Here is a 72,089-nt window from a genome sequence, read left to right on the forward strand (position 1 = left end):
CAGCAACCAGAGGAGCCTGTTCAGTGACAGAATGCTGCTTCCCAAGTGCAGGACTAACAGACTTAAAAACTCCTTTGTCCCTCACGCCGTCAGACTGTACAACTCCTCTCTAGGGGGGAAGAAGGGTAACAGGAGGACAGAGGACAGGAAGGAGCAGTAGCCTAGCCTAGCCTGACAAAAAGCAATACTGGACAATGTGCAATATAAATGTGCAATACCTCTCCTGCTGGACTTTTTTTCTTTTTCTTCTTTTCCCATATCTTATTCTTTTTTATATTTGTATATGTAAATACTTAATTTAATTTATCTAGAAGTATTTTCTCTTCTCTGTTTATCCTGTAATGATGCTGCTGGAATTTTAATTTCCCTGAGGGAACCCTCCCAAAGGGATCAATAAGGTTCTATCTAATCTACTCTATCTAATCTAATGTAATAGGTGAGAGGCCGAGGGCTGCTGAAATGGAGATCGGCGCCTCCCAATGTGCCTTGTGGCATGGGAAGCACGTTGACTTGACTTGACTTTTGCAAATCCAGATGGAAGTGTCATTTATAGATTAATAAATGACACTTGGATACTTGGATACTGATGAATACTCCAAAAACTTTTCAATAGCACAGACCAAGCCAGATATCTTCTTTTTTGTTGTACAAAAAAATCTGATCAGCAATAGTACTGGAGAGACTCTACCTGAAGTGGAAATAACTCCTGGATTTTAACACTTTGAAGGTTGCTGGATGGGACAGTGGTGTAGTGGTTAGCACTGTTGCCTCAAAGCAAAAAGGTTCTGGGTTTGAGCCTGGTGGCCTGTGGAGAGTTCTGTGTAGAGTTTGCATGTTCTCCTCATTTTTGTGTGGGTTTCCTCCAGGTGCTTCAGTTTCCCCCCCACAGTCCAAAGACATGCAGGTTAGGCTAATTGGTAGCTCTAAATTGACTGGAGGTGTGAATGGTTGTTTGTCTCTATGTGTCGGCCCTGCAACGCCCAGGGTGTACCCCGCCTCTTGCCCACAGTCAGCTGGGAAAGGCTCCAGCTTGCCTGCGATGCTGGAGAACAGGATAAGCAGCTACAGATAATATATATATATATATATATATATATATATATATATATATATATATATATATATACACACAGTTGTGGTCAGAAGTTTACATACAGTGACTTGAACGTCATCTTGGATATGAATGTCATCGCAATATTTGGGTTTTCAGTAATTTATTTGAACTGTTCTTTTTCTGTGGCAGAATGTACAGCATACATCTTTAATTAAAAACAAACAGTTTTAATTTTCTTTGGGTTTTCTGAAATCAACACAGGCTCAAAATTATATGTACAGGGTCCAAAATATACAAACAGCACACCTAATATTTGGGTAAAATATCTCTTTACAAGATTCACCTTGACCAAATATTTTTGTTTACAATGAACAAACTTCTGGCAGAATTCTGGTTAGATATTTCACAACTCTTCATGGTAGAATTAGTAGAGTTCAATTACATTTTTTTTCTTGGCATGGACTCGACTTATAAGCACGATCCATATATTTTCAATCGGGTTGAAGTCAGGACTTGTTTTAAGCTTAATGTTAGCCTGCTTTATCCTCCACAACCAGCTCTGATGCGAGATCCTCTTTCTTAAATCTGCACTGAGCTCCTTGGACTTTCCCATTTTACTGTGCTGTACTGTGTGTTGGTCAATCCAATGAGTGCTGTAAACAAACCTTTTTATGAAGGCACAGAGAAGCTACCAGCTCTAGTCAATCATGATCACTAACAGGAAGGTAAGAGACCTTGGCCTTGGCAAGATAGGAGATATTTTGGAAATTTCAGCACCTGAATTAATAAGCTAAGTGAGTGTATGTAAATTTCTGACCCAGTATGTATAATTTTGACTGTGTTAATTTCAGAAAACCCAAAGAAAATTAAAACTTGTGCACCAAATTCTAGTGTTTTTTTATTTTTTTTTAATTAAAGATGCATGCTGTACAATCATTCTGCCACAGAAAAAGAACAGTTAAAAGAAATTACTGAAAGCCCAAATATTGCCATGACATTCATATCCAAGATAAGACATCTTGGACATTCATATTCAAGTGACATCAATGTCATCTTGGATATGAATGTCATGGCAATATTTGGGCCTACAGTAATTTCTTTGAACTGCTCTTTTTCTGTGGCAGAATGATTATGAAGTGTGTGCATATATATATATATATATATTTTTTTTTTTTTTTTGTGTGTGTGTGTGTGTAAATGGCAACACAGTGGTGTAGTGGTTAGCACTGTCACCTCAGAGCAAGAAGGTTCTGGGTTCAAGCCCAGCAGCCGACAGGGGCCTTTCTGTGTGGAGTTTGCATGTTCTCCCCATGTCTGTGTGGGTCTCCTCTGGGTGCTCTGGTTTCCCCCACAGTCCAAAGACATGCAGGTTAGGTTAATTCGTGGCTCTAAATTGACTGAAGGTGTGACGTGTAACAAACAAAAAGTTCAACTTTGGTTTCATCTGACCAAAGCACCTTCTTCCACATGTTTGCTGTGTCCCCTTCATGGCTTCTTATACTTGTCTTTCAACAATGGCTTTCTTCTTGCCACTTTTCCAAAAAGGCCAGATTTGTGGAGTGTATGACTTATAGTTGTCCTGTGCACAGATTCTCCCACCTGAGCTGTGGATTTCTGCAGCTCCTCCAGAGTGATCATGGGCCTCTTGGCTGCTTCTCTGACCAGTGCTCTCCTTGCTCGCTCTGTCAGTTTAGGTGGACGGCCATGTCTTGGTAGGTTTGCAGTTCTGCCATACTTTTTCCATTTTTGAATGATGGCTTGAACAGTGCTTCTTGAGATGTTCAGAGCTTGGGATATTTTTTTTTTTATAACCTAACCCTGCTTTAAACTTCTCCAGAACTTTATCCCTGACGTGTCTGGTGAGTTCTTTGGTCTTCATGATGCTGTTTGTTCTTCAGTGTTCTCTAACAAACCACTGAGGCCTTCACAGAACAAGTGTATACACACAGTAGGACTCTATTAACTAATTAGATGACTTCTGAAGGCAATTGATTGCACTGGATTGTATTTAGAGGTATCAGAGTACAGGGGGCTGAATACTAATGCACACCACATTTTTCAGATTTTTATTTGTTTAAAATTTTGAAGACCATTTATCATTTTCGTTTCAATTCACAATTATGTGCTACTCTGTGTTGGTCTGTCACATAAAATCTCAATAAAAACTTTTAAGTTCGTGTTTGTAAGGTGGAAAAATGTGAAAAAGTTCAAGGGGTATGAATACTTTTTCAAGGCACTATATATATATATATATATATATATATATATATATATATATATATATATATATATAAGTGCTGTCAAAAATGTCGCGTTATTAACGCGTTAACTTGACTCAATTTTAACGGCGATAATTTTTTTATCGCGAGATTAACGCTCTGTGACATGATGCCACGCCCCTCACAGCCAGAGTCCTCTGCCCTCCCCCGAAGAGCTTAAGTTTCGTTTTCCCATCGGCGGCTCCAGCCCCACTTTGCAGTGGCTGTGACAAGACGTGTTATGCTCTGCAAAAAAAAACAAAAAACATTGGTACAACCAGTGTTCGAACTATGCCGATATTTTCGGGGGGGTCCCTTATTTTCCCTTGGGGGGGTGCTTGCGCTTGTCTCAGAGCGCGGCTCTCCATCGCGCGCTCACTTCGGATATGCAAATACTTCCCGTTACGCACGATTGCTATGTCAATAAACATCATTTTGCCAATATTTTAGAGACCCCCCAACATTTCCCAAATCATGTTTTCAAGGGATCTCATGTCTGTTTCAGGGGATCTCGGATCCCCCGTGTACCCCCGTAGTTCGAACGGTGAGCAAGCCCATTCACTTTTTTATGCTGATAAGAGAATTACAATGGTTTTTCACAGGGCCGGTTCTGGAGGGGTAGCAACGGTAGCATTTGCACCCGGGACTGGTGTGGAGAGGGGCCCCAAAAAATAAGATAAAATAAAAAATAAAGAGTTCTCTCTGCTCCTGAATAAGTGCATTACTGAGTGTCTCTGAGCAAAGGAGAGCCTGAACATTGCAACCTCCCTATTGGCTGTTTATTGGTTGTTTGTAAAAATGTATCAATTGTTGCCCCTCCCACGGGAATCATCGCGGGCTCGAGAGACGAGACCTGACGAGTTAGTTCGTTGGTAGCAGAACAAAATGTCTGGACACAAATCGGGTTTTCAGAAAAGGAAAGAAAATAAACGCAGGGTCGAAAATACAAAAAAGGAGGCAGAAAATGCAAAACGAGTTTACTGTATACTTCTTGGCTTAGTAGACGAACAGAAGAAATCGAGGACACAGGGATGGTTACTTTTTAAGGCAGCCCGCCGTGGCTGCGCAGGCTGTCAGTTGTGTCATTGAACGGTTACTTTTTAAGGCAGCCTGCCATGGCTGCAGGCTTATTTATTATAGCCCATTTAGTTAAAATAGTTGATGTAAAATGTTTATAGTTATAGTTATGTGATAGTTGTCCTGATTTAGACTGGTGTGTGTGTGTGTGTGTGTGTGTGGTTTTTTTTTTTTTTTTTTTTTTGGGGGGGTTGCGCGATGTTACACCCGGGCCCAGATTAGGGCAGAACCGGCCCTGGTTTTTCATGTGACAAAAAATGTGCGATTAAATTGCGATTAATCGTGAGTTAACTATGACAGTCGCGACATTAATCGCGATTAAATATTTTAATCGCTTGACAGCACTAATATATATATATATATATATATATATATATATATATATATATATATATATATATAAAACACACTCAATGAGAAGGTGATTAATGTTGTGTTGTCATTGTGTCTGAGACTAAATTCAGTAACTACTGCTTCATTTATTAGTAAAGCAGTAATATCTGTTCTGTCTACTACCCTCAGTAATAGGAGATTTACAGAGAGTATATCTACAAATTGGGAGTCAATATCTCTGAGGTCCTCTAGTGGATGTCTGCAGTACAATTTTTAACCCTGTCTGTTCCCATGTTAATGAATGGGACAGATAACAATCAATCATTTTTAAGTTACAGCTCCACAAATTATTTTCAGGAATGGTATTCTGTTGTTTTTCCAAATTTAGTTGATCCTGATATCTGCCCCAGTATTTTTCCTGACTGTAAGCATTACTGATTGATTGATTGATTGATTGATTGATTGATTGATTGATTGATTGTGTGTCACCGTGCTTGTGCTGCATCAACTGGCCTAACCCTTCTGCTAGAAAGACCTTCAACAGAATTCCAGATTAAATTAAATTGCTTTTTTTCTTATTCCACTGCTGAATGAACTATTTCATGACATACATTGAATGGAAATTCTTGTAAGCTGTTCGAACAGACCATCAGCAAGGAGTTCTTTGCAGGTCCCCCCCCCCCCCCCAATATGTTGCTCATTTTGATGTTTAAGCTAGCTTGTTGTACTGATATTATAACGAGCAAATGAGCATAAGCGAACAAAGTGATAGCATCGACCAAGGCAGCTAACATTATCGGCACTTAATAATACCTTATTGACAATATTATATTAGCAAACACCCAAATTGGTAAGATTTGCCAACCATTCCTCCTGAATGAACAGAGCATAAAAGAGAATGTCTCCATTCACAAGGCTAATTTAGGGCAGGTGTCATAGCTAGATGAAAATAATGAAGAGCAGCAAGTTTTTGTGAAGAAATATAATTCCCCTCAGTAAATAGGTTGTGTTGAATCTAAATGTTGACTGCTGTTTGCCAGGATATTTTCAACTGGTGCCTTACATTATCTATTTATAATTGCATTTCTTTGATTAAAATGATGGAGCATGTCAATGTTAAAATGCCAAAAAAATTCAGTATCTGTAAATGCAAAAATTATATGGTTACAACTGAGCAATTTATATCGTAATTAATAACAAGCTGTTATTTTATCAAATAATGTGGATACTGCTGCTGTATCAGAAACCAAATTCACCTGCAATTACACTGAAACGTTTCACCAGATTGAGGGTTATGTGTATTACTTCAAAGTTTTCACTCAAACAGGGTGGTGGTGGATAAAGGACAACATGTCTTACCACCAACTTACTTGCATCTCAGAGGGCCTGGAGTGTATATGGGTATCAGCTTAGGTATTTACATTACCAAGGCCCCTGTCAGTTTTAGCTGTGTGTGCCATTTACTTAACAGCCCTGCCCCCTCATCCCGTTATTGACTACTTTCACATTACCAATAATGCTTTGTGCCTGGGGGGGAACCAAAATATATGCAAGCTAAAACAACACGGTGTCACACACTGACCGTAATCTTTCAAATTTAAACCTCCCTAACACCTTCAAAGACATGTCAGAACTAATTAAATCAAAGCTTAAAGAAATCTGCAAAGCCTTTTCTGTGGACTTTGAGAAATCAATTGGTAAAAAAGTGCTTGTAAATATCGTATGCTTTGAACATCTCCTACTTCGGGTGACAGTCAGGAGCCTTCTTCATCTGTCAACACGGATGTTCCAATGATTACTTACCTTCAGACATGAAAAGATTGGCAGAAGAGCTTTGAAAGATCAACACTGATCATAGAGGAATCCACAGTGAAATTGTTTTTGCTGGGTGCTGTTTACAATGCGAAAGCCACAAGAAAAGACAAAATGCTTTGTGCATGGGAACATGAGCAAGGAATTCACTCAGTCAAATAAGTACACAGCAGAACTGTCAAATTTCTTTTTTATGTTGAAGTTGATTTTGATTTCCTTCACTCTGATTTTCCTTGAGCTCATATGCTACCAGATTATAACAATCTTTGGGCTGTTAGAAGAAGCTGTTTGGACTACAGGTTCAAATACTACATTCGGTCTACCTACATGAACACTAAAAAGGGAAGTACATGTAAGCTTTTTGAGATTCCCTGGAAATAGAGTTTGGATTTTGGATTCTCCTTGACAAAGGAGATGGCGAGCCAGAATGAACCAGATCACCTCCTTACCCCAAGGAGTTGGGCAAGATCACCTTTCACCTGAAGAGGAGACACCCCCAGTTCTTCATTCATTGCTTGGATACAGCAGTATGGTAGGACTGTTAAAGCCCCACAGTGACAGACTATTTGACTACTTCTTTTTTAACATGACCAAGAACACTCTGGACTGAAACTGTCTTGAGAATACCTGACTAAAGCTAGCTGAACTGACTACCACAAAGGGACAAAGTTGAACTGAAATAAATGGAACAAAGGAAACCTGAACTCTATTACGGTACATGCAAAGAGACATTTTCTTCCATTGCAAGTGAACTGTGTTAAGTAACCAGTTGATTTTTTTTTCAAATTGTGAAATACTGTTAAAGCATTTATTGTGGGATTGAATGCATTAGGTATGGTATCCATATGTTAGTTAACACTAGAATGCCAGCTTATTGAGAGAAAAAAAATAACCAAATAAGAGTTGTTTGTTTGTTTTTCTGAAGAGACCTTTTAATACAACATATTTTAAGTTTAAAGTACCCTATGGCTCCAGTTCCTTATTGGATCCATCATTCTCTCTTTTAACCCCTCCTATGAACTGAGACACTGGTCCTATACATTTGAGTATTCTGTGAACCTTTGGCGGGTTATGCTACATATGTCATAACACACATTATTCACATGGGCAAACTTTACCTTTCTCCCTCAACACACTGTAAGCAAGAAGGGCAACATATTTAGAGAAGCAGAGAGTTGCATGGCATAAATTGTATGACTTTTGTCAACTATGTGACACCTTATTTTTTCACATTTAAAATAATTAAAATGGAGCTACTGATATCCTTTAAAGTATCATGTACATCTACAAAGGTTGGAGTTTTACATGAAATCTCTTAAAACTATCAAAATAATCTGTATGTTTTATTATTAAAAAAGTTTTATAATTAAAAAAGTCTCTCTCTCATATATATCCTTTATGACAGTGCTGAACATATCACATGTATAACTGAAAAAATAAATCAATTCTTAAAATTATTTTTTAAACATTATATGGAAGAATAGACTCAAGAGTCCTTAAAATTGTATTTTACTTGAAGTGCAAGATTTAATAAAATAACTATAATGGCATCCAGTTGGTCCATATTATAGTTGACAAACTAAGTAGTGAAAACTAGCACTGAAGGAATAAACTTGAACCACTGATTGTTCTATTGAGAAAGAACAATGTTTTTGTACTTTTGTGTTGATGTAAAATGCACCTCAAATGATAGAACGACTCATACATCACAAAACAGGCAGAAGTTAAAAACCAGGAAATCTAAGAAGGCTTACAAATAAAGGCATAAATAAGAAATTAATCAAAAATTAAACTGAAAGTAAATGAAAACAACAGAAATCCTAATGACTGACGAAATAAGGGTGGAGACAAAATCAGGAAGAGGAAAAAAAATAATAATCATAATAAGAGTCTGAGCTGCCACATGATGGAAATGTGCCATGTGCTGAAGGGATTTATGACATCGATGTCCATTCACCTACTTGTCTGGTGAACCAAGTTAACATAAACCTGACTTTCTCTTTCTCATCAGGCTGAGAAACTGTTCCAGAGACTGAAAATACAGCTTGCAGTGAAGAATAAATCCATGGGGGAAGAATTCCACTCCATCATATAACATGGGAATATCCATTGGGTACGTTAACTGAACTGAAACAACAGAAACTTCTGAAACAATGCTTAAACTAAAGGCATGATAAGATATTGTCAAGATACACACAGAGAAGGGTATAAATATGAAGACTAATCGGGAACTAAAACTGAAAACAAATGGAAACAGTAGGAAAACCAACCAATGACAAAATTAGGCTTGGGACAATTGACGATCATATAAGGAATTGCCAGTAGATATCAACTACCATGATGAGTCATGCCAGATGAATTAAATGTCTTTTCGAAATGTGGTGTATGTAGCTTTAAGTTTGGCAAAAATAAATTGTATTGTATCCCATAATATGTGTTTTGTTTTTTGCCAATCTTGTAGAAGAAACATCTTTTTCTCATGTATCTTAGCTTCCCTTATCCATGCTGTGTGAGGGAAATTTAGTGGATGAACATTCCTATTCTCTGTGTTTCTGTATGTTGAGCCCAAGTGGCCTAATATACTGAGAAAGATGTTTTTTCCAATGTTGTAATCGCTTTTCTGTGGCCTTGGTGGTAATGAGCAGGGTGCTTGAGTTCGTCCTAACTACGCATCTTCTCATGATGTAACCACCTTTCCTGACCTCGGTGGTGATAAGCAGGGAGCTTGAGCGCTCCCTAACTTGCATCTGCCTGCACGTACCAAAGCATGCCAGGTGCACTCATTAGCAAAGCTTCATAGAAAATCTTGAGCCAATCACGTGAAGACATAAGCAGTGAGCGAATGCCTTCAGATTATAATAGATAACATTCCTAAAACACAACTCAGAGTGCGCATACTCTCGGCATCAGAAGTGGTGTCTTCTCTTCTTTTCTTCTTCTCTTTCCCTTCCTATTTTATATATCTGTTTATATGATCTACTATAATAAATAACTGAAAAGACGACTGCTAAGCGTTCTGAAGTGTTTATTAGAAATTTCCATTACAATTTGGTGTCCCTGGGTGGGCCCTATGCGTCTGATCCTCGGACGATGGAACACTCCCAAGGCTACGGTGCGGAGCTGAGAACTCGGATGAGAGACCAGACCGTCAGGGCTCACCGAACCAGTAAGTGATAACTTTGCATTCTTGTGTAAAGAAATTAGTGGAAACAGTATTTAAAGAATGATATAAGAGATGGACAGAGATTGTCCCAGTCAAGGAAGACTGATATAAGAGATGGACAGAAGTTTGTCTGAGCCCAGGAGGACTGCTAAGCTGTGGTACCATCAGCATGTTTGCCAAAACGGATAAAACACAATTTTGAGACAATAAACCGCGAGTAGTTTATTGGGTTGTGTAAGAGAATTATTCGCCCAAGTGACGACTGGGTAACGGCTCACCTACTTGAGCGAAGGAAGTACGGGTGCGTGTCTCGACAGACTCACATTCAGCGATTCGTAATTGGGAAAGAATTGAATCTTGCTCCCTTTGTTCTGTGTGAACAACTGGCCTGTCGGAGGAATGGGATAGAGAGGTTCAATCATGAAGTTGCAAAGACACACCGGTGTGCACGCAAAATATTGATGAATTAACAGAGTACTGTCCTCCTCCAAATTCTGAAACAGAGAAATAGATTTTGTACACATGCGTGAGTTGTCTTTGAGGTTGTTGTGCTAAATGATACCTACTTTAGTTTAAGGCAAATGTCAGATAAATTGTTTACTAATAAGAACACACCTAAAGGATTATTGTGTTGCATTTTTGGACATAGGCCAACCTGTTCTTCTTGTGATCCTGATAAATAAAACTCAGCCATTGTTGTCATAACCTATTGACATAATAGTGTACAATGAGGAACAGAAACGGTAAGTTAGGGAAAGAAAAGAAAAAGCAAGTAAGCCTGAAACTACATGTGCTATAATAAGAATTGGATGTTCCTATGACAGCCCAAACATCCAGTTTATGAAAACCTCGTATGGTGAGGATTGCTTAGCATAGTTTAATATATGGGTAAAGGACTCAGGATTCCCTGAAAAGGGCAGTTTTAGTCTCAGGCAGATAGAACAGTTAGAAGAAAAGTTGAAATGGAAGGAAAAAGAAGAGTCTGCAGATAATGTTAAGTTCTTAGGGGACTGGAGGGCATTTTCTGCATGGAAAGAAGAAACACTTAAGAGAGAGTACTGTTAGGACTGGGACTGTTTTGGCCTCTAGAGGCCGCTGTTATTTCATTTTCTTGTCATGTTTGTTTTGGCCTCTAGAGGCCGCCACTGTTTCTGTGTTTTATGTTTGTTGTTTTCCATGTGTCTTGTGCCCCGCCTAGTCCTCATTAGTGTCATCTGTGGCCTATTTTAGTTTGTGTATTTATACCCCTGAGTTCAGTCCTCTGGTCACAGAGTCTTTGTGCTGTTATGTTTAGCTCCAGTTACCTCTGTTCTGTGTTCCTTGCCGTTGTCTCTTTGGTTTTGCACTTTGCTTTTCTTTTTGGACTTTTTGGACTTTGTGTTTATTGTTTTTTGATCTTCTGAGTGTTGGTATTTTATCTTTTCTTTTCTAAGTTTTTGCTTTTGTATTTAACTTTGACCTTTTGGATATTTTATTTTTCCCTTCATCTTCTGAGCATTTTTTGGATTATATTTTTGTTTGGACTGTAAATATTGTAAATAAACTGTTTGATACTTTTCTACTTCCGCCTCACACCTCTGTACTTGAGTCATCCCCCTGGTGGCCTAGTGGGGGTTTGCTGGATTATCACACCAATGAACCAGGTTCGAATCCCAGCAAAACCCTAACAGAAAGACTCTGTCATGACCGACTCAGCAGAGGCTGCTTCAACTGTCTACCCGGCCAACCTTCAGGGAATTATGGCAGCTTTGACACGCCTCTGAGCAACCATGGACACTCATGGGCGAACGCTCACAAGCCAACGTGAGGCCCTTGCTCGCCATGAGGTACTGCTTCAGCAAATTGGGAAAACCCTGGCACAGCTGACACCTCTGCCTGCATCTCCTCATCCTGATCCAGCTCCTGTTCCTGCTCCAGTGCCTCCCGCCACACTGTCTCCTTCACCTCGCGAACCCAGCCTTCCTGCACCACAGAGGTATGACGGCAAGCACGGTGAGTGCCGGGAGTTCCTTGCCCAGTGCCAACTCACCTTTGAGCTCCAGCCTACCACCTACACTACGGATCGCTGCAAGATCGCCTTTGTGATAACCTTGTTAGCTGGTAAGGCACGAGCTTGGGCAACAGCTATCTGGCAGAGACGGGGACCCGAGTGCTCTGATTTTGAACTATTTGCTGAAGAGATGCTTCGGTCTTCGACCAGGCGGACATCAGTACCGATGCAGCCAGAAAGCTCATGTCCATCCGGCAAAGAGGAAGTGTCGTAGATTACGCCATCTTGTTCCAGACGCTCGCAGCAGTAAGTGGATGGAACGAGACTGCCCTGGTGTCAGCCTTCCACCATGGTCTGTCTGACCCCATCAAGGACGGCCTGGCCTCTATTGGATGCCCAAGTGACCTCAAAACTCTCATCTCACATTCTACTCATCTGGACAACAGGATGAGAGAACACCGCCAAGTCCTGAGCCTCCCCAGCCTGCCTGCCTCTACCTGCAGCCCGTCTACCTCCTCCAGTGACTGTCCTGAACCCATACAAGTGGATCGTACTCGCCTCTCCGCATCTGAGAGGGACCGCAGAAGGAGGGACAAGTGCTGCATCTACTGTGGCAAGCCTGGTCACTTCCGAGCATCATGTCCCAAACTCTCGGGAAAAGGACCGCCCCGTCCAGCCGAGGGAGGGTTGTGACGGGGCCTACCCTCTCTCCCGGACTCCCTGGCCAAGGAATCTACATCCCGGTCTCCATCTCCTAGGGTGAGTCTGTTCACTCTTGTCAAGCTTTGTTAGACTCAGGGGCAGCTGGGAACTTTATGGATATTCACTTCGCCCAAAGTATCAATGTCCCGACTGCACCTCTTGAAGTCCCACTGTCTGTGTCTGCCCTCGATGGCCAAGCGTTAGGTGATGGAAGAGTCACCCAAGTTACTTCTCCAGTCTTCCTCCAGTCTCAAGGTCACAAGGAAGAAATATCCCTGCACCTGATTCCTTCACCTGAGTGCCCAGTTATTCTAGGTCTTCCTTGGCTTACCCGCCACAACCCTCGTATAGACTGGGTCACTAGCTAGGTTGTGGAATGGGGCCCTGCATGCCATGCCTCTTGTCTGCTCTCTAGCTCTCCTGTGTCTCCTGCCGAGCCCCCTGATCTCACCGAGCTATCTCAAGTTCCCACAGAGTACTGGGATTTGAAGGAGGTATTCAGCAAGAGCAGGACCGCCATTCTTCCTCCGCACCGGGCCTACGACTGTGCCATCGACTTGCTCCCTGGGACTACCCCTCCTCGTGGCAGACTGTTTTCCCTCTCTCAGCCAGAACGCAAAGCCATGGAGGAATACCTCAAAGACGCCCTGGTCTCTGGGTTCATTCGACCCTCCACCTCACCTGCTGGTGCCGGCTTCTTCTTTGTCGGCAAGAAGGATGGGGGGCTCCGACCATGTATTGACTACAGGGGCCTGAGCAAGATCACTGTGTGCAACCGATATCCCCTTCCACTGATGTCCACAGCATTCGACCTGCTCCAAGGCGCCACCGTCTTCACCAAGTTGGACCTACGGAACGCATACCACCTCATCCATATCCGACAGAGAGACGAGTGGAAGACTGCCTTTAACACCCCGTCTGGGCACTACGAATACCAGGTGATGCCCTTCGGACTCACCAACACACCAGCTGTTTTTCAGGCCCTAATCAACGACGTCTTGAGGGACATGATTAACCTGTACATTTTTGTCTACCTTGACGACATCCTTATCTTTTCCAAGACCATGCAGGAGCACTGCCACCATGTCCGCCAGGTTCTCCAGAGGCTGCTACAGAACAATCTGTTCGCCAAGGCCCAGAAATGCGAATTTCATGTTCCCGAGGTCTCCTTTCTGGGTTTTATTGTACGGACAGGCCAACTCCAAATGGTCCCAGCCAAGACCCTGGCTGTCCGGGATTGGCCCACTCCCAAGTCCATCAAAGAGGTTCAGCGGTTCTTAGGATTTGCTAACTTCTACCACAAGTTTATCAGGAACTTTAGTTCTGTAGCAGCACCCATGTCGGACCTCACCAAAGGGACAGGTGGATCTTATGTCTGGTCTCCTCAGGCGGAAAAGGCATTCAAAGACCTCAAGGATCGCTTCTGCATGGCACCCATTCTGGTCCTCCCGGACACCTCCCAACCATTCATCGTGGAGGTGGACGCCAACAGTGGTGTTGGCGCGGTGCTCTCTCAACGTTCGGAAGGAAAGCTGCACCCCTGCGCTTACTTCTCCCACTGCCTGAGTCCTGCGGAGTCCCGGTACGATGTGGGGGATCGAGAACTGCTAGCGGTCAAATTGGCCCTTGAGGAGTGGAGGCACTGGCTAGAGGGAGCGCAACATCCATTCCTGGTTTGGACTGACCACAAGAACCTGGAGTACCTCCACCAAGCCAAGAGACTGAACCCACGACAGGCTAGGTGGGCCCTGTTTTTCAGTCGGTTTGACTTCACCCTCTCGTACCGCCCCGGCTCCAAGAACACCAAACCTGACGCACTGTCCAGGCTGTTCTCTGCCACTAACAGGGAGAGTGAAGTCGGGCCTATTATCCCTGTGTCCCAGATTGTGGCCCCTGTCCGCTGGGGTATTGAGGAGGCCATCCGATGAGCCAAACGCCAGGACCCCAGTCCTGGGATGGGGCCACCGGGCCTCTTGTACGTCCCACATCAAGCCCAGGCCAAGGTTCTCCAGTGGGGTCACTCTTCCCCTCTCACCACCCACCCGGGAGCTCGGAGGACCCTGGACTTCCTGAAAAGACGCTTCTGGTGGCCTAACATGGAGAAGGAAGTAAGGTCATTTGTCCTGTCCTGTGAGGTCTGCACCAGAACCAAGAACCTGTGACAGCATCCCCAGGGTCTCCTGCATCCTCTGACCATTTCCCGGCATCCCTGGTCCCACGTGGCAGTCGACTTCATCACGGGTCTCCCTGAGTCTCAAGGTAACACTGTCATTTTGGTTATAGTCGACAGATTCTCAAAGGCCTGCCACTTCATACCACTGTGCAAACTCCCTTCTGCTCTTGAAACAGCCAAACTTATTTTTAATCATGTCTTCCGAGTCTTTGGTCTCCCACAGGACATTGTCTCAGACCGAGGGCCCCAGTTCTCCTCCCAAGTGTGGCACGGGTTCTGCAAGGTCATCGGAGCCACTGCCAGCCTCTCCTCTGGGTTTCACCCACAGTCCAATGGCCAGACAGAGAGGCTCAACCAGGACCTGGAAACCACCCTGCGAGGCCTGGCTATGGATAACCCGACATCATGGAGCACCTGGCTGCCATGGGCAGAGTACGCCCACAACACCCTGCAGTCAATGGCCACCAAGCTGTCGCCATTCCAGTGCCAATTCAGGTTTCAGCCACCTCTGTTCCCGGACCAGGAGGAGGACATGGGGGTGCCCTCGGTCAATCAATATGTGAGACGGTGTCGCAAGACCTGGAGCAAGGTCAGGAAGACCCTCATACAGACCTCCAGAACCAGCCAGACTCAGGCCAACCGCCATAGAAGACCTGCCCAAGCTTTCCGCCCTGGGCAGTGGGTTTGGCTGTTCACTAAGGACCTTCCGCTGCGGGTGGAGAACCGCAAGCTTGCTCCTCGCTACATTGGCCCCTTCAAGGTGGTGCACAGGGTGAACCCTGTCTCCTACCGGCTCCAGTTGCCCCGGACTCTGAGGATCAACCCCACATTCCATGTTTCCCTGTTGTGGCCCATACTGACATCCACATATGCCCCTGCCCCTAGGAACCCCCCACCCCCCGCATCTTCCAGGGTCAGACTGTGTTCACCGTGCATCGCCTGCTTGACTCCCGCCGGGTCCGCGGCGGGCTGCAATATCTTGTGGACTGGGAGGGCTATGGTCCTGAGGAGCGCTGCTGGGTTCCCGCTCGGGACGTCTTAGATAAAGAACTGTGTCGGGACTTCCATTCGGCCCATCCAGATCGCCCTGGGAATGTCAGGAGACGCTCCTGGGGGGGGGGGGGGGGGGGGTCCTGTTAGGACTGGGACCGTTTTGGCCTCTAGAGGCCGCTGTTATTTCATTTTCTTGTCATGTTTGTTTTGGCGTCTAGAGGCTGCCACTGTTTCTGTGTTTTATGTTTGTTGTGTTTGAAATTTCAGATAGACCCTGACCTGGAGTCTGCCCCACCACCCCGACACACACTGCCTCCTCAGCAAGGTGGAGCATCACCCTCCTGGACCTGACCACATGCTCACCAGTGGGTCCACAAGGCTGTAACCTAAACTCTGAAGTTCTTCATCTTCCAATGGTGGAAGTGGCTGGAGCTGACAGTGTGCTTCTAGTCCACAGACCCTGGACAACAGCTGACATGAAGGAAAGCATGGCTTCTCTTCACAATGTGAGAGAGGTAGGAGGAAAGAGATTTGGTAATGAACTGTTGATGTTTTGCAGAGAATTCCGACTGATCACCCATGAACTTCGCCACCTGCTCATGACCAAGATGGGTATAGATTGGAACAAAGTTTCCGAAGGGTGGCTGAAAGCTGACCAGTGAATGACTACACCAGACTGGAGCGCGGCTGGCAATGGTGAGTATAGAGATACCATCACTGTTCTCTGTGCTCGTCTGTACAGTGCTTTCCCTTGAACATAGACATTACTAAGATCAGTATGTGTAAGCAAGAAGATGGTGAAGTGGTGTCAGCGTTTCTTGCCCATCTCACAGCTGCACATGTGAAACAAAAAAAAAAACACAGTGGCCTGACCAGGCCCATGAATCTGGCTGCAGTGGAGGGCACTCCTGAGCCTCACCAAGATCGAGCAGTACGCTGTGCATGCAGAAAGTCTGATGAAAAGAAAGGAGAAGACAAAGTCGGCACAAAGAGACCAAGACCTACACGCTGCCACTCTCACTCTTCTCCAGACTGCTCAGTCTGGACCTAGAGGAAGAGGTCGAGGTAGGGGCCGAGAGAGGACGACCTGGGGTGACTCGTCCTGGATAAAAGGTGCAACCTGCTACAATTGCAATCGGAAGGGTCACATCGCTCGAGATTGTCTCCACAGTAGCAGGCAGAAGCCCCGTGAGGAGTACAGCAAAGCAGACTGATGGGTGGACTCTGGGAATGGGCCCCACACAGAGAACAGGGGAGGTAACACACACACACACCTGATGATACACATAGACAGGAGCATTCCCATAATGTTAAACACATTAGTAGCATCACCTGCATGCAACAGCAAGACTACACAGAAATGCCCGATACACCAGTCCAGATAGATAGACCTGAAGTTGCATTAAGTTTGTTAAAATACACAACTACTCCCTTCTCTAAATTCCCTTGTATGCCCCTCACTATATGTGGGCATGTGTTAACCTTTTTAGTAGATTCTGGAGCAGGACACTCAGTGATACAACATGGGGTACTTCCAGTAGACCCACCGCTCAGCTCAAATTCTATTCAGACAATGGGCATCTCAGGACGACCTGTAACCGAAACTTTCTCAGTCAACCTCCCGTGTGAAAGCGAGGGAGGAATAGTTACGTCCCACTCATTTCTCATCTCACATACATGTCCAGTCAATGTGTTAGCATGTGATTTAATGTGCAAATTAGGAGTAAATCTCACGTCCACTCCAGATGGACTAACTATTGAAGTAAGTGAAATGTGCGGTGTGCAGTATGGGTTTGGAACAGTGGCGGCTGGTTGTCTTTCAAACAGGGGAGGCTGGTCGGTTACGATATTTCCAGATTTTAAATGAAAAAAGAAAAAACATCAATTTTGCCCATACTCTTGCCTCTGATCTGGCTGATTGTTGGCAGGGTCACAAACTGTGAAATAACAGGTTATTTTGGCCCATTAGCCTACTGTCCAATATACATGATGGTGGTGTTGGGGGGGTATATTTTAACATTTTATATTTTAAAATTGTGGCATGTTGTTTAAAAATTGATCATTATTGAAAGCAGCTCTTTGTCAGGAACCTCAGCAGTAACAGAAGAGTGTTCTGGAATAGGCACAAGCACTGACCTTGGGGAGCCAAACATAGAGCTGGGTGCCACACATTTCATTCAATGACACTTTCCCTATATTTTACTTATTTTGACTGAGAAATGTTTTATTGACAATTTTGATAACCCTTCACTTTTAATCCAGGTCTGTAGTGTGAAATGTTCTCAGCTGTGTTTTTGTTTAAAAATGTTTTCCAAATTGTAGCTGTGTTTAATTCATATCCAGAAAAATATATATTCCAATATAATATACTCAGCATAAACATTTTAAATAGATTCTATATTTTTGGTCCATCCATGACATATTACTAAAGTAGCCTATTTACTGTTGTTGATGTGGGTCACTTGCTGTTAGCCAATTCACTTTCTCGTACCAGGAGAGCTGAAAGGAACGCATATTATTCCCTACCTTTTTCACCAAGTCAATTTGAGGCGTTGGTCTACCCTGCTCTTTAATTTTAATTTTTTCCTCGAAAGGAAGACTGGCAAATGGATTCGCCAAAATTAAATCAGCAATGCTTGGCATCCATGCGCAGCTTTCTTGCTAGCTGACTAGCCCCCTCAAGTTCAAGTTCAGTCACTCAAATAAATGAAATTTCTGGAACTAAGATAGCAAACTTGACAACACTATATTTACACTTTATTTACAATGAAAATATATACAAACTAAAAAAAGCTGGTAGAAACTGGATGTAATGAATGAAATCGAAATGTAAGCTGATCTCTTACAATACACCACAGCACTTGCGAATCCGCATGGGACTGAACTGAAATTCACCGCTGCCTGTCTATATTTGAAATGAGCTGTCAATCAAAGAAAATATCCGGCCGCTTTCACCAATCACCAGTCTCCTCGCGGAAACTGCCATGTCCCTCCGACTGTGAGTCCGGTGGGCAGGCGTTTTCGCAGTATTTGTCCAATAACTGTCTTGCATTTTGAGATTGAAAAGCGCATAGCTCCCAAATGCCATTGAAGTCCACTGAGGCTGGGAGTCCGTGGGACTCCGTGGGCGGGCGTTTTCGCAGTATTTGTCCAATAATCGTCTTGCATTTTGAGATTGAAAAGCGCATAGCTTCCAAATGCCATTGAAGTCCACTGAGGCTGGGCTGCATCGCGTTGTCACGAGGGGGAAAAACTCACGCACACATTAGGCGAACTGGGGAAAGTTATAACGGAATGATTTCGCACTGTAGTTGGGTTGAGCACATATATTTCTATGATTCTGGATCTGAAATTGCAATGTTATAAGGTCGGCTATAACATAAGCCTAGTGCAATTCATCCTACACGATGTTTGTCATTTTTAGAGGAGGCTGAGCCTCCCTCGTTGTCTTAGAGCAATCGCCCGTGGTTTGGAAGCCCTCTGTATGTGTATGTCTGGCGGCTCTGCTCAGATCAACTCGCACAAACTCCAAAACACCTTGTACAGCTCGCACACTTGAACACCTCATCAGTTGACACAGATTATATGAAAGAGGAAGCACATTGCACAGGCATTGCACAGCACATGTTCACCAAGGGCAAGATGTAGAGTTTGAAAAGACTTGGTTTGCAGACCCCCACACACGTGAAAGATTGACCCTCAAAACTACATATTGGTCTAAACAGTATTGCGCTGTGCAGGTCCATTTTACTCGTTGTCCAAACAGCTGCATCAATGCTCATCACAGTGTTCTCAAACATGTTATACGCAGCCTCATGACAGAGGACTCTGAGGTTGACTGCTGCCAACATGATCTCTTTGACATTGTTAATTATATACCCCATGTCTCATTAGCAAAACCGCGAGACGCCTATTGGAAAGACGTGGGGAAGTGGGTCAAGAAGTGTGCAGCCAATGGCAATGAGTGGTCCCAAACAGAGGACCCTAGTGTGTTGTTTTGCCAAAAGCTTGGGGTCTACAAACAAAGTCATGCTATGTGTGTGTATGTTAAGCGCAGCGTAATATTAGCCACTGATGACCAGGGTCCTGGGGACCCCGGCCATAGTGGCCTGTTTGTCTCTGTTTCCACAGGCATAACTCCAGCAGAGGTGCTGTGAAACAGTAGTGGTGAATTCAGAAATGCGGTCATCCATTTCACTCATGCGTTGCTCTTGTTCTCCCAGGAGACACTCTTGTGCCAATAATGCAGCATGCCTCTCTCCTTCACTGCATCCATGGTGATGGCGAAGTAATCTGAAAGGAATGCAGGTGACAGATGGGTGCCTGAATTGAATTTTTCAGGATACCATATTCTTTCAACAAATTCACTGCTTTCTCACCACACTTTAGACAGCCCAGGATATGAAGTTTGTCTTCAGCAGAGAGTATTTTATATTTACAAGTAGTCATGACAACAATGCTTACAGAGTAAAGATTTGAGTAAAACTGCTTTTAGCTCAGAAAATAAATTCCTTTTAAGTCAGTCTTTGCCGTTCTTGATAATTGTTCATGATTGACACCGAAGCAAGGCTAGTTAAGTCTTTGTTAACTTGACTTTGGACTTGGGAGCACACGGCTCAGTGATTTTTTTTTTTTTAAGACTCTGACTCATTGTCACTGAAGGTGGGGGACACAAACTTTTGTTATATGAGAAATTTCATAATAAAAGAGTTCATTATAGCGGGGTTCCAGTGTACAAACAATGTCAGTAGCCAGACAAATAGCACAAGTACAAAGGCTTGGTTAAGTAAGGCAAGGGAACACTGATTGTTGACTTCACAAATAGGCATTGTCCAAAGTCTGTTTATATAGGGTAATAACTGTATTTTCAGTATCCCGAAAAATTCAAGTCTGTTTATATAGTGTAATGAGGGACAGGTGTGCATAATTAATACTCAGGAGACTGAGAGCAGTGAGGTGCAGGATGGTCGTTGTAGTCTGTGGCAGCCATATTTGAAGGCCACTGAGAATTCTCGTTAGTAGAGTCTTGAGTGCGAGCAGGTGCAGATGTGACATAGTGTCCTTCAAGCAGGTCAAAACAGATGTCATTAAATGTTATGAAAATATAAATAACAAATCTGTAATAAAAAAAAAAAATCATGTACCATGTGTGTGTTCCTTTCAATAATTGTAATATTTTCAGAAAGCAAAATAAAGCCTTTAATGGTTGTGGTATTTATTTATTTTGAGGTTGCTGAGTTTGTCAGACACAATATTCCTCTTATAATATGAACAATTATTATTTTTTATTTATAAATGAACAACACATCAATCTTTTTAACTGTTCTTATTGCTTGTCTGTGAGACTCGAATCTGAAGGACAGAAGAGTTTATGCTTTCTGGTTTCTCAATACTGACATTCAGTGGCGGCTGCTGGTTTTTAAAACAGGGGAAGCCCATTTTACGCATTCATCGTAAAACCTGTAGGCCGGATATCAAAGCATAGAAAGGTGTGCCCCATTAGCATAGTGAACTAGACAACCCTACCTAGTGGCAGAAAGTATTTTTGCTTGTATATTTCATGTTATAGTCTGGCTTGCCAGGCTAGTGCCTCATATCCTTAATCAAAAATATCAAGCATCCAAAAATCACTGGCTATTCAACGAAGAGCCTTGAACATCATACCCTGATATGCAACACAGAGTCTTTAACACAACACCCAGCTGTGCAACACATCCTTGAACATCTTCTGCAACACAGTCTGGAAATTCATAACCAGGTAGGCTATGCAACACACAGAACCTTGAATATTATATCCAGGTATAACCTATAACACAGAGCCCACCATTCTCTTAACATTACTGAACAATATACACACTTCAGATTCATGAACATGAACACTATTTATACACAAATTCTGCCCTCCGCTCCTTTTCCAGAAAATGGTCTGTGACCCTGTCATACCAGCTGGTTGTGCTTTCCAGAGACTTTACCAATTTTAGCAGCTAGCACTGCAGATCCCAATAAGGCTCAAGCTAGCCTACAACCACGTTGATTGAACTACAAATGAAATAAATGAGTGAATTCACGAATGATCAAACTGTTAATGGAGCACAACAAGTAATATTTACATTTATTTACAGAGTAATGTACAGAGACATCAATGAGAAGAAACGTTTATATGAAAAGAAATTCGGACAGCACTTTGGCACACGACTACACTTTCTCGACATCCGCTAGGGACTGACTGATCATGCTTCCGTGTTCCTCGCCGAAGTACCGCCCTCCTCATGTCTTTCAAACACTACCTCCAATAATCCTTTATCAGCCCGGCTTCTTGTCCCTCCCACTGTCTCGTTTAGTCCCAGAGAAGCCCAGCTTCCCTGGAAGTGACGATTTTGTTGATTTTAACCAATAATAACTATCCGAAATTGGCTGTTCAGAGCCGTCTCATAGACTGCAATGGATACCCGGCTGCCAGTCAGTGTTGCCAGATACTGCTGACATTTTCCATCCCAAAATATGTTCAAAACCTGCCAAAATGCACTTAAAACCGCCCAATCTGGCAACACTGCTGCCGGTCCATAGAGCCCATTGAAATAAGAAAGGTTACAGCCTGGCAGCAAAGGTGATTCTCGTAGCGAACTGCAAGTTTGTCAGACATCACTCAAATAAGTTACAGGATAGTTATGAACATAAATACAATCTTGGGCATATATTATGTTATGCAAGTTATTGTTTTAATGAGAATTCAACGTCGTAGACGCCACAGTTTGGGGAGAGAATTTTAGGGGAAGCTCGGCTTCCCTTGTTGTCTCTGAGAAATCGCCCCTGCTGACATTGGCCCTTTTATCCCCCTGGTGGTCTAGTGGCTAGGATTCGGCACTCTCGCTGCTGTGATCCGGGTTCAATTCCTGGGTGAGGAAAAGACTTGGGGAAGCCATGGCTTAAATGTTAGAGATTCAGGAAAATGTGTGGGTGGTGGACAGAACTAGGTGGGGGAAGTGAATGAACACTCCCCTACATCCATGGCTGAAGTGCCCTTGAGCAAGGGCATTAGTAAAGGCAAAAATAAAAATTCCTTAAAAATCTCAGTAACAAGAAAAAATAGTTGTTCTTTGTCTCATTAACTTCAAGAGAAAGTGAAAAAAGAGAAGTAAGTGAGGCCACAGGCAAATAATTTGAACAGGTGTCTTCTAAAATATGGTGACCACAACTCAATGCAATGTGCCATGACGTAGGTGCCAGTTCTCGAGACTGTGTCCATGTTCTTTATATTTATTCTTTTTATAGTGAGTGAGCAGGTAATGAGCATGACAACAAAAGGACAGTTTCAAGAATTCAGGAAAGGTCCCCTCTGTTGGCATAGTGGTTAACTGTCACAAATGGATGTGACAAATCGAAAAAGTTTGAGTGAAAATTATTTCAGACATACATACAGTACATGCATGCATGCATGCATGCATACATACATACATACAGTACATGCATGCATACATACATACATACATACATACATACATACATACATACATGCATGCATACATGCATACATACATGCATGCATACAGACAAAATTACAAAAAGGGATAAAACAACAAGAGGTTTCACATTTTCCAGCTCATATGAATGTGCCTGTTTTGAGGTTTGGATGTGGTGAAGAAGTCGTTACAGGTTCCTCTAGTACCACAGTAATGATGTGATAAATATATAAGACATAAAAATCTGGCATTAATATTTGATTATAGGTCACATTTAATGTTGCACACAAAGTTTTTGGTCCTGAAATCCTTCTTGTGCTGGAAAACTTAAGGTTACTGTTCCAGAAAGTGCTGACATTTATGACCTCCTTCCATCAATGTTGAGTAAATATGTTCTCAAGGAAAATGTCACCATATTAACAATTACACACTTTTTTTTTTTTCAGGTGCAGCATCTGTTGTACAAGTCCCTGTGTATGTTTTTGGTCTAGAAAGTGTAATATATTAGGATGGGCACATTATTATAAACCTTGCAGGCCAAATTCCAATTACAGCTGCTATTATTGAAAACAATTCAACACTGTCTGACTGCTTGTCTTTGTTACACACTAAGCCACTTTATTTTTTATTCAATACTTACCTCTTATGAGAAAAAAATGATCTTACCACAAGCTTTCCTGGGACTCAGCAAGCTCAATACATTGAAATATAACCACAACCTCAGTGCTGCTGCATACAAGAGCATTAGCTGTTCGCTGGGCAACCTAATGGGCAAACGTCATATACGTCTCCATAGAACTCTAGAGTTGTCATGAAAAGAAAAAAACAGAAGTGTGAAAATCAGAGACCTCAAACATTAGTATCTCATTTCAGTTTTGACTTTGCAACAGAAAGGACGAGTTTATTATTGAATTATGTGAGTATGCAGCAGAATTGTTATCCCAGATAACTACACGTATTATATGAATCACTTCTTATTTGCAGTGTAAATGTTGCTTGTTTTGTTATTTATTTTATTAAATGCTGAATATATTGCATGCATATTGAATGTATTAATTGCTGAATGCAATTATTTGGGCTATATCTCTTGTCTGTTTTGTGTTCACAGCTAAAACATGTATGCTTAACTACAGACTGCAGTTCAGTGGTTTACTGAATCATATTTTTGAGCTAGCAATTAACATTACAGGTGGTTTACCAAGCTTTCAGTTTGCATGACTATTTCCTAACAAATGTCAATGATGAACAGCACTGGCTGGAGAACCGGCTGTGAAACCAGTCTCCGGTGGTGCTCACTGACGCGATAGAATTTGGGTGACGCTGGTCTGAGAGGCATGAGTCTGGCCGAGACTGACTAGACTGGGTTTAGGTTTGAATCGACATTAGTGTTCAGCTGGAGTGTGGCGGGGGAGTGTGAGAGAGAGGGTTTTCAACACTAAGAGGACTGATGGACTTTTCCAAAAAGCTAAGTGTTTGTTTACTATCTATTTGTTGCAGTACCAGATAAGAGTAAATGGCAAAAAGATCTTGCAATGAATTAGAAATTGAGGAAATAGAAAACAATTGTAAAAACATGAGAACTGATTCCACTGTAACTGTGGTACTTAGTGCCACAGATCCAACAATCAATCTAGCTAAGGTCAACCCATATGAAATTTGGCAACATCTTAGTAAAAGAGTTGGAGAAAATATTGAAATTTCACCAATAGGGAAAAAAGTTAAGGTGCAAATACCAGAAAATAAACTGACCTCTATAACAAGCCTGAAAAAATTGACTAATATTGATGTCAATGTAAGTAAACTGGAAGAGTACAATGAGATCAGGGGGGTGATACATGGGGTGGACCCTGGCTTTTCAGAGGAAGAACTATTAGAGGGATTTAAGGAATGTAACAAAGATTTGACAATAACCCAAGTTTTCAGATTCAAAAAGGGTGGGAACCCAATACCAACAATTATGATAAAAATGAAAGAAAAATCATTATCAGAATTTTTGAAATTTGGCTATTTACAATTCAGAGTAAAGGAGTACATTCCTCGACCCATTAGGTGCTACAACTGTCAAAGATTTGGTCATACTGCAAATAGTTGCAACTCCATCAAAAGATGTAAAAAATGTGGGCTAAATCATAATGTAGAGGAATGCCATGAACAGTTGAAATGCCCAAATTGTGGGGGCTCTCATGAAGATAGTTCAATTGAGTGTAAATACTTTTTGGAGGCCAAAGAAATTATCAAAATTAAGTCTGTCCAAAAGGTGTCTTATGCTGAAGCAGTCAGAAGTGTCAGAAAAACACAAATAGAAACTTCTAAACCTGATGCTTTCCCAAATAAACAGGATAAACAAAATGTCAATCCCCAAGAAGATAACAACAATTTCATTAAAGCAACGGACTTGGCCATCCTCCTTTTCAAGATATTTACAACTTTCTCAGAGATGAAGAGTACAATGACTAGCAGAACTTTCTTTGTAACTCAAATGGTTGCCAATCTAAATGAGTTATTAGACCTTCACTTGAATAGAGATGAAATTTTAACATCTCTCGGAATTGGAAAAACAACTGAACTTTCTAAAACAAATGAAAATAAAACTACCAAAAATACATAATGAACAATGGTTTACATATTGCAATGGAATTGTAATAGTTTCCTTAATAAAACTCTAGAATTCAAACAGTATCTTAATTCTTTAGATAGTCTCCCTGATTTGATATGTCTTCAAGAATCATTAATTAAAAATAAAATAACTACTTTTGATAATTATACAGTACTATTTGCAGATACAAATAGAGGTTTAGCTTTCTTGATTCGTAAAGATATTTCTTTCTCATCTTTCCAAACTCTTAATCTTAATTGTGAAGCAATCTCTGTTAAAATCAATACTTCTTTAGGTATTATTAATGTGGTAAATGTTTATTGTTCTCCATCTTTTCCGTTGAGTGTTGAAGACATGAATACTATCTTGAATTTAGAAAACTGTATCATTTGTGGTGATTTCAATGCTAAAAGTGTTCTTTGGGGAAGTCCTTTTTCTGATCTTAGAGGCAGAATAATTGAGGGAGTATTGGAGAATTGTGATACTGTTTGTCTTAACACAGGTTCTCCTACCAGAATTTGTAATACTGGAGTTTCACATATTGATTTATCTTTTGCTTCCCCTAATATAGCCTGTCTATCTAATTGGGAAGTAACTAATTTTGATGGAGGTAGTGATCATAATTGTATTTCAATGGAAATTAAGTGTTTAGTTCCATATGAGAAATTAGGTATTCCTAGATGGATTTTTTAAAAAGGCTGATTGGGACAAGTTTTCTAAACTTTGTGATGAAAATTTTCAATCTATTGATTTTGATAATTCAGATGTTAATGAATTAACAATAAAAATAATAGAAGCTATTCATTCTGCTGCAATATCTAGTATTCCTAGATCTAAAGGTGTTGGTAAAAGAAATAAAGGCTTTTGGAATGATGAATGCCAACAAGCTGTTAATGATAGAAATATTGCAAAACGCAATGCAATGCATAGTTTTAATTCAAATGATTATATAAATTTCAAATGTAAAAGGGCTATGGCTACAAAAATTATTAAAGAAGCTAAAAGAAATCATTGGCATTCCTTTTGTTCTACTTTGAATGAAAGATCAAGGCTATCTAAAATTTTGAAAGTTTTGAAAAATCTGGATAATGTAGGAAAAAATTAAAAAATCCCAGAATTTAGAAAAAATGATGGTTCTTTTACAAATGGTAATGCACAAAAGGTAGAAGTGTTAGTTTCTCATTTTGCTAAAGTTAGTAGTGATGAAAATTATACTGATACTTTTAAAAAACATAAACAGTCTTTTGAGAAAGAAAATGAAAATATTTTTTCATTTAGATCTAATGATGATTCATCTTATAATATTGTATTTTCCTTGTCTGAGTTTCGAAGGGCTTTAAAGAAGTGCAAGAACTCTTCTCCTGGAGGTGATGAACTATGTTATCAAATGTTTAGAAATATGTCTTCTTTTTCTCAGAAATTTATAGTAGAATTTTTTAATATATCTTGGAAATATGGAGTGGTTCCCTCTTGTTGGAAGGAGGCTATAGTGGTGCCTATTCTTAAACCAGGAAAACTGAGTTCAGATCCTGCTTCCTATAGACCTATTGCTTTAACATCAAATTTCTGTAAATTAATGGAAAAAATGATTGTCGCCAGACTAAATTGGTTTTGTGAAAAGCATAATTTATTTAATAATAATCAATCTGGCTTTCGACAGAAAAGAAATACATTGGATCATCTTTTAAGATTGAGTGATAATATAATTAAAAGTTTTGGTAGAGGTCATAAAGTCTTGGCTGTGTTCTTAGATATTGAGAAAGCTTATGACATGGCATGGAGAAAAGGTATCCTCTTTAAACTTCATAAAATGGGTTTCTCTGGTAATATCTTCAGTTGGATATCCTCTTTTCTTACTGATCGTTACATCAAAGTTAGAGGAGATGCTGAACTTTCTTCTTCTGTTGAAGTGCAAAATGGAGTTCCGCAGGGAAGTGTGATCAGTCCTTTCTTATTTCTTGTTGCAATTAATGATTTATATCCTTCAAATGTATCTTTTTCCATCTTTGCTGATGACACAGCTATTTGGAAATCTGGTAGTAATGTTGAATTTCTTCAAAGAAAAATTCAATCTGCTTTGGATTATATTCAAGATTGTTGTAATAAGTGGGGTTTTAAAATTGCTGAAACCAAATCTTCTGTTGTTTTATTTCAATGTGGAGGTTCTAAGAAGGTTCTCTTGAAATACAATAATAATAATTTAAAAAATGATAAATCTGTAAAATTTTTGGGTCTACATTTTGATTCTCGCCTCAATTGGAAAACTCATGTTGATTATTTATTAGGTAAATGTAGGAAACGTTGTAATTTATTAAAAGCAATATCAGGCAGTAGATGGGGATCCGATAAAGAATCAATGGTATTAGTTTATAAGGCAATTGTGTTATCTTGTTTAGACTATGGTTGTGAAATTTATGATACTGCATGTATAACTAGGAAAAGGTCTTTAGATGTTATACAAAATCAATGTCTCAGAATATGTACTGGAGCTTTAAGATGGACCCCTATTGCTGCATTAGAAGTAGATTGTGGGGTGATGCCTCTGGACCTTCGAAGAGAACTCAAATAGGCAAAGTGTGCTCTAAAATACCGGTCTTTGGTTAATCATCCTACTACCTCTTGTTGTACTGAAGAACAAAATTGTGATATAAATGTCAATTTTAGACCTATTCTATCTAAAGTTGGACATCTTGTTAATGGTTTTCCAAAACCAGAAACTATTCCCCTAGCTGACAGTTTTCCTTTTTGGGAATATCCATCTCCTGAAGTGGACCTTGAGCTAAAAGAAAAGTTAAATAAGAAGTCTGATAATATTCATGTTATGAAATATTTATCGAGGGAACACATGAGAAAATATTTTGGAAGTTTAGAAATTTATACTGATAGATCTAAAGCTGATGAAAAATGTGCAGCAGCATTTTATATTCCTGCTTTAAAGTTGACACAATCTTTCAAAATTGGTAATGGATCTGTTTTTAAAGCTGAAATGATTGCAATAAATAAGGCTTTGGAAGTTTTAATTAACAAACCTCCTTTAAGATGTGTTATTTTCTCAGATTCCTTATCCGTCTTACAAGCTATTAATTCAGATGATTTCAAAAACTTTGACTTTAGGGATTTCCGTTATCTATTTTACCAATTGTCTAATATGGGAGTTGAAATAATCTTTTGTTGGATTCCTTCTCATGTTGGCATAAGAGGAAATGATATTGTTGATCTGGCAGCTAAAAAAGCTTTGAATAAAAACTATTTGGATATTATTTTCCCATACTATGTTGATGATGTGGCAAAACTAATTGAAGATGTTTGTCTTGTTAAATGGCAAGATCGTTGGGATTCTAGTGATAAAGGTAGATTTTATCATTCTATAGAACCAGAAGTTTCATTCAAAGTTAAATTTGCTAATAAAAATAAAATGGTACAAACAACTTTTACTCGTCTGAGGTTTGGCAAATGCCTTTTCAATAACATGATCTTGTTTAAAAAACAAGAAAATGGTTTATGTGATATTTGTGGAGTCTTAGAAAATGTACAACATGTTCTTCTTGATTGTGTCAAATATGTTAACTTCCACCAACAAATTATATTAAAGTTAAACGAAGAAGGGTTAAATATTTCTGTATATAGTATTTTGTCTCAACCAATGTTCTATAATGATGTATATAAATTTATTGTTGAAAATAATATTTTAATTTAAAAATGTGTGTATGTGTGTGTATATGTATGTATGTGTATATATATATATATATATATATATATATATATATATATATATATATATATATATATATATATAAACTTGTCAAGCTCTTGAGTGGTACTGCATTAAATATTTAGTATTTTAATAAGATAAACCAAACATTTACAGGACGCCATATCAATTCTCATTGGGCGCGTCCTTAAACCCCTTCATAACATAACATAACATGAACAGCACTAGTGGCCTTTGGGAGGTCACAACACCCAGGTGAGGACATATTATGCGTCATACCCGGAAGTCAAGATGGCAGCACGCAATGCTCTCGTGTCTCTGTCTTTTCGTGTTCTGTTTTAATCATGTTTCGCTAAGTTGTTTTTAAATCACGCATATACCAATTCTCTGGCGCTTATTTTCATGAATTCTGAAAACGCAGATTCAAACTGCTCCTTTGTCACCCTCTGGCTCGCGCACTTGTTTACCTGCCTGCTCCTGCTACTCCATTTCTGAATGCCCACCTGATGCACCTTCTCAGGCCTGCACCGACAGCGAGTTCTTTCCCTTCCCCTTTCCTTTCCCCGTTTTCCAATACAAATTCCCATATTTCATCTTAGGCTTATGGACATATGCATCCAACATCAAAGTTAACACTCGTCATTTACAAGCGTTTTAGTGGACTAAACTGAGGAGGTAAACAGTGGACTTAAGCGGTTTGTCTGTCTGCTTCCTGTTCTCTTTATTCCGGTAGGTTACTGTTTTCTATTCATTATGCGTGTTTTATACATTGCCTGGACTTTATGGCTATTTTGGATGTTAAATATGGACTGGTTGTCATCAACCAGGGAAAGAGTTTCCCGCAGGACTTTGGATTTCGTTTTATACACTGCGTCAAAAAGTACACATATACACACATTTGTCTCCCAAAAGGAGTACACTGACCTTTCCACACATGGACTTGATTTAAAGCTCTCTTTCATTTACTTGCTAACGATCAGAGACTATTTCACTGTATCAAGCACAAGGCATGGTTTGTTGCACAGTGTATCTTCCCGAGATGTCATATTAAAACATGTTTGGCAACGTCGTTTTATTATATTGTTGCTTTTGGCTGGCAATGTTAAACCAAACCCCGGACCCGAATGTCTCGATATACTATCGGATTTTGGCAGGAAACCTGGCCTGAAAGTTATGCATTTAAATGTCCGTAGTTTAGTGCCTAAAATGGACTTCATTAGGCTATGGGCAGTGTCTGCAAATGTTGATTGTTTTTGCTTTATCTGAAACGTGGCTGAAAAAAAAGAGCATATCGGACAATGACATTGCAATCAATGGTTACAATGTATTTCGTGCAGATCAAAAGAGTAAAGGGGCTGGGGTAGTGTTGTACACAGTAAAAATCATAGTGTCAATTTTACTCTTTAAGAGTTTAATTTAACTCTCTGTCAGATAACATTTGGTCCCACTCAAAATCAGTGTAAAATTTACTCTATAGCCAGTGTAAGATTTTTAGAGTTAATTTTACTCTATTTTGTGTCAAAATTAACAATGAGGTGTGTAAAAATATTTAACACTATAGATAGTGTAAGATTTTCAGAGTTAATCTGACTCTATATTGTATTTTCACGGGGAATCATCACCCTGCAGAGTAGATTTTGTCGTTGTGTGCAAGTGGGAATTAACTCTCACTTTTGACACTACCATTTAGACGATTTTACTCTGCATAGTGTTATAACTACTCTATCCAGAGGAAAATAGGTTTACACTGCAATATTGACACTCCATTTTTTACTGTGTATGTAAGATCTGCATATCATGCCACTTTGTTAAAATCTATGAGCGTTATGAAAAGTTTTGAGTTGTTGGCAATTAACTTAAAATTAGGGAATACCAATCTAGTCATTGTCTGCTGTTATCGACCTCCATCAGCTAAAAGTGACATTATCTTCCTTATCATCTGTGCTCTCTGAAATCATCGGCCAGAAAGAAGTTATTCTACTAGGTGATTTAAATTGGGATTAGATGAAAGATGACTCTAGAGACTTCAAGGCATACTGTCACTCTGTCAATTTAACCCAAGTAATAAATGCCCCAACACGCCCAAATATAAAAAATCCTAGTAAATCTACTCTAATTGATATAATCTTAATAAACAAACCTGATAAATGCCTTTATGTTGGTATATTCCCAAATGATGTGAGTGACCATTGTGCAGTAGCAATGATTCGAAACTGTAAACTTTTTTAAAATCAGCTTCACGAATTATAGAGAAGCGATATTTTAAAAATTTTGATCAACAGGCATTTTTGCACGACTTATATCATTGTGACTGGCATAGGGTGCCCTTAATTCCAGAGGTCGAGTTGGCATGGACTTTCTTTAAGGATCTCTTTTTGAGAGTTGTAAATAAACACGCCCCCTTGAGACGATTTAGGGTTAAAGGGAGAGACAATCCATGGTTTTCTGAAGAACTGTCCTGTCTGGTTAGGGACAGAGATCTCGCCTGGGCAAAGGCAAGAAAATCTGGTTTAGATACGGATTGGACTATTTTCAGGTGTCTAAGAAATAAATGCACGGCACAGATACGTAAAGCTAAATCTCAGTTTTATCTAGACGAAATGACTAGGAATCTACAGAACCCGGCTAAATTTTGGAAAACAATGAAGTCATTAAAGTCCAATTCTACAACATCTGCATTACCCAAACAAATATGCTTAGATTCCGCACAAATTACTGACAAAAAAGAGATAGTGGATTCTTTTAACCAACACTTCGCTTCGGCAGGGCTTCTTTTTAATTCACTACCGAGGCAAACACAGTCTGATTTTCAGTCTCCTAGTGTGAGACAGGTAAATAGGCCTACTTTTGCTCTTGAACCAATTCACAGGGAGTCAGTGTTATCAGCTCTAAAAAATATAAATAGTAGAAAGTCAGCTGGTCCTGATGGTCTTGACCCATCACTTTTAAAACTTTCTGCTGAAATTATCACTGACCCTTTAACATACATTTTTAATTTATCCCTGGAACAAAACTGTATTCCAGATTCCTGGAAATTAGCACATGTAGTACCTTTATTAAAGAGTGGCGATCCAACTTTGCTAGATAACTACCGTCCAATCTCAAAGCTTTCAGTGTTGGCCAAAATCTTTTAGTCTCTAATTAGTAATCAACTAAAAGAGTTTTTAACTAATAACAGTATTCTTAGCCCAGTTGAATCAGGCTTTAGGAAGAGACATAGCACCATCACAGCAGCCGTAAAAGTAGTCAATGACATCATTAGTGTTATTGATAGTAAAAACTCCTTGTGCCGTGTTGTTTATTGATCTTTCTAAAGCTTTTGATACAGTAAATCATAGTATTTTATTACATTCTCTGTATAACATTGGGATGTCCGAAAAAGCTTTACTTTGGTTTAAATATTATTTTACAAATAGATATCAATGTGTTTCCTGTGATGGTATAACATCAGGAAGAGCTCAGATCAAAATTGGCGTTCCACAAGGTTCCATCTTAGGTCCATTATTATTCACCATCTACATAAATGACATCTGTGCATATGTAAACAATGCCAATGTACACCTATATGCAGATGACACCATTCTATACTGCTCAGCTCCATCTCCTTCTGAGGCATTAGCAAAACTCCAAGAAGCTTTCACAAAAATACAAGAAAACTTACTTAAGTTACATCTAGTACTAAACTCAAACAAAACAAAATATATGTTATTTACTAATTCTCAAACTCAAACTTTGCCTCAAATAATTACTCTTCAGGGACAGGTTATAGAGAGGGTGTCAAGCTACAAATACTTAGGATTTTTATTGGACGAAGAGCTGTCTTTTAATTCTCATGTTACCAGCTTAGTGCAGAAACTAAAAGTAAAATTAGGGTTTTATTATAGAAATAAGGCATGTTTTAATCTTAAAGCCAGAAAGGAACTGGTAATATCTACATTTGTTTCTGTATTAGACTATGGTGACATTCTTTATATGCATGCATCAAAGTCTGTGCTACGGTTGCTAGATTCAACTTATCACTTTGCGCTACGTTTTATTACTGGGGCTAAATATTCAACACATCATTGTGACCTGTACAGCCTGTCTGGTTGTCACCCGCTGTCAGTATGCAGGCAGCTTCATTGGCTGACTTTCATTTATAAGGCAGTTATTGGTTTGTTACCATCCTATCTATCACTGTTTTCTTGGTCTTCAAATAATAGATATAACCTCAGATCAAACAATATTATTCTCATACCAACTCCTAGAACCAATTTTGGAAAATTAGCCTTTCAATACAATGCCCCCTCAACCTGGAATGAACTCCAGAAACAGTTAAAGCTAGATTTGTTCATTCCATTGACTGATTTTAAGTTACGCATTGCTGACATACTAAAATATCAATGCAAGTGTTTTTAAGGTTAAGGCTATTCTATTGAACACAGTGCATTATTTTTATGTTCATGTTGTAAGTATGCCAGCTTTGGTCTATGTTACCTGTTATGTGCTTGTTTGTGTTCTTATTTCATTGTGTACCTATTTTTTACAGTAATCTCTGCTCTCTTGCTGTCTAGCATGCTATGTTTATATTCTGCTTGTCTCAACCTGCATGTATATTAAGCTAAGTGTCTCTTGTCCAACATGTTATTGATGTGTCCTGCCTGTCTTTTAACCTATTGTGTGTTTTAAGCTGTGTGTATCTTGTTGCCCTGCATGGTATGTTTTTGTCCTGCTTGTCTTATCAAGTTGTGTGTATTGTTTAGTATGATGTGCTCACGCCCTGCCATTCTTTTAAGCTATGCATATCTTGCTTATGTCTTGCATGTTTTGATTATGTCCTGCATGTTTTCATGTTTTAATCTTTTATGTCTTTGCTCTTAATCTTTGTTATGCTTTGCTGCTGTGTTTATCTGCATGTCTGCTTTATGTTGTCTGTTTTAGCTTATTGCTGCTTTCTTGGACAGGGCTCACTTGAAAAAGAGGCAACAGCCTCAATGTGACTACCCTGGTTAAATAAAGGAGAAATAAAATAAAAATAAATAAATTAACTTCCACATAGCAAAGGCAGTCGAATGCACTTTTAAAGCAAATCAGTTGTTCTGTGCTTATTCAAAATGGGGTATATTCATGTATGTAAATTGTAATTTTATTGCTTTTTGTGCCCTACAGTGTTCTATCAAGTGTCAATTACTCTGAGATGAGTAATGAGCAAAGGTGAGATATACGATATCTCAAACATCCTCATGAAACCAGATCATTAGTTCTGCTCTGTCTAAAACATAAGAAAAACTTTATTTCCAAATAGCTTATAACACATGACTAATAACATGCACATTAACATCAATTAAAATTAATTTTGTAATAATGCAGGTGTGGAAATAAACAAGACAATGCATTATTTATACAATGGCAGAATATTTAAAAAAGTAAATGAACTGCTGTGAACCATCTGATTAGTCCTTTAGTTTCAGAAACTACTTGGTTATTGTTCACTTTAGCGCTATACACACACACACACACACACACACACACACACAAAATTAATTAAAAAAAACTGATTATTCACAGTTGTGAAATTATTGCATGAAACAAGTGTGAATCATTTTAATAAAAAAAATGCAAAGAGTTTGTTTGAAGGGTACCTACATTGGGGCTGCATAACATAAGTACCATGCTTATCTGTATTAAAGCCATTCTAAAGGATTTCTGTATACAACGTAAAATAAAAGAAAGAGGATGGGAAGCATTGAAATGAGCATCTAATAGGAACTAAGTTTTCCGGCAATATTTTTGCTGTATAAATAATCCAAGTTGTAAGTTCTCGTATCACTATACATGTGGTTTAATTCAACAGTACATTTTCAATCCTCATTATTTTACAGCTGATAAAATAGCTTTTGATCCACCTCATACTATTGTATTTTATGGATTATATATTGTTTTATATCCATATTACTATTATGATTATATTTATGTTTGCCTTGTTCAGATGGTTAGTCACACACAAACCCAGCCACAAGATGGGTTTGTGTGTGACTAAATAAAGCTCAGGGAATCACCTTGTGCAGGATGTGGCCAGGTTTATGACATTTAAATTAATGAAACTATCCACCCATCCATTATCTATTACTGCGTCTCAAACAATTTGAATATAGTGAATTTTTCCCATCATTTAATTCAAGAATGTAAACTTTCATATACTGTACATTTGCTACATGTAAAATGGAATACTCCAAGCCTTTTTGTTTGTTTGTTTTAATTTTGATGATCATGGCTTATAGCTTATGAAAATCAGAAATCCAGTATCTTAAATAATTAGAAAAGATCAGTCAAAAAAGGATTTACAATACAGAAATGTCCAACTTCTGAAAAGTATGTTCATTTATACACTCAATATTTGGTTTGGGCTCCTTTACCAAGAATTACTGCACCAATATGGCATGGAGGCAATCAGTGCTGCTGAGGTGTTACTGAAGCTTAGGTTGCTTTGATAGCAGCCTTCAGCTCATCTGTATTTTTGGGTTGGGTGTTTCTCATCTTCCTCTTGAGAATACCAAATAGATTCTCTCTGGCGGTCAAGTGAGACGAGTTGGCTGGCCAATCAAGTACAGTAATATCATGGTCAGCAAACCATTTGGTCGTAGTTTTGGCACTGTGGGCAGGTGCTAAGTCCTGCTGGAAAAGGAAATTGGCATCTCCATAAAGCTTGTCAGCAGATGGAAGCATGAAGTGCTCTAAAATCTTCTGGTAGATGTTGCACTGACTCTGGACTTGATAAAACACAGTGGACCAGCACCAGCAGATGACATGGCACCCCAAATCATAACAGACTATGGAAACTTCACGCTGGACTTCAAACACCTTGGATTCTGTGCCTCTCCACTCTTCCTCCAGACTCTAGGGCCTTGATTTCCAAATGAAGAGCAACACTTACTTTAGAATAGAATAGAATACCTTTGTCACTATACACATGTACAGCCCCACCTAGCAGTATTGGCACCCCTTAATTTTATTCACAACTTTTGTAATATCTCCAGAAATAAATGGAAATTGACACAATTTGCAATACCAAGATCTTTTAATTGAAGGTCCAAAGGAACTGAAAAGTTGTTTTCGTTCAAAATAGGCATTTTAATTTCTAAGACAACAAAAAACAGAAATACAGCAGGTGCAGGAATATTGGCACCCCTCCTTAGTATTTGGTTGCACACCCTTTGGCAGCGATGACGGCCTCCAAACGTTTCCTGTAGCCATCAATGAGCTTCTTGCATTTGTCTTGTGGTATTTTCTCCCACTCTTCCTTCGCAATGCGCTCTAGGTCTTGGATATTTGAAGGATTCCTTCTGCCAATGGCAGATTTCAACTCCCCCCAAAGATTCTCAATTGGATTGAGGTCAGGACTCATTGCTGGCCATTTCAAAACAGTCCATTTTTTCTTTTCTAACCATTTTTGTGTGCTTTTAGATGTGTGTTTGGGGTCTTTGTCCTGCTGGAGTACCCAAGATTTTCGCCTCAAACCGAGCTTTCGTACACTGGGCAGGACATTTTGCTCCAAAATCTGTTGATAAACTTCAGATTTCATAATACCTATGACACAGGTAAAGGCCTCCAGTCCCAGATGCAGCAAAGCAACCCCACAGCATTATTGATCCTCCACCATGCTTGACTGTTGGTAGGGTGTTATTTTCTTTGAATGCTTCATTGCAGCGCCTGTAAACATACTGCCTGTGAGAATTCCCAAAAAGCTCTACTTTTGTCTCATCTGTCCACAGGACATTTTCCCAGAAGGACTGTGGCTTGTCCAGGTTCTCTTTCGCAAACTCCAGACGCTCCTTTTTGTGTCTTTTTTTTCAATAATGGGGTCTTCCTTGGCCTCCGCCCATGTAGCCCTGCTGTGTTGAGTGTGCACCTTATGGTGCTTCTTGAAACAGTTACCCCAGACTGTTCCAGGTGGGCCTGCAGGTCCGTAGATGTTAACTGAGGTGATTCTGCCACCAATTGCATCAACCTTCGACGACTTCTATCATTGATTTTTCTCTTACCCCCATGCCCAGGGAGGTTCTTGACAGTTCCATGCTTCAAATATTTCTTAATAACATTACGCACTGTTGACACAGGGATACCAAGCTCTTTGGAGATGGCTTTATATCCTTTGGAGCTCTTGTGTTTGTCAACAACTGCATTTCTTGTTTCTTCAGACAGCTCTTTTGTCTTCACCATTGTGAAAAAGGGACTGAGTGAAACAGTTGGTTTTTCAAAACACAAATCTCATCATTCATTGGCCATTTCATGTCACATGGGCACAGACAGGTCTTCACAGGTGATTTTCATTTGTAATTTACCATAGGTGAGTCAAATTAGGTTTGGTTAGGTTTTAGGACTAACAGCAAAGGGTGCCAATACTAGTGATACAGCAAGATTAACCTTTTTCATTTTTTTCACTCTAATTGTTTATTTTTTTATTTTGTTGATACTTTGCTCTTTTATATTAACCACGAGCTATCTGTAGAAAAATTCTGCATCACTACATCACTTTTGTTCAGGAGATGCTTAACTTTAAGTACATAAACTTCAAGGGTGCCAATACTACTAGGCGGCACTGTACAATGAGATTAAAGCATCTCCAATAACAGTGCAAAACAGCATGTAGAGTGAGAGAGAGAGAGGAAGGGGGGGGGGGAAGGGGGGGAAGGTGCACAGTCCTGAGGTGTATGTGTTGTGTTACACATTATGGAGTGAGGTATTGCTCATTGCACATATAAGAGAGTCACATTATAAATTATTGCACAAGAAATTCACATTATACGTAAAATAAAATATTACACATTTATGAAGTATTGCAAGGTAAGGTAGGTGCACAGACTTGAGGTGTATGTGCTGTGTGTAAGGTGCACAGTCCTGAGGTGTATGTGTTGTGTGTAAGGTGCACAGTCCTGAGGTGCATGTGCTGTATGTAAGGTGCACAGTCCTGAGGTGAGGTGAATGTGTTGTGTTTCACATTATGGAGTGAGGTATTGCACATTATAAAAGTATTGCACAGAGAGAGTCCCTTATAAAGTACTGCATGTTATAAATTATTGCACGTATTGTAAAATAAATAGACTATAAAGTCAGAGCATATCCAAGTTCAGGGCAGTTATGGCTTTTAGAAAGAAGCTGTTTTTGAATTGGTTTGTCTTTGTCCTGATGCAGCTGTAGCACCTCCCTGAGGGCAACAGGTCAAACAGATCAAAGCCAGGGTGGGAGCTGTCCTTGATAATATTCTTAGCTCTGCTAAGGCAGTGGGAGGTGTAAATGTCCATCAGGGAGTGGAGAGGGCAGCCAATGATCTTCTGTGCTGCCTTAACTACCCTCTGGAGCCTCTCCCTGTCTACAGCAGTGCAGCTGCCGTACCATACTGTAATACAGTATGTCAGCAGGCTCTTGATGGATGAGCAGTAGAAGGTCAGCAGCAGGTTGGAGTTTAGGTTGTACTTCCTGAGGACCCTCAGGAAGTGTAGCCGCTGCTGAGCCTTCTTAATGACTGCTGTGATGTTTACTGACCAGGAAATGTCGGCGGAGATGAGGACGCCAAGAAACCGGAAGGTGTGGACCCTCTCCACATACACATTGTTGATGTAGAGGGGGGCTAGGTCGGTGCTGTGCTTCCTGAAGTCAACAATGAGCTCTTTGATTTTCTTGGTGTTCAGAGCGAGGTTATTTTCTGAACACCAGGCTGCCAACTTCAGGACCTCCTCTCTGTAGGCTGCCTCGTCTCCCTTTGAGATGAGTCCGACCACTGTGGTGTCGTCAGCAAACTTGACGACGAGGTTGTTGTTGTGGGTCAAACTACAGTCGTGGGTGTAGAGGCAGTACAGGAGGGGGCTCAGCACACAGCCCTGTGGAGAGCCGGTGCTCAACGTGCGGGTGGAGGAGAAGTGGGGGCCAAGTCTCACAGTCTGGGGCCGGTTAGTAAGAAAGTCCTTTAACCAAGCATGCTGAGCACATGTGAGAGGGGGGGAGGCCGAGAGTGTCCAGTTTTCTAATAAGGATGTCCGGGATTATTGTATTAAAAGCTGAACTGTAATCCACAAAGAGTATGCGGACGTAGCTCTGCTGCTACTCCAGGTGATTTAGCGCAGAGTGGAGAGCTACGGCGATGGCGTCCTCTGTGTATCTGTTTGTGCGATATGCGAACTGGTAGGGGTCGAAGTCTGGGGGAGGTGGTCCTTGATGTGTTGAAGAACTAGTCTCTTGAAGCACTTCATGATTACCGGGGTGAGGGCCACAGGATGGTAATCATTCAGGCTGGTGACGGGAGACTTCTTCGGCACTGGGATTATTGTTGTAGATTTTAGGCAGGGCAGGATGACTGCCTGAGCCAGGGAGAGGTTAAAGATCCTGGTGAAGGTAGGGACGAGCTGGTGGGCGCACGCTCTGAGCACCTTACCAGGCACACCATCTGGGCCGGCAGCTTTCTTGGGGTTCACTGCCAGGAGCACCCATCTGACATCGTGCTCCTGTACAGTGAAAGGAGTGGTGTAGGAACTGTGTGGTGGTGGGGGCAGGGCAGGAGCAGATGAGTGCTGCCAAGATGTTTCAAAGCGAGCAAAGAAGCGATTTAGCGCCTCTGCTAGCAGCGCACTCCAGTCTCCTGTTGGCACATCACAGTCTCTGAAGTTTGTGATGTCCTGAATGCCCTGCCACACCTCCCGTGTGTTGTTGCTGGACAGGTGGGACTCTATACGCAGCTGGGACACTATGTCCACCTTGGCTTTATTTATTCATCTTTTCAGATCAGCTCGAGCAGCTCTGTACAGCGCTCTATCACCTGACCTGAAGGCAGCATCGCAAGCCCTGAGGAGTGAACAGACCTGGCTGGTCATCCAGGGTTTCTGGTTTGGGAAGACCCGGATGTTTTTATCCACCGTCACATTCCTGATGCAGAACTTGATATAGTCCAGCACCGTTCCTGTGAATGTCTCCAGCTCAAGATTGCGGTGCACGTGGTTGCAGCAGCTTATGGCTCTCCTTTTCAGTGCTCTTTTTTTTTGTTTGTGTATTTCTTTGTTGCTTGTTTGTGCACCATCGGTTCTGCGAACATCCAGTACACCCACCAGAGACTTTTAGCCATCGGTGACCAACACCAGATATGTTTTGAGCGACTTTCTCTTCATGCATAACATCCCAGATGACATAGCGAGACCGCCGGGCTCTCCGTGGATTGTTGTCGGGTCTAGAAGGCGGCTCAGACGGAGGAGGGAGAGGAAGCAGAAGCGGGGCCGCAGGTCCGGTGCTATGCTAAGGCTAAGAAAACAACCACACAAGCCACCTCTACCGAGCCTGTATCTCTCCAATACTAGATCCCTGGTGCATAAAACAGATGATCTGGAATTACAACTCACTGGAAATCGCTATGTTCAGGACTGCTGTGTTTTAATTATCACAGAAACCTGGCTTCATCCAGAAATACCCGATGCTAGCTTGCAGCTAGCAGGCCGCACTCTGCTCTGCTGGGATAGAAATGAGAACTCTGGTAAGAGTAGAGGAGGGGGGCTCTGTATTTACGTGCATGACAATTGGTGTAACAACGGAACAATTATAGATAAACTCTGTTCCCCAGACCTCGAGTACATATCTGTAAGATGCCGGCCTTTTTTTCTACTGAGAGAGCTAACTGTGGTGATTGTCACAGCTGTGTACATTCCACCTGACACCAATGTAAACACAGCGCTCTCTCTCCTGCTGAACACCATTAACAAACAGCAGTAGGCCCACCCTGACGGTGTTCACATAATAGCAGGAGACTTTAATAAGGCCAACTTGAAGACTGTACTGCCGAAGTTTTACCAGCATGTTAAGTGTTCTACTAGAGGGGAGACCACTCTGGATCATGTTTACTCCAACATCAAGCATCCGTACAGAGCCATACCCCTCCCCCACCTTGGCCAGTCAGACCATCTTTCCCTCTTGCTCTCCCCAGCCTACACCCCCCTCAGATGCAGAGCCAGGCCCACCACAAGGACTATCACAACCTGGCCTGACAATGCACTCTCCAAACTACAGGACTTTGGACCACTGAGCAACAGTCCAGTTCTCTCTTTCTCTCTCCTTAGCTCAGGTAAGACACTTCTGACATTGTCTCTGGTTCAGGAGTGACTAGATATTTGGAATGCAACAGCTGTAGCCCCTTTCCTGAATACGTCTGTGTGTGGTGGCTCTTGATGCACTGACACCAGTAATAATAATAATAATAATAATAATACATTTTATTTATAAGCACCTTTCAAGGTACCCAAGGACACTGAACAATAAAAAACAAACAATAAAAAGCAAAACAATAGAATAAGAACAACCAGTCTCAGTCCACTCCTTGTGAAGTTCTCCCAAGTTCTTGAATTGACTTTTCTTGACAATCCTCTCAAGGCTGTGGTCATCCTTGTTGTTTGTGCACCTTTTCCAGCCAGCCTTTTCAGCAATGACCTTCTGTGGCTTACCCTCCTTGTTGAGGGTGTTGGCGATCATCTTCTGGACAACTGTCAAGTCAGCAGTCTTCCCCACGATTGTGGTTGCATGTAGTGAACTAGACTGAAAGATACACGGTATTTATACTGTTTTATTCAAACGTGAAAAGAAATACTCATATTTTGAGGGGGTTTTTTTTGTGCTGTTGGCCATAATTATCATAATTAAAATAGAAAAATGCTTGAAACAGTTTACCATATGTCAGTCCGGCAGGGCATTCTGTAACTGAGGTGAAGTATACTGGGATGCAAGTTGAAGGGAGTGGAGATGGATATGTGTCCAGAAGAGAGTCTTTATTAAAAAGAAACAGTAAACAGGCATATAATCCAAAACAGCAGACTGTAATCGAATTGAGGAACAGGCAAAGTGTAGGGTGAGGCACAAAGAGGCTAAACCGGGCTAGACAACATCAGAATAAAAATACGCAGAACAGGAATCAGGAAACCAGAAAAACTACATGATAACAAGGCTCGGTAATGTGTGGTTAGCAGTGCAATACTTCGCGAAGTGAAATGAGTCCTCAGCGTCCTTATATGAGCACACTGATTGCACCTTAATCTGAGACAGGTGTCAGTAATTAGACACACACGTTGTTCAGAGTGCACATAAGAGTCAGTTCATTGCATGTGCTGTTCAGAGCACATGAGAGAAAGTCTGTTGTGCGCCATTGCACGCAGGTGTGACAGTTTATGTATAAGGAGTTTAGAATATATAAAATTTTCACTTTCTTAAATAACTGATGGAAAATATTGAACTTTTTTCACAATCTTCTCATTGTTTGAGATGCACTAGTATATCCTGCCGCTCAATCAGTTTGCCCTGTAATAGACTGGCAACCTATCCAGGGTGTATCCTACTCTTGCCCAATGTCAGCTAGGATTGGCTCCAGCTCAGCTGCAACCCGCAATGTGTAAGCAGTATAAAAATGGATGGAGGGATGGATAGTGTCCTGTTTATGTATTTAATACTTGTCTTGAATGGCATTCCATCAATGTTTGAGTGTACTTACAAACAAACAAACCACCTAAATTTCAGAATGACATTTCATGAACACATCAAACTGTCAGACAGTGGCATTGGATTTAATATTACTCCTTGCTTGAGTCAGGAAAATATTTACTTATGCTTAAGGTCAGAATCACACACACATCTATTTTCTCAAACTTCACCCCAAATGGCTATTTCCCTGTATATAAGTTCAGTATTATGTCCTCACTGCACTTAACTTTTACTCCTGATGTGCTGAAGTTCTCATTTAATAACTCTCATCTCACTGTTTTCAGCACGATGACTACAGAGGATTACTCTGAATACTATAGTAATGGCATTGATGCAGAACCATGCGATTATCACATCCAGACAAGCCATTTTCTTCCAGTACTCTACTCCCTGTTCTTCGTGGTGGGCTTCCTGGGAAATATGCTGGTGCTGTGGGTGACCCTGAGAGGTGCTCAGATGAAAAGCATGACTGACGTGTCTCTCCTGAACCTTGCCCTCGCTGACCTTCTACTAATCTTCTCTCTCCCCTTCCTGGCTCACTATGCCCGAGATACCTGGACTTTTGGCACCAAAATGTGCACCCTGGTCCTTGGTGTGTATTACGTTGGATTTTATGCTGGCATTTTTTTTATTGTGCTGATGAGCATCGACAGATATTTGGCTATTGTCCATGCTGTGTTTGCCCTGAGAATCCGAACAAAGGCTTATGGGATTTTAGCTAGCATGGTCATCTGGATTACAGCTATTGCAGCTTCATTTCCTGAGCTATTGTATATTGGAGTCATGAAAAATGGCTCAGAAGTAATTTGCAGTGCTTATGCAAAAGAAAATCAAGATGGTCACAATGATGCAAGAAGTGCAGCTTTCATTAAAATGAATGTTTTGGGCCTTCTAATTCCATTGATTGTTGTGGGATTTTGCTATACGATGGTGCTCCGGAGGCTTCAGACCCTTCATAATCCCAAGAAACTGGCTATTCGTCTTGTTGTTGTGGTCATGGTGGTCTTCTTCTGCTGTTGGACACCATACAACATTGCAGCATTCCTCAAAGCACTGGAACTGAAGCACATCCTGTCTTCAGGGTGTGATTTCAGCAAAAAGACCCAGCTGATGCTGCAAGTCACTGAAGCCGTGGCATACTCTCACAGCTGCCTCAATCCATTCCTCTATGTGTTTGTGGGTCAAAAATTCAGGAGGCACCTCGCCAGTCTCTTGCACCAGACACCATTCATCCACGTGCAGTGTATGAAGTGCTTCATGACCCAGGCTACAGGATCAGTGTATTCACAAACCACAAGTTTGGATGAACCGCCACTTGGTATCTGAATGGTGGAGGAACATGAGATTTGATCAAAATCTCATGTAAAATTTCAATAAATGCAGTCTCATTTTATATGTACTCATGAAAATGAGAAAATTATGTTTGCATGTGTTGTATATCACTGCTTTTTTTTGGTAAGTACAGATTACTATTAAAGTGCTGATGACACGTTTTTGACATCTTTGGCAATGTTTTATAACATAAAAAGTAATTCCCGATGATCCATATATTAATTCACGAAGGCGCCTATTTTACAAGTTATGATGATAAACGCGGCTATTTGGGCAAATTTGACGGGGCTGCAGCACCCAGGAGACGAAGGAGGAGGAGGAGCTATATGACGTCAGCGAAAGAACCTTCCTCCTAACTTACCAGTTTGTTGTTGATGCGACAGGTGTTCAGTTTATCATTATTAGTATTTTTATTATACATTATTATACATTATTATATATATAGTTATTATGCCTTCACGTTGTGTTGCCGGCTTTTGCTCCAAAACCCACAAGGATGGGGTAAGTTTATTCAAGTTTCCCAGAGATCCTGAGCTGCATGCGAAGTGGGTGAAGCAAGTCAGGCGCACTCGTGACAAGTGGGAGCCCTCACCAACATCCGTCCTGTGCTCTGAACACTTCGATTTGGATTGTTTTGACACCCTTCCCAGCTTAAAAGAATCTCTTGGGTGTTCAGTTCAGCACAAACGTGTGTTACTACCATCAGCAGTGCCTACACAGTGTTGCCAGATTGGGAGGTTTCCCGCCCAGTTGGGCGGTTTCAAGTGCATTTTCGTGGGTTTTGAACATATTTTGGGCTGGAAAACGTCAGCAGTATCTGTTGCCAGATACTGCTGAAGTTTTCCAGCCCAAAATATGTTCAAAACCCACCAAAATGCACTTGAAACTGCCCAACTGGGCGGGAAACCTCCCAATCTGGCAACACTGCCAATATTCCGGAGGGGGTCTACTAGTAGCTATGCCGGATCCAAAGACAGTCCTCCTGTCAGAACATGTGTTGTGAAATGACATAAGATAAAGGTACGTAGAGCTATAGATTCTACATGATAATCATAAATGTAATCATAAAGTCGGCGTGATATCAGTCATGTATTTGCTTGTGAAAGCTTGCGGCTTTCATGTAACTGCCGCCTAGCAACGAGAGGCAAAGGGTAAAGAGGGTAGGCTATCATAGATTCTATTCGGAAGAGATCAACACAATTCTAGACTCCCAGAAGAGTCTAGCACTAGAGAGTTCACCGGCATTTTCATGCGCCATTTCCATTGAGTAGAACCAGAGTAGAACAGCCAGTGAACCGCAGCGTGTTCTTCCACTGACGTCACAACATGGCCGCGAGCCACGGACCCAGTTTTCTTGCGCTGTGCAATTAAAAGTTGGATATTCGCGTAACAACAGCTTCTTTTCACGTAATTATAACAGAAATCTAACATGTTTGCCATGTTGTATAGTTTATTTAAGAAATTGCATAGAGTCATGTTCGTGTCATCGGCCCTTTAAGTGCACTCTTGTAAAATTGTTTTGTGCACTTTCAGGAAAAAAAAGGGCAATAAACTGTAACATTTCTTTTGTCTGGGGAGATCCCCTTATCTTTTGGACCTTTACTATGTACACTATATAGTCAAAAGGATGTGGACACCTGACCATGACACCCCATGTACATCTTGAATATCCCTTTCCAAAATCATTCCAAAGCCTGACATCCCTTAGCAAAAAGAAGTTTAATCAAGTGTGCTACAAGTATACTTATTTTATACTAAAATCGAGGAAGTGTACTTGAAGGTTACTTCTTATAAACTAATTCTTGATACACTTACAACATAGTACAGGGAAGTATACTTGGTTTATATTGAACCAAGTATAAAAAAGTATAAGTAGACCTATATCAATACTAAGACTTACACTTGTACATTACTTTAATACTAAAACTTATACTTGGACCTAAGTATACTTTGTAAATCTTTTTGCCACAAAATAGGAATGCTTAGCATATATCTTGCTTCAAGAGCACAATAAGGTCAACTCATTAATTGACTCAACGTTTAATTTATATATTTATACTATATGTATATATTATATTTATAATTTATATTATATTAGCTGAGCTATACAGCTGGTAAGTGATTAGGGAATCCAACCTGATCAGAGGGCCCCTCTCACCCCCTCCATCACTCCTTCCAACTGCTCCCATCAGGCTGGCGCTACAATGTACCACTATAAACAAAACGTCCTTCATCCCCTCTGCAGCAGCCTTACTCAACAGCACATGATGAACATTACCAGCCAACCCAACCGTCAACATGCATGTCTTGTTTAATGTCTTATTATAATTCTGGAGATTAACACTTAGTCATTAAGTGTACTGAATTGCATTATCTTCATGTACCTTACACTTCATCATACACAAAAACAGGAAAACAGAAAAAAGTTTGGCTTGACTTTATTTATTTAACTAGTCCCTTTCAAAAGGGTTTGGCAATGGTGTTATGTACAGTGTGTCAGCTGTTTCAACAAGGACACATTTTGTTTTGATCATGTCAGGCGAGACAGCATGAACAGTTTCAGTTTTTTGAACATCATATACAAAATGACTTTGTACATTTATTTGCGAATCTTTACATACAGGCCTGCCTGATTTACTAAGTACGTCAACTAAAACACAACATAGTTTGCTACATGGACAAAAAGCAGGAGATTTCATGTGAACATATTTGTTTAAAAACAACCAATTCTATAATACAACAAAATGTACCATCTTTCAAGTATGCAGCACTGTTGAATCTCTTCTTTAGTCTGTCATAGGTTTTACTGTGGTACGTAACTCCATCAACCAAAAAACGGTTGTAAGACCAAAAGCAGTTACTTAGTTTCCCACACAACTTTTCAATGGCAAGCCTATATGACATTTTTATACTGGTTTCCCTTAGCAAAAAGTAGTATACTTAAAGTTCATTTTGTAAAGTATTCTGAAGTGTAAGTATAAGTATATCAAGTGTACTACAGGCCATGTACTTCAAGTGTACTAGAAAGCATACTAATTTAATACTTCTTCGGACTAAATTGGAACATTTTAAGTTTATAAAAGTATACTTCAAAGTTACTTTTAAGTTAGCAAAAGTACTCTTTAAGTACTCTCATCTATACTATATCTATACTGTAAATGTACTTGGTATATCCCTCTTGTATACTTACAGTATATAACTAGTACAATGGCAGTACATAAATAAGTGTACTTATGATATACTTCAAGTACACAATAAGGATATACCAAGTACATTGATAGTATATAAATGAATATACTTACAGTATATGTTGGGTCAAATTTTATTATATGTAGATTATGATCAGAATATGAATCAGAATCAGTAGGTTAAATCAGGATATATGTAGGTATATGTAAGTTTAGTGAAATAGTAATTCTTAGCTTATTCTGTGTCAAAATTTAGTTTGATGTTAGGACTTGGACTGTTTTGGCCTCTAGAGGCCGCTGTTATTTCCTTTTCGTGTCATATTTATTTTGGCCTCTAGAGGCCGCCACTGTTCCTGTGTTTTGTGTTTTTTTTTTTTTGTTAATTGCCTGTTAGTCCTAATTATCTTCACCTGTGTCCTTAATTAGTTTGTGTATTTATACCCCTGAGTTCAGTCCTCTTGTCACGGAGTCTTTGTGCTGTTATGTTTATCTCCAGTTTCCTTTGTACTGTGTTTTGTGGATCTTCTGAGCTTTTGCATTTTTGCCTTTTTCTTTTTGAATTATACTCTTTGTTTTTGTTTTCTTTTGTTTTGCCTTGGATTGTATATAGTGTACATAGTATAAATAAACCTTTTGTTACTTTTTCTACTTCCGCCTCACGCCTCTGCATTTGAGTCATTCCCCTGGTGGCCTAGTGGGGGTTTGCTGGATCATCATACCAACGAACCAGGTTCGAATCCCAGCAAAACCCTAACAGAAAGACTCCGTCATTACCGACTCAGCAGAGGCTGCTTCAACTGTCTACCCGGCCAACCTTCAGGGAATTATGGCAGCTTTGACACGCTTCGGAGCGACCATGGATGCTCATGGACGTACGCTCACCAGCCAACGTGAGGCCCTTGCTCGCCACAAGGAACTGCTTCAGCAAATTGGGAAAACCCTGGCACAGCTGACATCTCTGCCTGCATCTCCTGCTCCTGATCCAGTTCCTGCTCCTGATCCAGTTCCTGCTCCTGATCCAGTTCCCACTCCTGCCCCAGTGCCTCCTGCCATGCTGCCTTCTTCACCTTGCGAACCCAGCCTTCCTGCACCACAGAGGTATGACGGTAAGCACAGTGAGTGCCAAGAGTTCCTTACCCAGTGTCAACTCACCTTTGAGCTTCAGCCTACCACCTACACTACGGATCACCGCAAGATTGCCTTTGTGATCACCTTATTAGCTGGTAAGGCGCGAGCCTGGGCTACTGCTATCTGGCAAAGACAGGGACCTGAGTGCTTTGATTTCCAGCTGTTTTCTGAAGAGATGCTTCGGGTCTTCGATCAGGCAGACATCAGTACCGACGCAGCCCGAAAGCTCATGTCCATCCGGCAAGGAGGAAGCGTCGCAGATTACGCCATCTCGTTCCGAACACTCGCAGCAGTAAGTGGATGGAACGAGACTGCCCTGGTGTCAGCCTTCCACCATGGTCTGTCTGACCCCATCAAGGACGGTCTGGCCTCTATTGGATGCCCAAGTGACCTCGAAACCCTCATCTCACATGCTATTCGTCTGGACAACAGGATGAGAGAACGCCACCAAGCCTTGAGCCCCCCCAGCCTCCCTACCTCTACCTGGAGACCGTCTACCTCCTTCAGTGACTGTCCAGAACCCATGCAAGTGGGTCGTACTCGCCTCTCCGCATCTGAGAGGGAGCGCAGAAGGAGGGACAAGTGCTGCATCTACTGTGGCAAGCCTGGTCACTTCCGAGCATCATGTCCCGAACTCTCGGGAAAAGGACCGCCCCGTCCAGCCGAGGGAGGGTTGTGACGGGGCCTACCCTCTCTCCCGGACTCCCTGGCCAAGGAATCTACATCCCGGTCTCCATCTCCTGGGGTGAGTCTGTCCACTCTTGTCAAGCTTTGATAGACTCAGGGGCAGCTGGGAACTTTATGGATATTCACTTCGCCCAAAGCATCAATATACCTACTGCACCTCTTGAAGTCCCTCTGTCTGTGTCTGCCCTCGATGGCCAAGCGTTAGGTGATGGAAGAGTCACTCAAGTTACTTCTCCAGTCTTCCTCCAGTCTCAAGGTCACAAGGAAGAAATATCCCTGCACCTGATTCCTTCACCTGAGTTCCCAGTTATTCTAGGCCTTCCTTGGCTTACTCGCCACAACCCTCACATAGACTGGGTAACTAGCCAGGTTGTGGAATGGGGCCCTGCATGCCATGCCTCTTGTCTGCTCTCTAGCTCTCCTGTGTCTCCTGCCGAGCCCCCTGATCTCACCGAGTTATCTCAAGTTCCCACAGAGTACTGGGATCTCAAGGAGGTATTCAGCAAGAGCAGGGCCGCCATTCTTCCTCCGCACCGGGCCTACGACTGTGCCATCGACTTGCTCCCTGGGACTACCCCTCCTCGTGGCAGACTGTTTTCCCTCTCTCAGCCAGAACGCAAGGCTATGGAGGAATACCTCAAAGACGCCCTGGTCTCTGGGTTCATTTGACCCTCCACCTCACCTGCTGGTGCCGGCTTCTTCTTTGTCGGCAAGAAGGATGGGGGGCTTCGACCATGTATTGACTACAGGGGCCTGAACAAGATCACTGTGCGCAACCGATATCTCCTTCCGCTGATGTCCACTGCTTTCGACCTGCTCCAAGGCGCCACCGTCTTCACCAAGTTGGACCTACGGAACGCATACCACCTCATCCGTATCCGACAGGGAGACGAGTGGAAGACTGCCTTTAACACCCCGTCTGGGCACTACGAATACCAGGTGATGCCCTTCGGACTCACCAACGCACCAGCTGTTTTTCAGGCCCTAATCAACGACGTCTTAAGGGACATGATTAACCTGTACGTCTTTGTCGACCTCGATGACATCCTTATCTTTTCCAAGACCATGCAGGAGCACCGCCACCATGTCCGCCAGGTTCTCCAGAGGCTGCTACAGAACAATCTGTTCGCCAAGGCCCAGAAATGCGAATTTCATGTTCCCGAGGTCTCCTTTCTGGGATTTATTGTACGGACAGGCCAACTCCAAATGGACCCTGCCAAGACCCTGGCCGTCCGGGACTGGCCTACTCCCAAGTCCGTTAAGGAGGTTCAGCGGTTCTTAGGATTCGCTAACTTCTACCGCAAGTTCATCAGGAACTTCAGTTCTGTGGCAGCACCCATGTCAGACCTCACCAAAGGGACAGGTGGATCTTATGGCTGGTCTCCTCAGGCAGAAAAGGCGTTCAAAGACCTCAAGGCCCGCTTCTGCACGGCACCCATTCTGGTCCTCCCGGACACCTCCCAACCATTCATCGTGGAGGTGGACGCCTCGGACAGTGGTGTCGGCGTGGTACTCTCTCAACATTCGGAAGGAAAGCTGCACCCCTGCGCTTACTTCTCCCACCGCCTGAGTCCTGCGGAGTCCCGGTACGATGTGGGGGATCGAGAACTGCTAGCGGTCAAACTGGCCCTTGAGGAGTGGAGGCACTGGCTGGAGGGAGCGCAACATCCATTCCTGGTTTGGACTGACCACAAGAACCTGGAGTACCTCCAGCAAGCCAAGAGACTGAACCCTCGACAGGCTAGGTGGGCCCTGTTTTTCAGTCGGTTTGACTTCACCCTCTCGTACCGTCCCGGCTCCAAAAACACCAAACCTGACGCACTGTCCAGGCTGTTCTCTGCCACTAACAGGGAGAATGAAGTCGGGCCTATTATCCCGGTGTCCCGGATTGTGGCCCCTGTCTGCTGGGGTATTGAGGAGGCTGTTTGACGAGCCCAACGCCAGGACCCCGGTCCTGGGACGGGGCCACCGGGCCTCTTGTATGTCCCACATCAAGCCCGGGCCAAGGTTCTCCAGTGGGGTCACTCTTCCCCTCTCACCGCCCACCCGGGAGCTCGGAGGACCCTGGACTTCCTGAAAAGACGCTTCTGGTGGCCTAACATGGAGCAGGAAGTAAGGTCATTTGTCCTGTCCTGTGAGGTTTGCACCAGAACCAAGAACCCACGACAGCGTCCCCAGGGTCTCCTGCATCCTCTGACCATTCCGAGGCGTCCCTGGTCCCACGTGGCAGTCGACTTCATCACGGGTCTCCCTGAGTCACAAGGTAACATGGTCATTTTGGTCATTGTTGACAGATTCTCCAAGGCCTGCCGCTTCATACCTCTGTGCAAACTCCCCTCTGCTCTTGAAACAGCGAAACTTATATTTAATCATGTCTTCCGAGTCTTTGGTCTTCCACAGGACATCGTCTCAGACCGAGGGCCCCAGTTCTCCTCCCGAGTGTGGCACGGGTTCTGCAAGGTCATCGGAGCCACTGCCAGCCTCTCCTCTGGGTTTCACCCACAGTCCAATGGTCAGACGGAGAGGCTCAACCAGGACCTGGAAACCACCCTGCGAGGCCTGGCTATGGATAACCCGACATCGTGGAGCACCTGGCTGCCATGGGCAGAGTACGCCCACAACACCCTGCAGTCATCGGCCACCAAGCTGTCGCCATTCCAGTGCCAATTCGGGTTCCAGCCACCTCTGTTCCCGGACCAGGAGGAGGACGCGGGGGTGCCCTTGGTCAACCAATATGTGAGATGGTGTCGCAAGACCTGGAGCAAGGTCAGGAAGACCCTCATACAGACCTCCAGAACCAACCAGACTCAGGCCAACCGCCATAGAAGACCTGCACACACTTTCCGCCCTTGGCAGTGGGTTTGGCTGTCCACTAAGGACCTTCCGCTGCGGGTGGAGAACCGCAAGCTGGCTCCTCGCTACATTGGCCCCTTCAAGGTGGTGCGCAGGGTGAACCCTGTCTCCTACCGGCTCCAGTTGCCCCGGACTCTGAGGATCAACCCCACTTTCCATGTTTCCCTGTTGCGGCCTGTACTGACGTCTACATATGCCCCTGCCCCTAGGAACCCCCCACCCCCCCGCATCTTCCAGGGGCAGACTGTGTTCACTGTGCATCGCCTGCTTGACTCCCGCCGGGTCCGCGGCGGGTTGCAATATCTGGTGGACTGGGAGGGCTATGGTCCTGAGGAGCGCTGCTGGGTTCCTGCTCGGGATGTCCTGGATAAAGAACTGTGTCGGGACTTCCATTCGGCCCATCCAGATCGCCCTGGGAACGTCAGGAGACGCTCCTGGGGGGGGGGTCCTGTTAGGACTTGGACTGTTTTGGCCTCTAGAGGCCGCTGTTATTTCCTTTTCGTGTCATATTTATTTTGGCCTCTAGAGGCCGCCACTGTTCCTGTGTTTTGTGTTTTTTTTTGTTAATTGCCTGTTAGTCCTAATTATCTTCACCTGTGTCCTTAATTAGTTTGTGTATTTATACCCCTGAGTTCAGTCCTCTTGTCACGGAGTCTTTGTGCTGTTATGTTTATCTCCAGTTTCCTTTGTACTGTGTTTTGTGGATCTTCTGAGCTTTTGCATTTTTGCCTTTTTCTTTTTGAATTATACTCTTTTTGTTTTTTTTTGTTTTGCCTTGGATTGTATATAGTGTACATAGTATAAATAAACCTTTTGTTACTTTTTCTACTTCCGCCTCACGCCTCTGCATTTGAGTCATTCCCCTGGTGGCCTAGTGGGGGTTTGCTGGATCATCACACCAATGAACCAGGTTCGAATCCCAGCAAAACCCTAACAGTTTGAAATGACCTTAGGTCCGGCTGGACATTGTTTGGGAACATTTTGTTTATGAATGTGTATTTTGAACAGAGAAGTGTCTGAAGGTCTGTTTCAGTGTCAGATCGACCCATACACACTCTGAAATGGTAGAATTAAAGTTCATGATCATGTTAATTCATTCAGTTGAACCTTAGGTCATAGCTTCATAAAAGCTATGAAATATACTGAAATATATTGAAATATACTATTGTAGTGATTAATGTTAGTTTTATAGGTCCCGTAATTAATGAATGCATTCTGTGATTAATGTTAGTTTTATAGTTCTAGATTAGTTCCATAATGACATTATAATTGTAATTAAGATCTTATGAGTTTAATCCTGATAGTTGTTCAATTGTTCTCTCTCTTTCAGACATATTCTCATTGTTCTTGTGGTTAAGTTGTTCTTATTTTTCTTTTATGTTTATTCTCTTATAACATTCCTTGTTTTAGCATTATGAAAGACATACTGTTATTTGTTATTTTACTTATGATGATGGAATCAAGATGTAATTTACTGACTTAACACACATTCATGTGTTAAGAATTATTCCTGTTAATTAGTAAGATCCTTTCTGTGCAAACTAGTGTTTTTTGACCTTCTTCGTAGGCAAGACATTATCTATGTTTAACATTCCAAACTATTCCACGAAGAATCAGACATAATATTGATTATAAGCCAAAACTCTGATATCTATCTGTACCTTACTGTCAGCAAATATGTTTTTATATTATGATTGATTCAAGATCATTACACACTTACACATAGACACACACCCATTACATACACACACACACACACATGAAGACAAAACATAAACACAGAAACACTATAAGATGCTTCCAAAAATGTTTTCATTTGGACGAAGTGACTGAGCGAATAAACTGGCATGTGAACAACTCTCACGTGTTCCCTTGTCTGTGTTCGAGCTGTTGATTCGTCCACCTCGGGCCCGAGGGAAAGGCATTCACGAAGGAATCCAGGGTCTCTTTCTGGGCGAACCCAACAGTATATAACTAGTACAATGGCAGTATATAAATAAGTGTACTTATGATATACTTCAAGTACACAATAGGGATATACCAAGTGCATTGATAGTATATAAATGAGTATACTTGAAAGTGTACTTTTGTAAACTTAAAACGGACTTGAAAGTATACTTTTATAAACTTAAAATGTTCCAATTTAGTCCGAAGAAGTATTAAATTAGTATGCTTTCTAGTACACTTGAAGTACATGGCCTGTAGTACACTTGATATACTTATACTTACACTTCAGAATACTTTACAAAATGAACTTTAAGTATACTACTTTTTGCTAAGGGATGCAGCCTGTATTTAAGTGAATCCCAAATGTGTTCACTGGGTTTGGAGTCAAGGCACTGGGCAGGTCACTCCAAGACCCTTGGCAAATCATAAAGCCTTGCTTTGTGCACAGGGGAATTGTCCTACTGGAACAGGTTTGGGTCTCTTAGATCCAGTGAAGGGAAATCTTAATGTTAAAGCATACAAAGATATTTGAAGACAATTGTGTGCCATCAACTTTGTTGCAACAGTGTAGGGAAGTCCTACATAGGGATGTGCTGCTCAGGTGTCCACATACTTTTAGCCATATAGTGTATGTACACTGCCTGGCCAAAAAAAAAAATCCTCACACACTGATATTTCATTCAACCACTTTTAGCACATTCACTGTGGCATTGTTTCAACATCACTACATTTATTTCCGTCCAGAGTTGCATTAAATCTTTGCCGAGATTGATGACAGGAGAGTCGAACCACTCCATAAAGTCTTCTCCAAAACATTTCAAAGGCTTTCAGTGGGGTGAAGGTCAGGACTCTGTGGTGAATAATTCACGTGTGAAAATAATTCCTCATACTCCCTGAATCACTCTTTCACAATTTGAGCCTGATGAATCTTGGCATTGTCATTCTGGAATATGCCCATGCCATCAGGGAAGAAAAAAAAATACATTGATGGCATAACCTGTCCATTGAACACATTCAGGTAGTCAGCTGACTTCATTTTATTGCCACATAATTGTGCTGAGCCTTAGCCTGACCAATTGAACCAACCCCAGATCATAATACTCAGTATGTTTACATGCACGTCCAAATCGAGCTGCTGTCGGTAATTGAGCAAAGGGTCCCAGCAGGGGTGCCAGAGAAATCCAATCCTACATGCACAAGTGAAATCGGGCTATTGTGCAAGGTGCATTGTGCACCCGAGCCACACGTGGCGCTACACGCCCCATCGTGTTGGTACACTTCCAGTTGTCGTCATGAAGAAGAGCTATAGTGTTGCCAGATACTGCTGACGTATTCCAGCCCAAAACATGTTAAAATCCGCTAAAATGCACTTAAAACCCCCAATCTGGCAACACTGGAGTTCCGTGTTCAAGCTGTTAGGCTTGCTCTAACAGACTGTATGGCTACAAACTGTCCTGCGCAGACCACTGTTTTGTAAGACGACTTATTTTGCACAATAATATTTTTCTAAAGTCCATTTGTTGCTTACAAAAAAATATTTTTTTTTTGCTTACAATTTAACTTATGTCTTAATAAACACACAAAAAGTTCAATTGTTTTGCTTTTATTGACATTCTTCAGATGTTGGATGGATATATATATATATATATATATATATATATATACACACACACACAAATACAATGACTTGTTTATGTACACAATTCACAGCTATGCAACAGGTGTACAGATGTATTTGGTGATACAGTAATGGCCCTTTTCCACTACCCTTTTTCAGCTCGCTTCAGCTCACTTCAGCCCGACACGGCTCGCGTTTCGACTACCAAAAAACAGCACGACTCAGCTCGCTTCAGCCCTGCTTAGCCCCTAAAACTCGCACCGTTTTGGAGTGGGGCTGAAGCGAGCCAAAGCGAGCCGACTGAGGCTGGGGGCGTGAGCAGACACTCCCCTGTGCACTGATTGGTGAGGAGGAGTGTCCTCACATGCCCACACACGCCCCGCGAGCACGCTGGGATCTGTAAACACCGCAAACCCGGAAGAAGAATAATTACGAATTACGAGAATTTCTGAAGCCTTATGTGCCTCGCCTCATCTATACGCTCTTGCCAGTATCTGTTGGCGTTGTCGGTGACAACAAGCCACAGCACCAAGACCAGCAACACTAACGACTCCATGTCCTCCATGTTTATTGTTTACTATTCGGGTCGTGAGACTACCGCTTAAAAGATCACTGAATCAGTGACATACAGAGCATTGTGGACGAGTTCGTGGAGTGCAAGGCTCGTCGTATGCCCTTCAAATAATGCGTGCAGTAGGCTATTGATGTTTTATTATGAGCCATGTACAGTATGTCGCCTAATGTTTTTTTGTTTCTGAGTTACATGTTCGTTTGAAGGACTTAATGTACAAAATAACATAGTTGCACCCCGTAGTGTTGAAATTGGTAAACACAGTGCATTCAGTGAGGTTTGCACCGCCCTCCTTTTATTTCTGACTCTTCCTGTCACCGTTGCAACCTCTGAGCGCTCATTCGTATGCCCTTCAAATAATGTGCGCAGTAGGCTATTGATGTTTTATTATGAGCCATGTACAGTATCCTAATGTTTTTTGTTTCTGAGTTACATGTTCGTTTGAAGGACTTGATGTACTAAATAACATAGTTGCACCCAGTAGTGTTGAAATTGGTAAACACCGCAGTTGAAGGACATTTTGTAGCCTAAAATGATGTTATGATAAGCTTTAATAAAGGGCCCGGTCATTTGCCCCGCCCCCGGCCCGGCTCTGACTTGTTCCGCCACTGTCACTGATGTCACTGTTTGCGCTGCTTAACGACATCACATGACGTCCACCCACTTTCGCTAACTCCACCCAATGTGTCCACCCACTTCCAGCCAGCACGGTTCAGCGCGGTTGTAGTCGAAATGCAACTCCAACAGCCCCGCTCAGCTCGACTCGGCACGGCACGGCTCAGCCGCGTTTGTAGTGGAAAAGCGGCATTAGTGAGCTAAATTTTAACAGTGCAAACAATGCCACAAAAAGAAAAGATTCATGCTGTTGTCATGATTCGTTGTCATGCCGACCGAGGCTGTTGTGTTTCCCTTGTGGTCTCGTCACTCGTTACTTCCGGAAGGGGCAGTGCTGAAGTAAGTAGCTCGAATACGTAGCTCAATAGGGTTTACATGCACTAAGTAGCTCGGCAGAAATCGCATAATCTAGGTCGTGTAGCTCGATTCCGAGAAATCAAGTTCGGTTCAATTTCAGCCGAATTAAGGTGTATACATGGCATTTTGAACTTCGATTTCAGTCGAGCAACGGCAGAAATTCGATTCTCTCTATGTGCATGTAAACGCACTGACTGCCTCCAGAGGCCTATACAGTGGCGAATATGCACCCTGATGCACCCATCAATCAGGAAGAGGGTAAATCTGGATTCAGCAAACCACAAGACTTTTTTCAATTGTTCCAGAGTCCAATCTTTATGCTCCCTGGCAAAGTGAAATCTTTTCTTTCAATTAGCCTCACTAACAACTGGTTTTCTTATGTTCACACAGTTCTTTAGTACCAATCCTTTGAGTTCTTGTCACACTGTCTGTGGAAATGCTCTTAATTTCATGATTAAACATAATTCTACTGTCTTTTTTTTTATGACTAGAGCTCACAAAGCATTTTTGTGATATCCGATCACAGTCAGTCAAGATTTATTTATTTTTTATCACATTTAATCTGTGAATTTGACAGTTCATCGCTATCCTTCCAGGTTTTAATAATGTGTTGGACAGCTCTTAACCCAATTCCAGTCATTTCAGCAATCTCCTTAGTTTTCTTTGCTTGCTGCAGGCCAATAATCTGGCTCTTCTGAAACACAGTAACATCTTTTCCATGACCACAGAAAACATCTTCCAACATGATTACTTCAGAAATTTCTCCTCACTGCATCAGTTAGATTTAAAATAATTGTTGCCAGCTGAAACATATTAATCACTGCAGTATTTATCCAATCAAGGCTTTTGCTTATTTAAATCCAAATGGCAACTTTTTTGTGCCAGGCAGTGTCCTATGGTACACAGCTAAAATAATGATAACTTTGTCATTGCCCAAATATTTATGGACTTGACTGTATATACAGACATACTTATAAAATAAATATAATGAAGTTTATACCACAGCTCTGTTGAATACTGTGTTGGTCAGAAGGTGTTGATGGATTTTCTACAAGAGCAGCTCTGGTAGTAGTTCATGTTGCAAATCACAGGTTTATGTGCATTAATGCACTCTTTTGAATGTGTTAGCATTTCTGTAATGAGAGCTCATTCTCAGTGACTTGTTTGATGCAAGAAATAAATTACATCACAGATTTACAGTCCCTTGTAAAGTGTTGGAATGGCAAGACATTGAACACTAAAGATTTTGAGATAAAAAGACAAAAGTGAGATCAGAATTTCAGATTTCATTTCCAGATATTTACATCTGGAGGAGTTAAACAGCTCAGAACATGGCACTTTTTGTTTGAATAAACCCATTTTTCAAGTGATAAAAATATTGGAACATGTGACGGATGGGTGTCTCTTGTTGTCCAGGCAAGCGTTATTAGACTGATGGCTTAAACAATTAATAGCTCTGAATGTCTACTCTTGGTAGACATTTTTCTTAATTCAGAAGTCTACATCAACATTCTGTCAACAAATGCACCCAATCTAATTGTGAGGAATATCATCATGCAGCAAGACAATGACTCAAAATACACTGCCAACACACAAAGGATTTAATCAGGGGGAAAAAAGTATAAGATTATTGATTGACCAAGTCAGTCATGAGACCTTAACCAAATTAAACATGGTTTTCACCTCCTGAAGAGGAGACTGAAGGGGAAACCCTCCAGAACAAACAACAACCGAAAGAAGCTGCAGTACAAGCCTGGAAAAGCATCACAAAAAGAATGTAAAAGTCTGGTAATGACAGTGGGTCGCCAGCTTAATGCAGTTATTGCAAGCAAGGGATATACAACCAAATTTTATGTGTTATTTACTTTCATTCATTTTAAGGCTATCTGTTCTAATACATGTTTTCACTTACATATCGGGTGGTCTGCCACCAAAAGTGCCATGTTCTAAGTTGTTTAACAGATGTAAATATCAGGAAGTGAAAGCTGAACTTGTTATCTCCAATCTCATATTCATCTTTTAACTTCAAAACCTTTAGTCTTCAGTGTAAAGCAAAAACAAAAGAATTGGCCTTTCTGTTCCAATACTTTTGGAGTTTATTATTTATTTATTTATTTATTTCATGCAACAATTGTTGAAGTATTCATCAGGAATAAGGATGAGATCAGAAAACTCTGGATTAGTAAGCACTACTACTAGTTAGGACTAGTACTGAACTAATTATGTGACTTACAATGGCCACTTAATAACTTGTATTGAATCGTAACGAAATATGCAAGTTTTTCACAATTCAAGTTTGCTTTGTCAGTCACATGATGCCACAATGCCAACTATGTACACTGGCAATTTTTGAGTGCACAGATGACACTCCAGACAAGAAACAGCGGTCTTGCATACACACAGCTAAAAACAATTTGATTCAATTTTATGTGTAGAGTGCTTTTAACAATAGACATTGTTACAAAGCAGCTTTATAAAAATATATAAATTCCGGATATAAGTTTTAAACATCTCATCTCATTATCTCTAGCTGCTTTATCCTGTTCTACAGGGTCGCAGGCAAGCTGGAGCCTATCCCAGCTGACTACGGGCGAAAGGCAGGGTACACCCTGGACAAGTCGCCAGGTCATCACAGGGCTGACACATAGACACAGACAACCATTCACACTCACATTCACACCTACGGTCAATTTAGAGTCACCAGTTAACCTAACCTGCATGTCTTTGGACTGTGGGGGAAACCGGAGCACCCAGAGGAAACCCACGTGGACACAGGGAGAACATGCAAACTCCACACAGAAAGGCCCTTGCCGGCCCCGGGGCTCGAACCCAGGACCTTCTTGCTGTGAGGTGACAGCGCTAACCACTACACCACCGTGCCGCCCCAGTTTTAAAACATATGAATTTATAAATTTATCCCTACTGAGCAAGCCTGAGGAGATGTTCACCAGGAAAATGCCCTGAAATGAGGAAGAAACTTGAGAGGAACCCGACCCAAAAGGGAACACATCCTCATTTGGACGATAACACATAATGTTATTATAAATAACTCGGTTCTGTAATTGTCTTATATGGTCAAAAAGTGCAACTGTCTAACCAGGAAATTCATGATGTTTTTTTTGTTGATGTCATCACCGAGTTACTGGCATAGACTGGAATGCAAAACTGTCCATGGAAATTGACGTCCTTAAAAGTTATCATGACAATTGTAGTCGTAAGCCATCTGAGTAAATCTGTTTGTATTAATTGTTTAAAGCCATATTCTAAGAGTATCTTTAGGCTGTAAATACATGTCGTCCTCCACAGGAGTGAAGTGATGAGATCTCCAGCCAAAATGTGGGCATCAGAATGGATCAGGCAGGTCCAGAGATCAGGAGAGGTCAGTATCTCAGGAGTGGCATTAGAGAGAGAGAGCACAGATTTTTAGGTATGCTCATTGTCATGTACACTGCTCCTAACCATTACATTGAGTGATGACTACAGCTCATCTGTCAAGACCAGTTATGAGAGCATTAACTAAAAGGGAGAGCCAGAAGGTAACACAGACATGAGAGCACCCTGAGATTGGCACTGGACCCACTCCACTGTTCCCCCAGCAACCAGGCGATGAACTCCTCCACCACCACTATGTTGATGAGCCCCTCATCATTGCGCTCTTCATCTCTACTCCAGCATGTTGTCATTGGGCAGCTGCTATGCCACGAGATGGGCCTCTCTGGACAGAAGTGGCAGTAGCTGAGCCACTTGCTGCTCTTCAGATCTGGATCTCCTGGGGTACCCACCAATGCAATCAGGCTCTGGAGCACCTACTAGTCTTCCTGCTGGGCCTGGAACAGCACTTGGAAGTGCTGCTCCTGCTCTGTGTGCATGGTGACAAGTGCTTGGTGTTGGTTTGGTGGGCAGTGGCAAGGGCATGGACAAGTTCCATGAAGGGCGAGGACTTCATGTCTACGCTTCAACTTCAGTTCCTGGGTTTTGGCACCAGAAGACACACACACACAATCACCATGAGTCAGTCCCAGGTGTAATCGCTTTCTCAGTCACCTCCCGCAGCATTGTTCTCCATTCACAACCCAATGCTCAACCACACCCCTGCCTCCACAACAAAATACAAAATTCAGGAGGTGAGGCAAGATCAAAAACCCAGAATAGCATTCACAGAAATATAAATGCTGGTAACACTTTATGGCAGTGCGACATGAATTATCATAAATTCATGCATGAATTAATGCATGACTTAGGCATTACTTTATGCAAAAATAATTAAGCATGATCACAATGGTTTTTTTGTTTTGTTTTCAAAAAATGTGCTCTTGACTATCCATTCTAGGCAAAACCATGGTTGTTGTACAACCCCAATTCCAAAAAAGTCGGGATGCTGCATCAACTGGAAATAGAAACAGAATACAATAATTTGCAAAAACACAGAAACCCTATATTTCATTGAAAATACTACAAAGACAAAATATCAAAGGTTGAAACTGAGAAATGTTATTGTTTTTTGAAAAATATATGCTCATTTTGACTTTGATGTCAGCAACACATTTCAAAAAAGTTGGAACAGGGGCATGTTTACCACTGTGTTGCATCACCTCTACTTTTAACAACTGTGAGGGAAATTTAATGGACGAACATTATTATTCTCTGTTTCTGTACGTTGAGCTCAAGTGACTTAGTGAACTGAGAAATATTTTTTTCCACATGCTGTAATCGCCTTTCTGTGGCCTTGGTGATAAGCAGGGTGCCTGAGTTCTCCATAACTACGCATCCGTCTGCACATACCAGAGCACGCCAGGTGCACGCTTTAACATAGCTTCATAGAAAATCTTGAGCCAATCACGTGAAGATGCAAGAAGTAAGCGAATGCCTTTAGAGTATAATAGATAACAGCCACTAAAACACAACTCAGAGTGCGCGTACTCTCAGCATCACTGAAGTGGTGTCTTCTACTCTTCTTCTATTCTTCTCTTTCCTTTCCTATTTTATATATCTTTATATGATCTACTATAATAAATAACTGAAAAGACGACTGCTAAGCGTTCTGAAGTGTTTATTAGAAATTTCCATTACAATTTGGCGTCCCCTGGGTGGGCCCTATGCGTCTGATCCTTGGACGACAGAACACTCCCAAGGCTACGGTGCGGAGCTGAGAACTCGGACGAGAGACCAGGCCTTCAGGGCTCACCAAACCAGTAAGTGATAACTTTGCATTCTTGTGTAAAGAAATTAGTGGAAACAGTATTTAAAGAATGATACAAGAAATGGACAGAGATTTGTCCTAGTATTGAAAAAATGATATAAGAGACAGACAGAGATTTGTCCTAGTCAATGAAGACTGATATAAGAGATGGACAGAAGTTTGTCTGAGCCCAAGAGGACTGCTAAGCTGTGGTACCATCAATATGTTTGCAGACAATGGATAAAACACAATTTTGTGACAATAAACCGCGAGTAGTTTATTGGGCTGTGTAAGAGAATTATTCGCCTAAGTGACGACTGGGTAATCGCTCGCCTACTTGAGGAGGGGAAGTATGGATGCGTGTTTCGACGGATTCACGTTCAGCAATTCGTAGGAATTGAATCTTGCTCCCTTTGTTCTGTGTGAACAACTGGCCCGTCGGAGGAATGGGATAGAGAGGTTCGATCACGAAAACGCAAAGACACACCGGTGTGCCCGCAAAATATTGATGAATTAACAGAGTACTGTCCTCCTCCAAATTCTGAAACAGAGAAACAGATTTTGTACACATGCGTGAGTTGTCTTTGAGGTTGTTGTGCTAAATGATACCTACTTTTAGCTTAAGGCAAATGTCAGATAAATTATTTACTAATAAGAACACACCTAAAGGATTATTGTGTTGCATTTTTGGACATAGTCCAACTTGCTCTTGTGATCCTGAAAAAAAAACTCAGCCATTGTTGTCATAACCTATTGATATAACAGTGTATAATGAGGAACAGAAATGGTAAGTTAGGGAAAGAAAAGAAAAAGCAAGTAAGTGTGAGGCAACATGTGCTATAATAAGAATTGGATGTTTCTATGACAGCCCAAACATCCAGTTTATGAAAACCTCGTATGGTGAGGATTGCTTAGCACAGTACCTCATATGGTGAGGATTGCTTACCACAATATGGATAAAGGACTTAGGATTCCCTGAGAAGGACAGTTTTAGTCCCAGGCAGATAGGACAGTTAGAAGAAAAGTTGAAACAGAAGGAAAAAGAAGAGTCTGCAGATAATGTTAAGTTTTTAGGGGACTGGAGGGCGTTTTCTGTATGGCAAGGCAAGTTTATTTATATAGCGCATTTCATACACAGTGGCAGTTCAATGTGCTTGACAGAGGTAAAAGCAAAACAGTAAACAATAGAAAATAAAATTACATAAAATAAATGGGGAAGAAGAGAGAGAAAATAATAAGAATTAAACAATAGTAGAAATAAAATAATAAAATGAAGTAAAAGTTCAGTAAAAAAAAAAACAGCAGAATAAAATAGAATAAAAGTTAAGTAAAGTTTAAAACATGCAAAGACTGTAAAAGTTAAGTAAAGTTTAAAACATGTAAAGATGATGATGATATTTATCAGTTAGCAGAAAGCATCTGAGAACAGCTTGGTCTTTAATCTAGATTTGAAGCTGCCAACAGCAGGAGCATTTTTAATGTCCTCTGGGAGTTGGTTCCATAGCTGTACTGCATAGTAGCTAAAAGCTGCTTCACCACACTTTGTTTTAACAACAGGTTTTACCAGTAAATTTTGCTGCTGCGATCTGGTAGATCTGATTGGGTTAGGCCGCTGCAGCATAGAGAGGTAATTGGGCCCTGTACCATTTAGAGATTTGTACACCAGCAGCAATACTTTAAAGTCAATTCTGTAGCTTACTGGAAGCCAGTGAAGGGACCTTAGAATTGGAGTAATGTGCTCTGTTCTTTTTGTTCGTGTGAGAACCCTAGCCGCTGCATTTTGAATCATCTGAAATCATTTGATGGTCTTTTTTGGCAGGCCTGTGAAAAGGCCATTGCAGTAATGAACCCTACTAGAGATGAAGGCATGTATAAGTTTTTCCAGATCATTTTTTGACATAAGTCCTCTTAGTTGGGAAATGTTTTTAGGTGATAAAATGCCGATTTAGTGATTGCTTTCATTTGACTGTCAAAGTTTAGCTCGCTGTCAATGAAAACACCAAGATTTTTAACCATATCTTTTGTTTTAATCCCCTTTGTGTCAAGAATAGTGGTAATCCTGAGTCTTTCATCTTTTTTCCCCAAATAGAATTACTTCTGTTTTATCTGTGTTCAGCTGAAGAAAATTTTGTGACATCCAGTTGTTGATTTGGTCGATACACTGGTAGAGACATTCAAGGGGGGCATAATCATTAGGTGATAGAGCAAAATAAATTTGGGTGTTACCTGCATAGCAGTGATAGAAAATTGAGTTGTTCTTAATAATTTGTCCAAGTGGGAGCATATAAAGGTTGAATGGTAATGGTCCAAGGATCGACCCCTGGGGGACACCGCAGGTCAAGGACATTGATGTTGAGGTGCAATTTCCCATGGTAACAAAGAAGCTTCTAAGTATGATTTTAACCAATTGATAACTTTACCAGTCAACCCAACCAAGCGTTCAAGTCGATATAGCAGTATGTTGTGATCAACAGTATCAAAAGCTGCACTGAGGTCCAGTAACACCAGGACCGATGTTTTGCCTGCATCAGTATTAAGACATATGTCATTTATAACTTTAATCAGCGCTGTTTCAGTGCTATGATTGGCACGAAATCCTGACTGAAAGTTATCAAAACAGCTGTTTGATATCAAGAAGGCAGTTAATTGATTGAAGACAAATTTTTCAAGGATTTTCCCGATGAATGGTAGATTTGATATTGGCCTGTAGTTGTTTAATACTGAAGCATCCAGATTATTCTTTTTAAGTAGGGGCTTTACAACGGCTTTTTTCAGGGACACAGGAACAATGCCAGTCTCTAGGGATGTATTTATGATCTGAAGTACATCTGTAATTATGAGGTGAAGAACAGACTTAAAAAAGTTGGTGGGCAGAATGTCCAATTCAGATGTTGAGGAACTGAGATTTTGTACAGTTTTTTCAAGAGTCTCGTAATCAATCACACAAAATTCTGACATTGTGTTGAAATTGTCTGTCTGTCTCACTGGTGATTGCAGCTTTTCAGTTATTTGCAATTCAGATATATTATGAGCAATATTCTGCCGTATTTTATTAATTTTACCTTTGAAGAAGGATGCAAACTCATTGCATTTATTAACTGAGAGAAGTTCAGGTGCTAATTGTGGTGGGGGATTAGTTAGCTTCTCTACTGTTGAAAATAGCACACGGGCATTGTTCATATTCCTGTTGATGATGTTGGAGAAGAAAGACTGTCTTGCTTTACCAATTTCATAATTATATTTACAAAGCATCTCTTTATGGATTTGATAATGGATGTAAAGTTTAGATTTGTACCATTTTCTTTCAGTCTTCCTACATTCTCTCTTTAGCAATTTAACAGCTGGGTATTGCTTCCATGGTGCTTTCTGCTTGTCACTGACTCTTTTGATTTTGAATGGAGCAATATCATCCATAATTTGGGTCATATTTAAATTAAAAATTTCCAGTAAGTCGTCTACAGAGTCTGACATTTTAGTTGAGATCCGAGAGAGAGCTTGCTCAAAGAGAACACGTGTTGTCGTTTATGACTCTCCTACCCATAGTCGTTGAGCTGTTCTGAATGTGAGGGGACATAGAAACATCAGAGAAAACACAGAAATGATCAGATAAGGCCAGGTCAACAACAGTAGTAGAAACAGTAAGACCCTCTGTGATAACGAGGTCAAGGGTATGACCACGAGAGTGGGTCAGCCCCTGTACATGTTGTACTAGGTTGAAGTTGTCAATAAGTGCAAGTAGTTCTCTGGCATAAGTGTTTTCAGGATTATCTATATGCAAGTTAAAATCCCCAGATATAATAAGACAGTCAAACTCTAAGCAAATGACTGACAACAGTTCACCAAACTCTTCCAGAAAAACTTTGGCTGAATGTCTCGGAGGCCTGTAAATAGTTAATAACAATATGTTAGGAGAGCAAGTAACAAGTGCACATAAGTGTTCAAAGGATGTAAAATCACCAAGTGAGGACTGTTTACATTGAAAAGAGGCTTTGAATATATTTGTGATCCCTCCACCTTTCCCATGTCGGGTAGCACTCATGAAATTAAAATTTGGGGGAGCTGCTTCAATAAGGGTGGTAGCACTCTTTGCTTGATCCAGCCATGTTTCAGTTAGAAGCAAAAAATCAAGATTGTGTTTGCAAATAAGATCATTAATTAAAAATGAATTGTTTGAAAGTGATCTAACAGTTTCTTCTTTCTAATGGAAAGAAGAAACACTTAAGAGATAGTACAAAATAGAGAAACGACAGGCAGGGTTCTCACCCTCTTCTCAGTGTTTGAAATTTCAGATGGACCCTGACCTGGAGTCTGCCCCACCACCCCGACACACACTGCCTCCTCAGCAAGGCGGAGCATCACTCCCACAAGCGCTTCACCCACAGAAAGGGGGAGAAGTCGAGACAAAAAAAAAAACTGAGCCTCTGGAATTTCTCCCAGCCTACCAGCCGCCTCCAGCATCAGCGCCTCTCAGCGCTTCTCCATCACACACGAGATCCAGTCTTGCATATGGTGACGGAAGAGACACCCTCCTGGACCTGACCACATGCTCACCAGTGGGTCCACAAGGCTGTAACCTAAAGTCTGAAGTTCTTCATCTTCCAATGGTGGAAGTGGCTGGAGCTGACAGCGTGCTTCTAGTCTGCAGACCCTGGACAACAGCTGACATGAAGGAAAGCATGGCTTCTCTTCCCAATGTGAGAGAGGTAGGAGGAAAGAGATTGGTCATGAGCTGTTGATATTTTGCTGAGAATTCTGACCAACCACCCATGAACTTCGCCGCCTACTCATGATCAAGATGGGTATAGATTGGAGCAAAGTTTCCAAAGAGTGGCCGGAAGCTGACCAGCGAATGACTACACCAGACTGGAGCGCAGCTGGCAATGGTGAGTATAGAGATACCATCACTGCTCTCTGTGCTCGTCTGGACAGTGCTTTCCCTTGAACATAGATGTTACTAAGATCAGTATGTGTAAGCAAGAAGATGGTGAAGTGGTGTCAGCGTTTCTCGCCCGTCTCACCGCCACGCATGAGAAAAAAACACAGTGGCCTGACCAGGCCCGTGACCCTGTCTGCAGTGGAGGGCACTCCTGAGCCTCACCAAGATCGAGCAGTACGCTGTGCATGCAGAAAAGCTGCTGAAAGAGAAGGAGAAGACAAAGTCGGCACAAAGAGACCAAGACCTACACGCCGCCACTCTCACTCTTCTCCAGACTGCTCAGCCTGGACCTAGAGGAAGAGGTCGAGGTAGGGGCCGAGGCAGGACAACCTGGGGTGACTCGTCCTGGATAAAAGGCGCAACCTGCTACAACTGCAATCAGAAGGGACACATTGCTCGAGATTGTCTCCACAGTAGCAGCTAGAGGCCTTGTGAGGAGTACAGCAAAGCAGACTGATGGGCGGACTCCGGGAACGGGCCCCGCACAGAGAACAGGGGAGGTAATACACACACACCTGATGATACACATACACATAGACAGGAGCATTCACATAACATTAAACACATTAGTAGCAGCACCTGCATGCAACAGCAAGACTACACAGAAATGCCCGATACACCAGTCCAAATAGATAGACCTGAAGTTGCATTAAGTTTGTTAAAATACACAACTACTCCCTTCTCTAAACTCCCTTGTATGCCTCTCACTGTATGTGGGCATGTGTTAACCTTTTTAGTAGATTCTGGAGCAGCACACTCAGTGATACAACATGGGATACTTCCAGAAGACCCACCGCTCAGCTCAAATTCTATTCAGACGATGGGCATCTCAGGACGACCTGTAACTGAAACTTTCTCAGTCAACCTCCCGTGTGAAAGCGAGGGAGGAATAGTTACGTCCCACTCATTTCTCATCTCACATACATGTCCAGTAAATTTGTTAGCACGTGATTTAATGTGCAAATTAGGAGTAAATCTCACGTCCACTCCAGATGGACTAACTATTGAAGTAAGTGAAATGTGCGGTGTGCAGTATGGGTTTGGAAGCCCTCTGTATGTGTATGTCTGGCGGCTCTGCTCAGATCAACTCACACAAAGTCCCAAACGCCTTGTACAGCTCGCATACTTGAACTCATCAGTTGACACAGATTATATGAAAGAGGAAGATTTGCATTGCACAGCACATATTCACCAAGGGCAAGATGTAGAGTTTGAAAAGACTTGGTTTGCAGACTCCCAAGCACGTGAAAGATTGATCCTCAAAACTACATATTGGTCTAAACATTATTGTGCTGTGCAGGTCCATTTTACTCGTTGCCCAAACAGCTGCATCATTGTTCATCACAGTGTTCTCAAAACATGTTATACACGGGCTCGTGCCAGAGGACTCTGAGGTCGACTGCTGCCAGCATGATTTCTTTGACATCGTTAATTCTATACCTCATGTCTCATTAGCAAAGCCAAGAGCCGCCCATTGGAAAGACGTGGGGTAGTGGGTCAAGAAGTGCGCAGTCAATGGCAATGAATGGTCCCAAACAGAGGACCCTAGTGTGTTGTTTTGCCAAAAGCTTGGGGTCTACAAACAAAGTCATGCTATGTGTGTGTATGTTAAGCGCAGCGTAATATTAGCCACTGATGACCAGGGTCCTGGGGACCCCGGCCATAGTGGCCTGTTTGTCTCTGTTTCCACAGGCATAACTCCAGCAGAGGTGCAGCCCAAATTGGCGGGAGTTCCAAATTCCATTTGGGCAAAGGGTAAAAATGATGTAGGCCTAATAAAGAATGCTGAACCAGTGGTGATCACCCCCAAATCAGATTTCAGGCCTAAACAGACCCAGTACCCATTCAAACCAGAAGCAATTGCAGGTATAAGACCGGTCTTTGATTCGTTGCTGAACGCAGATGCAATTGTCCCTTGCCAGGACTCTCCAGTGCGCACTCAAATTTTTTCCAGTTAAGAAGCAAGAAAACCGTCCCAGCCCGATGAGTAGAGGTTTGTCCAAGATCTGCAAGCAGTCAATGCTGCGGCTGTCCTGCGCGCACCTGACGTCCCTAAAGAGCGCTCTGCAGACCACACCCACTCTGGGACTGCCTGACCCCAATAAACCATTTTGTTCAAAGTGTAGATGAAAAGAAGGGTTTTATGACCTCTGTTCTTTTGCAGAAACACGGGGATAGACTGAGACCTGTAGCCTACTTCTCCAGCAGGCTGAATCCAGTGGCGGCTGGACTTCCTGTTTGCCTGCGTGCAGTTGCTGCAGCTGAAAAGGCGGTAACTGCTTCCAGAAATATTGTGGGGTACTCTAACCTCACCCTTTTGGTCCCACATGCTGTCTCCCTGCTTCTGTTGGAGAAAAAGACGTCACATTTGTCAGCACAGAGATGGTTGAAGTATAACACTGTCATACTTGATATGCCTAACATCATTGTGAAACATTGTTCTGTTCTGAATTCTGCCTCTCTTCTCCCTACAGAGGACAATGGAGAGCCACATAACTGTGTTGCTTTCACTAATGATTTTTGTTCCCCCAGGGCAGACTTAAAGAGCGACCCTTTGGAAAATCTAGACATGATCCTCTATGTGGATGGTTCAGCCTCCAGAGACCCAGAGACGGGAAAAAACAAAGTAGGTTTTGCCGTAGTCTCAGATCACGAGGTCCTCAAGGCATCATGTCTGCCCTCGAACCTGTCAGCGCAGGCCGCAGAGCTCTGTGCCCTCAGTGAGGCATGCAAATTGGCGGCAGGGCAATCTGTCAATATTTTTACGGACAGTAGGTATGCATTTGGCGTTGTGCACAATTTTGGCACCATTTGGAAACACAGAAATTTTCTCACTAGCACAGGATCTCCCATTGCACATCATAAACTGGTCTCTGAGTTGTTGGATGCTATTCTACTCCCTAGAGCCATTGCTGTGTGTAAGTGTGCTGCCCATACTAACAATACTGATCTTGTGTCTCAAGGGAATGCCAGGGCGGACGCGGCAGCAAAGTGTGCAGCCTTAACTTCCAGTTCACCCTCTAACCTTGCTTTTCCTCAGGTTTCTACCCCTTGTTTACAGCTAGCGGACCTTCAGAGCACTGCCACTCAGGACGAGAGACGAGTCTGGAAACAGGCAGGCTGTATCTTTGCAAACTTCCCATACGAAAAAGAAATACATAAAACTTCTAAAAGGATGAATACAAAAGTCTTACACAAAACCTCTACTGCCAGAAACATATATGGCTATACATATCTTATATGACACATATCACAAAAGTGGCCCATTTCTCATTTCCCTCATGTATGAATAAAGCACACATATACATGAATTGACTAATTAAGTTATATGGTGACATATACTTCCAGTATATGAGACATGTAAAGTTTAGAATATGTCAGATAAAGCTTTTGTCTTATTCATATATGATAAAACACCATTACAGACAGATTTATGCATGCAAAACACATGCAATGTATATAAAAACAATGCAGTCTTTGTATGGTATTGATACGATTTTGATATGTGAAATAAAAAGTATGTATATGTAATATACAACCCCGATTCCAAAAAAGTTGGGACAAAGAACAAAGTGTAAATAAAAACGGTATGCAATGATATGGAAGTTTCAAAATTCCATATTTTATTCAGAATAGAATATAGATGACATATCAAATGTTTAAACTGAGAAAATGTATCATTTAAAGAGAACAATTAGGTGATTTTTAAATTTCATGACAACAACACATCTCAAAAAAGTTGGGACAAGGCCATGTTTACCACTGTGAGACATCCCCTTTTCTCTTTACAACAGTCTGTAAACATCTGGGGACTGAGGAGACAAGTTGCTCAAGTTTAGGGATAGGAATGTTAACCCATTCTTGTCTAATGTAGGATTCTACTTGCTCAACTGTCTTAGGTCTTTTTTGTCGTATCTTCCGTTTTATGATGCGCCAAATGTTTTCTATGGGTGAAAGATCTGGACTGCAGGCTGGCCAGTTCAGTACCCGGACCCTTCTTCTATGCAGCCATGATGCTGTAATTGATGCAGTATGTGGTTTGGCATTGTCATGTTGGAAAATGCAAGGTCTTCCCTGAAAGAGACGTCGTCTGGATGGGAGCATATGTTGCTCTAGAACCTGGATATACCTTTCAGCATTGATGGTGTCTTTCCAGATGTGTAAGCTGCCCATGCCACACGCACTAATGCAACCCCATACCATCAGAGATGCAAGCTTCTGAACTGAGCGCTGATAACAACTTGGGTCGTCCTTCTCCTCTTTAGTCCGAATGACACGGCGTCCCTGATTTCCATAAAGAACTTCAAATTTTGATTCGTCTGACCTCAGAACAGTTTTCCACTTTGCCACAGTCCATTTTAAATGAGCCTTGGCCCAGAGAAGACATCTGCGCTTCTGGATCATGTTTAGATACGGCTTCTTCTTTGAACTATAGAGTTTTAGCTGGCAACAGTGGATGGCACGGTGAATTGTGTTCACAGATAATGTTCTCTGGAAATATTCCTGAGCCCATTTTGTGATTTCCAATACAGAAGCATGCCTGTACGTGATGCAGTGCCGTCTAAGGGACCGAAGATCACGGGCACCCAGTATGGTTTTCCGGCCTTGACCCTTACGCACAGAGATTCTTCCAGATTCTCTGAATCTTTTGATGATATTATGCACTGTAGATGATGATATGTTCAACCTCTTTGCAATTTTACACTGTCGAACTCCTTTCTGATATTGCTCCACTATTTGTTGGTGCAGAATTAGGGGGATTGGTGATCCTCTTCCCATCTTTACTTCTGAGAGCCTCTACCACTCCAAGATGCTCTTTTTATACCCAGTCATGTTAATGACCTATTGCCAATTGACCTAATGAGTTGCAATT

General features: G+C 41.7%; 1 protein-coding gene across 1 annotated transcript; it reads left to right on the plus strand.

Moving 5' to 3' along the window:
* The first annotated feature begins 29,617 nt into the window (after nucleotides 1-29,617).
* On the plus strand, nucleotides 29,618-44,259 carry LOC132885883 (C-C chemokine receptor type 4-like). Its single transcript, XM_060920408.1, has 3 exons — nucleotides 29,618-30,052; nucleotides 34,472-34,516; nucleotides 43,090-44,259. Exons 2-3 carry the CDS (start codon nucleotides 34,500-34,502, stop codon nucleotides 44,129-44,131), a joined length of 1,059 nt encoding a protein of 352 aa, XP_060776391.1. The 5' UTR covers nucleotides 29,618-30,052; nucleotides 34,472-34,499; the 3' UTR covers nucleotides 44,132-44,259.
* The last annotated feature ends 27,830 nt before the right edge of the window (nucleotides 44,260-72,089 follow it).

Source organism: Neoarius graeffei, chromosome 5, assembly GCF_027579695.1.
Source record: "Neoarius graeffei isolate fNeoGra1 chromosome 5, fNeoGra1.pri, whole genome shotgun sequence".
NCBI lineage: Eukaryota > Metazoa > Chordata > Actinopteri > Siluriformes > Ariidae > Neoarius > Neoarius graeffei.